The sequence below is a fragment of the Arvicanthis niloticus genome, chromosome 17 (assembly GCF_011762505.2).
Source record: "Arvicanthis niloticus isolate mArvNil1 chromosome 17, mArvNil1.pat.X, whole genome shotgun sequence".
NCBI classification, from domain to species: domain Eukaryota; kingdom Metazoa; phylum Chordata; class Mammalia; order Rodentia; family Muridae; genus Arvicanthis; species Arvicanthis niloticus.
This window is the reverse complement of record NC_047674.1, coordinates 25,244,787-25,312,471: the sequence shown is the minus strand read 5'-3', so window position 1 is coordinate 25,312,471 and position 67,685 is coordinate 25,244,787. Positions and strand designations below refer to the sequence as shown.

Here is a 67,685-nt window from a genome sequence, read left to right as displayed (position 1 = left end):
AGTGTCAGAGTTGTACCTTTCCTGGCGTTGGGAACGTTGAATCTTATGTCTTCTTAAAGTTTCACTACCATAAGAACTAAGAATAAACGCCGGTCTCATAACTAAACTAACATTTTCTGCTGATGCTCCCTGAGCTTCAACCAGAGCCGCTCAAGAGATAACAGTCCTTTGATTTCCTTAATGAAACACACACACACACATTTTTTCCTAACGTAAGTGTATGCTTACACATGTATGATCTTTATGAGTTTATTTAGCAGGAAACCAAATATGTGAGGGAAACCCCACTTTCTGAGCAGTGCTTTAATTGCCGGTCGTGCGTGTTCCATAGATCGTTACTGGATGTTTACAAGGTCTTGCGAGGGACGGCTTTCCACCCCTGAAGAGGGTAACCTATCTTCATTGTTTATAAAAATGACAGCTCCTAATGGACCATATTAGCTTTAACACAAACTATTAAATCCCTTCATTAAGGCTCTCTGTGTTCTGCCCCAGCATCTCCTGAGCTCAGGAAAGGAGGTGCAAAGTCCTAAGGAAAGCCCGGCACACACTGAGGCGATTAGAGACCACGCTTATTAGATAAGACTCGGGAGGATGTTTTTCTTGGGCAGCTCACAAACATTTTGAAAGAGTCGTGTTCCAGGTTTGAGGTCCGATGTTTCTTCCTCTCAAACTATGACCAGCTGTAGCACATGACCGACTTCTGTAGAGCCCTGTAATGATTTCCTTCCTTTGCAGGCATCAGGAGCCCTCCTCCTGCCCTGTGAAAAAAAAAAGGGGGACACATATTTTAATCCAAGCAAAATGCTGAAGCAGGTTTTGTTGGTTTCAGGGAAGAAACTCAATACAGCTCCAGCGTGGAGTGTAGGCCTCAAAATTGGAACCATCTGGACTGCAGAAAGGCTGGGAGACCTTAGGGGAAGGCAGAGGCAGCCCTGCCTAGGGCCGCAGCTCATACACCTGCAGAACCGGCCAGCCTCTTGGCAAGTAGCTGGACTCACCCAGGACCTTGGTAGGGAAGCCCGAAATCGTCTACAGCTGGGAGCACCAAGCTAGGAAGGATGACTGATCGTCTCAAGGAAAGGAAGGCCTTGTTAGGCTTCTAGGGCACAGTTGACACGGTCAGACAGAAACACACTTTCCAACTTCGTTTCTCTCTATCGGTCAGCCAAGAAAGTCCCAAGGAAAGCATAGATTGGTATACATGTTGTTTTTCAATTGTCCTTAAAGGTAAATGGAGAAAAATGCAAAAAAAAAAAAAAAAAAAAATTCAAGCATGATTGATATCTTCCATGACATTAAAATTACTTTTTTGTGTGAAGAGGGTTATCATTTCTGTCTGCTAGTTTTGTTCCCAGCTTGGGTGATTTTGGGAGGTTTTTGTTTGTTTATTTTTTTGTTTTGTTTTGTTTTTCACGTCTCAAGGACGATATGGTAAGACAAGAGGCCCTCTCCTGGAAGGACATCTCCAAACACTCTTGTTATCCAACACCCAACAGTGTAACACTTTCCTTGAAGAAATGTACAGATTCTCAGTTACCAGAGCTATGAGATGAAAAAGCTACAAAAACCTCAAACAAACAAACTATACAACTTACTGCTATGATGTGTATTAGGACTGTAAATATTGGTTTTGATTTTGTATTGGAAATCTCAATCCAGCAATCGACAAGAGCAGAAGCCACTTTTAAGTAAGTAAGAAAGCCCAGGACCTTTGCTAAATTAAGGATCAGAAATCTATTTTTTTTCTAATTTGTAAAGCCAGTTCTGAATACATTTTTTTTTTGAAAAGGAAATGAGACTGAGAACATGTTGAACCTGTGCCTGTGGCCATCTCTACCCCTTTAACAAGTGAATCTTACAAGTAATGGTTGAGGAGAAAGATATTGTTTTCAAGATGGATCTTAAATGAGTCACTATGGCTAGGAGCATAACGAACCCAGTGTGACCAGCACAAAACCCTAAATATCAAGAATAAGCTGGACAATGAGCTGGACACGAAAGGATGGGAGCCCATAGCCATAGCCCTGAGGTGAAAGCCGATACATAGAATAAAGTGTTGTCTCGGGAAGTATGAGAAGTGGTTAAGAGGCTCAGTTTAAAGATTCAAAGGTATGGTTTTTTTTTTTTTTTTTTTTTTTTTTTTTTTTTTTTTTTTTTTTTTTTTTTTGATTTCTTGTAACTTTTTTTCTCAGTACTGGGGAGATTGACCCCAAAGCCCACCGCATGTGAGGCCGGTGCTCTGCTGTGGATACCTAGATCTAAACTAATCTTTCAGAAGAAGCCACTAGAACTCATGGATTTGTTCCAATAAATCCAATCCAATGGTTTATTGGATTATTATAATGAAATGGATTAGCTATTTGGAAAATATACAGTCAAGATATAGATAATACATATGAGGTACAAAATTACATGTTTTTTAGAGGAAAGAATTGTCAGCAAGGATACTTTTTTTTTTTTTTTTTTTTAATTCCAGGAGGGAGAATACGCTCTGCAAAGGAATATTTGGCTAGCAAGGCTCACAGAACATCTTGCATGTTTTAAAGCGTTCTAAGGTATGTATACTGTAGCTTGTCAAGGCCTGTGCTGAGGGGTGACCTGAATGAGCTGCTTCGTTCAGAGGGGTCTGTTCATATACACTTTGTCAGCAGTCGGCTGAGACGGGTCTAGAATGGTGTGTGTTGCTTGCTCACTCCCTCTCCCCCATGTTCCAAATTTATAAACATGAATCTAAATTTTTAACCAAATCTTTGTTCTCTTTCCTTTTGAGGCTTCTTCACACCCCAGCCCACGCACCCAGCTGCACTCAAAAGAGCTCTTCGTCCCTCCCTCTCTACCCAACAGTCTTTACCGCCATGTATCCGTAGGGTGAGACCCTAGGGACCTCAGCTAGCCCAGTGAACCATGCCCTGGAGCCAGAGGCCAGGTGAAAATCAAGTGGCAAGGCCATGGGCGGGTGGGCAGCGTCCGAGAGCTTGTCCTTGCCACCAGAGGTTGTTATTAGATCACCTTGAAAGCAGGCTTGGGTTCCCTGGGAACCACAAACACTGCTTCATTCACAGGGCTCTGTCAGTTCTCATACGCGCTGTGGCCACGTCTGGGATAGGCTAGTCCAGTAGCTCTAGTGGAATGTGAGTTTGTGAGAAGTGTCAATGCCTATATTCGGGAAATCGAGAAATACTATGGCATATCTTCATTTTTAAAGACGAGATTTGTTCTGGTTCACTTATTTTTCCCCCACCTCAATAAAGAGTGGTCATAATACAAAGTAAAAAAGTCAAAGTCAACCTTCTAAAGGCTTTTGGGGGGAACAAACAAACCCCCACTATTTTCAATGAAGGGAAAATGTGTGTGTATATATATATATGTATATATGTATATATGTATATATGTATATATGTATATATGTATGTGCATATATAATATATATATTTATACATATGTGTATATATATATATATATATATATATATATATATATATATATATAAATAATTGTCAGCAAGAATAGCAAGAATTTTTTTAATTCCAGAAGGGAAATACACACAATACACACACACACACACACACACACACACGGGAGGGGGGAGGAGAGAGAGGGGGAGAGAGAGAGAGAGAGAGAGAGAGAGAGAGAGAGAGAAAGCCCACCCTGTCTTGGGTAAAATAAACAGTTGGGAGTGGATAACTTCAGATTGATTTATGAACTGACAAAGTATTTCTGATTTCTTTAAAAAGGAACAAAACAGAACAAAACCCAAAGCCCTGTTTTGGTCAAAATGGTCAGTAGGTGATGGAGCCTGGCTTTCCAGCCTTTTGCTTGCCAACTCTTCACTGCCCCAAAACATACAGAAATGCATGATTAAAACTAGAATAAAAATCTCCAGTTGCCTTCAGCAAACCGCAGCACAGGATAGCGGAGTGGTGCCAGCTTGCAGTATAAGTATAGTTACTTGGCGCCTGCTAAAAGTACTGCCCCCTTCCTGTTTAATAATTAATTCAACTTTAAAGCCCCAAGGATCTGGACTCAGCACCCGATTCACAAAGCAGTACAGAAACAAAATGCTTCCAGAACTGGAGGGGGAATAGAGGAAGAAAGAATCTAACATTTCAAGAAATATCACCGCATGGGGCCACCAAGCTTGGGGTGTGTGTGTGTGTGGAAAGAACTGGGATAGAGAAATATTTTTTAAAAAGCACAAAAGTGAGGTTATTCACGGCCACTGGCACCAGGAATGGGAGTGGTACACTGAGCTGGAAGCCGTCCATTCGGGAAGCGGGCCTGGGGCCTTCAGGCTGGTGGGGACCCAAAGGGTAATGGGCTCAGTCTCCGGAAAAGGAGAGACCCAGCCTCTCCTCATTAGTGGGCTCTGCTCGTTAGTGAGAGCACCGTGCTGGAAAAGGCATCAAAGGTAGATAGAAGTCCTTCACTGGCTTCATCTTCCACCCTACACCTGCTCTTAGATCCACAATTCTCCCTCCAGGGTCATGGCCAGAGCACCCCTGAGGAGAAGGGTGAACACACACACACACACACACTCATACACATACACTCACACACTCCCTCATACACTCACACATACACACACATATACACATTCACACACACACATACACTCAGACAGTCATACACACACTCCCTCATACACTCACACATATACACACATTCACACATTCACACACACACACACTCACACATACACTCAGACAGTCATACACACACACTCACACATATATACACTCACACACTTGCACACATTCACTCATACACACACTTATACACACTCACTTGCACACGTACACACACACACACAAGTCTCACACACAGAGGAAGGCTTGCTGGGTGCAACTGTACTGTGCATTGAGAACAAACAAGAAACCCCAGACAAGTTCCTGGAAGTAAATATTCAGTAACAGAAGTTAACATCCAGCACAGCATCAGGTTACTGAGCCAAGGAGCCAGGCATCTAGTGGGGCCTTGTGTTATGCTTTGTGATTCTTGTAAATCATTTACTTCCCTTCAGCTGCATAGAAAGTAAAATGCTGTAGCTGCCCAAACCAGGTAGATACTTCCAGAAGAGCCCAATAAAGACCCACCTCTGAACACACAACCCAGTACCAAGCCCCATGAACCTCCTGTCATATACCAGGAAGTATAAATATTACTACACATTGTCCAGAGATGGTTTATATGAATAGACTAACTAATTTTTAAATTTTTAAAGATGTGTTTATTTTATGTGTCTTGAGTGCTTCGTCTGCATGTGTGTATATGTACTGTATGCATGCCTAGTTTCATGGAGTTCAGAAGAAGGTATCAGATCCCCTGGAACAGGAGTTATGAATGTATATGAATCACCTGTGGGTGATGGGATTTGAACCTGAGTCCTCTGCAAGAGAGACATGTGCTCTTAACTACTGAGCCATCTCTCCAGCCCCTGGAACAGACTAATTAAACTAAAGGAAGACCTGGGTGACCAATGAGCAGAGGAAAGGTATTTAAACACCAAACCGTGTTTACTTTTTGCTTGTTATAAAGAAGATAGGACATACAGAGCTCACATTGCATCCTTTGAGATCATACATGGTTGTGACCAACCAATAATGAGGTTGTTTTGCCTTGCCCTTAAAAGGGATGCTTTACAGTTGCCCAGACTATATGAATTTTCTTTGTGTTTTACTTTATATGCCAATTAGTGGTAAAATCTTCACAGGTCATATGCCTTATTTATCTACTCCCTGCCTCACCTCAGATCGTTGTTGGTACCTCAGACATGCAGCCAGTCTCTTCTAAAAATAAGATGTTTTGATTCCTCCTAAATGCCCCTTAAAACTCTGCCAAACTGAAGTTTAAAAATCCGTTTTCAGTTATTACACAATTTCTCTATTTTTGAGTTAGTAGCCGTGTGGTTACTATTTTTGACTTTTTAATTTCAAGCTAATATCTTAAATATCCTCCTCCTCTTCCCGTTTCCTTCTCTTCTTCCTCCTCTGTCCTCCTCTCTCTTCTTTCTCTCTCCTCCTCCTCCTCTTCCTCCTCCCCCTCCCCCTCCTTCTCTTCTTCTAAGCTCACAGAGGGTTTAGTCATCGAGGAACTTGGCCTCACAAAACTTACCCAGCTTCTACAGAACTCGGTTTTCTGAGCTGTGAAAATTGGATAGTTTTTCTGGGTGAGTCCACTGGTCAGTAAGCTCAAGTTCAGAGCAGTGAAGGACCACCCTATCTTCTTTGGCCAGGACTTTTGTGAAGGATTAGTTTGGAGAAAGTAATGTTCTAATCTACCTGATAAGTCATGGTATCTTCTCAGCTCCCTTTCCCTTTAAAAATCTGTGGGCTTTCAAGAATAGCAATAGAATCCCCATGAAATCATCCCAGTCCCCAACCACACCGTGGGCTGCCTGGAGTTTGAAGGACGCTCAATAGCAGATCCTGTTTAGAGTAACAAATCCCTTTGTGACTAGACTAATTACACACACACACACACACACACACACACACACACACACAGAGAGAGAGAGAGAGAGAGAGAGAGAGAGAGAGAGAGATCAGATATTTAGATCTTTCTATGAAGCCATGTGACATGTCAGCTCCAGGTGGATCCTGCACACATAGCAAAGGCTGACAAGTCACACTCATGGTCCAAATCAAATCTCAGGCATCAGAGTCTGCAGGAAGGAGGACTTCCATCCTGGCTTTGTCCAGGTACATCTGCCAGATGCAGCCCACAGGGTTGTTTTAATAAGCCCATTGTAAATGAAAGGGAGGAAGACTTTCAGACACAGCCTCTAAATCACCTGGGATACAGCAAACGCTGAAAGAGCCACTGGATGAAATGAGCCAGAAGTGCATATACTATCGGCGGCTCAGCAAATTGTGGATCCGTCACCAACCAGGCTGGTGCTCGCATCACAGACCTCTCCCTGAAAGCTGACTGTTCTTGCTCACTTCTGGTCATGTGGTGCGGTCTAGAGAGAATTGAAAATGCTAGGTAATTTGAAAGGTAAACATTTCAAGAAACACAAGCACCCTGAAACAGAGAAAAGATGGGGCCCCATAATTAACAGAGTGGGCACCAAGTTTCATTCCAGGGTACTTGGTTTATTTACTTGAACAAGTATATTCAGATTCACCCATACATGTTTAAAACATAATGTCCATTTCCAAAATTATTGTTTGAAACAACATTATGGAGAAAGGACCCCATCTCTCTCCTACCTTTCTAAGCCCCTCCCTGCTGTTGGTTTTAAAGACAGCATCCTTTGCTCAGGGATTAAATATGGGTGCAGGAGTCTGGGGGAGCAGAGTCTTTACCCCCGTTTATCATATAAAAACGAATATTTCAACCAGAATAGTTGCCTCCAATACAAAACAAGGGTGTATGTGTAAAGTTCTTGGTAGGTAAGATTTGTGCATTCACTTTGTCTGCAGCCATTATTACTAAGACATGAACTGCATTTAACGCAAGAGCCTGCAACAGGTATTACACAGCTGGACATTTTGCCTCTGAATTAATTTTCTAGAACTGCCATGATAGCCTCAATGACACAGCGAGGGGTTGGAATCAGATCAGGGTGTTCTCAGGATTAGTTTCACCTGACTCCTTGCTTTGGCCCGTGTATGCTATCTTCTGCCAAAACTTCCTAGCTACAAATTCCCACCTGTCCGTGAATGGTGATGTCACCACCTCCTCTTCTTAAAGGAAACCAGTCATAGTGGATTCGGCCCCACGCCAGTGACCTCCGCCTTAGTGTAAAGGCCTCCTTAAAGACTCTTCCCCAGATGCAGTCACATTCTGAGTTACTCAAGGTTTAAAACTCAACATAGGGACTCAGGGTAGGTGCAATTAAGACCATGAAGGCTTCTGTATCAGGAAAAGAAAATATGCCTTTCATTAGTATTTAGGAATGACAGTTACTCAGCTTTGTACAGCTGGGCATATAAATGAATTAATAGGAAAGCAGACACCACCTAGACCCCTTGTGGATCTTCCCTAAGGCAAGCCACCATGCTCTCTGACAGGCCCCTGGTGGAACCAGATTCTCCTTGGCTAAGTTAGCAAAAAGGAGTTTTATCATAATCTACTTGGGGGTTTAACTTAGGAAGCTTTGATCACAGAAACTAGTTGAGGTCTGCTTAAATTGGGGCTCATCCAAGCCAGGGAGGAACTGATAAGCTACCTTAGTCTTTTGAGGACTAGACCCCACACTGAAATTTGTGATCTACCTCTTAAATAAGAGAACATGGATATTTCATAAACTCTCTGAATTCTATACCCAGCTTCCAAAAGGGCTGATGGATATACTTGCTTCCTTTGGAATCGTCTTTTCAATATTATGTTCGTGGCAGCCTGAAAGTCTTGTTATTATATCACCCCTGCCACCGTGCAATAGAGGGATGGATTAATTATTCTACATCTAGTTTAAGGTTTAAACGTTTTATTTTAGCTCAACAATAACTTCACACTCTTGTTCGCGTTCCTTTCCGACGTTCCTCTGTTAAGCTCTTGTAAGCTCTCATTTTGGGATTTAATAAATGTGTCAGCTCAAGGAATATCTTGAACAGCATATAATTTCATCAGATATTGGTCACCAACATTGCTTGAGCATGAAGCTTTTAAAGAAAATTAAAGTGGAAAAAAAAAAAGATCTGGTATTGGTTATTAACTCTGCCTCAGGGTGACTTCTCTTCAGGGGCGATTAAATATCAGCTCTGGGCTGTTAAGTTTAGTGGCTTTACTTGTAGATGGCACATTCTACTTCAAGGACAACCTCAACTCATGATGCTGCGATGTTCGACAGTGGTGCTGAGGCAGCCTCTGCAAAGCCAGTTTGGTATGAAACGGGAGATGTGACCATACCTCTATGCTCTGACCTTTCTTCCTTAAGAAAACAACTTTTGCATTACCAGGTAAATGCCCTTTCCATAAAATTTCCGTGGAACGCTGGGGACATCCTGTGGTCAGTATGGCTTAAGGCAGCCGTTCTTAGCAAGGCTCTTGGGGAATGAAGAAGTCTCCCCTAAAAATCCCAGCTTGCCTTGAAAGACCAAAAAGAAAAAGAAAAAAAGAATGAGAGGAAGGAAGGAAGGAGGGAAGGAAGGGAGGGAGGGAGGGAGAGAGGGAGAGAGGGAGGGAGGAAGGAAGGAAGGAAGGAAGGAAGGAAGGAAGACAGACAAAGAGAAATACCACATTGTTGTTTCTACAATAGAAACATCACTTTTGTGAGCAATGAGATTTTGTTTTTCCAGTAAATGTGAACAGAGCAAAGCCTACTGGCAACAGTTTAACTGAGATCAAATGAAGCCTCAAGAGCTTTCAGGAAGAGGACCATGTGCTAGGCTTTGCTCTTCAGCCCTACCTGCTCCCTATGATCTGCTGTTTCAGGGTAGCTGTACTTTGGCTCAACCTCTTGTCCTCCCAGGAATCCGGCTTCTGTGAAAGAGCACCCAGCGTGGCTTAACTGGAAAACAGTGGGTATTTTGGCAGCTTTACACCACAGATAGTGCCCCAGTGGCACGAAATTGAAGCCGTTTAGCTGTAAATGTGATATCGCACTTGACGATTTCCCTTGGCAAAGCTCTGGGCTGCCCACATTGAATAGAGGCAGAGAAATGGAACTTGGTGGTGGTGGGGAGGGGGGGAAGCCAGCCACGGGAGAAGCGGACCGAAGGGGCTCATAAATGCATTCGTCCATCATTTACCATCCTAACTCCGTTCTCCACACAGGCTACCAGGAGCAGACAGCCCCACTTATGCCATGGAGAGCAGGCAGTGAAGTTGCTGTTGTTCTTCTGTTTATTAAAAACGGATGGGAGCACTTGACAGAAAAATCAAACTTCTGGTCATGGCTCATTAATCCCTGTTGTGTCTGTCAAGGGGATGTGTTCTGGGTTCCAATAAGCCTGGAGAAGTAAGTTTGCTTCTAAGCTTGGGCATTTTTCTCTAATTTTGAATGGAAAAAGACATGCCAGTCACCTCCAAGGAGAGACAGACTCTGAACCTGTTTTTTTTAACCTACCTAGTGGGATTAAATATAAGTGACTTGGTTTGAGAGAAAAACGATCGTCGTTAATAACTTTTTTTGCTGATATCTGTCATAGTGCTCCTTTAAGGGAAGCAGGGACGTGAAGCTAGAGGGGCTATGATAGTGTCAACTAGCATAACTTTTCCAGGATGTTTTTGTACAGCTCTCTGTGGTGGTGTGTGGCTCTTGCAGACAGATCTTAGAGGGATAGCCTTGAAAACTGTTTGGATGTGCCTGAAGTCGGTCACTCGAGTGTAGCCCTATATTAAATACTCCTTACCTTCTTGGCTCAACCCAGACTGATTATAGCAACTGAGAAAACAGGGATAGCATCTCCTGGCCCCTTGCTTTAGAACAATTACTATTTATAAGTAAGTAGAGCTTTCAAACTCTTTGCTTTGGCTTATGGAATATTTACAGTTACCATCAGGGCCACCAGAAAGGCAGGGTTTCCTGCTCACTCAGCGTTTGTGACACTCATGTTCCTGAGATTCCCAAAGCAGCCCTTCCTTTTGTGTGATAGTATATAGGACACTTAGCACACTCCTTATAGGGGTACATAAGAATTTGGTGAAATAATGAGTGTCAATGGAGTAAACCCAGCGTGTGTCCTGTCAGACGCATACAGGAAGTTCCTCTTGCCATGGCTGTTAGTATCATTCCACATTGCCATCCATCTTCCAGGAGAAAAATGTCTGCTGGAAACTGCAGTCTTTCTCTCACAGTGTTCCCAAGCCGCATGCCAGGAGAGCGCTGGGAAGGGAAGGCATTCACAGAAGGCTCCTGCCAGGCCTGCTCACTGGTTGGATGATGACTGAACTCAAAATTCTGGACTCCATTCTGGTCTGGCTGCTGTGACTGATACAGAGAAGTTTGAAATCTTGGCTCTGCACTCAATAAGCATAAATCTAACCCACATTAGCGCTGATGGGAAACTCTCTGTGTAGGCTCGATATCTTAAGTCAGGGACTTTAAAGTTAAAATAGGTGAAAGCCCCAAAGGAAGCTTAAGGCTGCGGGGGGTGGGGGGACAGCTCCGAAGGGAGCAGGGAACTGGACCAAGCACCTGCTACGTATTTGGGTTCGCCCTCAGAGCTGCAGATTAGCTGAAGCTGTGCCTTCGAGCCTTTCTGTGTACATTCCTGGTTCTTGTTTAGAAACACGCACGGTGGGTCATTTTTTTCTTTCTGTACCTCTAAAGAATTGAAACCACATCTCCCGAGTATGGAGCACAGATCAGATAGAAGCCAAAAACACAGTTTATCTTTTCTTCCTATAAGACCCAAACTCCGATAAATTCTTCTGGAAATGTTCACCCTTGGCGGTGGGTATAAGGCAGCGCTAGCAGGGGCTAGTCGGGAAGCCTGGCTTCTCCAATGGCAAACCGGTGTGTTAGGTGGCAAAAAGGAACTCGAATGCTTACCCAACCCTAGGTAAAGTAACAGATTTTAAAAGACAGCAGAGGCTTGGGTTTGTGTAGAGTATATGTCCAAGGTCCATGTGCTGCAGGCTAGGTGGGTAGTACTGTAGAATCACGATGATAAATCTCTGAAGTGGAGCCTCTAATGCGAGGTGGTTTGGACACGGCAGCACTGTGAAGCAGTAATGCTCGTCCCAGGAGGGAGTTAATTCTCTAGAAAGCAGGCGGGTATAAAGCAAGGTCACACATAGACTTAGCTCTTTTCCTATCTCTACAAGGTTTTGATGAAACCAGGGCAGTCACTAGCAGCCAAATAGGTAGAAGCATCTCATCTTGGACTTTCACCCTTCAAAGGTATAAGCTGAGTGGGTCTCTTTTTACCGAGTTATCCAGTATCATACACACTGCTATAATAACACAAATACGTGTTAAAAGCCACCAAAGCAAGACAGAGCTCACTTGAGGACAGTCAGGGGAGCTTTCGGAACTTCGAGAGTTCCTTTTAACTGGATGTTGGAAGATCTTTAGTGTGATAGAAGGTCCCACTACAGCACATTCCTAATGGAGGTGTTAGCTGAGCAGGGGTCAGGGGTCAACACACTGTGGCATATATGTGGGAGGAGTCAACTTATGAAGAGTCCTCTAGAAATCTCAGCTTGGGACAGACAATGTTTCAAGGAATGCTCCAGGTATGGCTTTTACCCTGCTAACCTTCAGTTTATTCTCTGTGAGGAGACACATCAAGATTTGGAAATCTAATTTACACTGTGATTTTTTTTTTATTTATATTAGAATTAAACCCTGTTTATCCCTCCCCTTTGCACTGGGCCAGAGCCTGCAAATCTGGGGACCACGGGCAGCAGCTCCATAAAGGAGCATTGGGTCTGTGAGCCGTATTTTCTATTTTTATTAGCATTTCTTATTTGCCCACAGCCTGATTTCTTTTGGGCTTGACATAATTTGCATGATTGAGTTAATCCAAGTGTGAAATGCAATAGAGACCTGATTCAATGGGTGGCCAGAATACAGCATGATTGGGGCATAAAAGGGATGGAGCGAGGCTCTGCCCCACAATGCCAGCTGCAGACACACCACAATGGGAGATCAAAACTGATCCACAGGGCCGGACAGTGCTCCTAGAGCAAGTGGAGTGAGCTTGGCACAGGAATGCATTTTTCAAAGTCCCTTCTTCGACTGTTTCCCAGGGTAGGTTTGACATTTGAGATGGGCAAAGAGACAGCATCCAGGTGGTATCAAAATTTGGTAGCCTAAATCCTATGGCAGTCTTTATAAAAGAGGTATTTTCACACTCCGTATATCCAGGCCTACGTATATATTTACACTTACACCTGTTATCTTAAAATCTCATCCGGCTTGTGGAAAAGCAGCACAGAACGCTTCCATGTACTGCCTTCCACTTTCTCTACAACACTATGATCAAGACTGACATTAAAATAAACGCAATACTATTAGATAAACGGCCAATTAGAGAAAAGCTCCTAGTTATCCTAAATTTGGTTACAAGGCCCAAGGGTGTTTGTTGATGATGAGAGCCAGAAGGAGCTGGGTGAGACACCTGTAATCCCAGCAGGAAGCAGGAGGATTGTGAATTTGATTGCAGCTTGAGCTATATAGAGACCTTGTCTCAAAGCCAAACCAAACAAACACAACCATACTAGCCACAAAGCAACAACAGCAATGGCAAACTGTTTCACTATCAAACGTTATAAAAATCCTTGACAAAATCTCACTGTGATCCTCTAGGCAGCACCACACGCTTCCCATAACCAGTACAGAAACAAGTACTTTCTTTATGAACTGATTGCCTTCCCACTCCAAAACTTCCCATTATCCAAGCTGTCTTACCCATCTAACATGTAGCTGGAGTAGTTGGATACAAGTGATATACATTTTCCTTCAGGTAACATTTTAAAAAAAATAGATACATTCTTAATTCCAAGACTAGTGGATCTCTTACCATCTCCTACCTGACCCACCTGACAATTGTGGAATAGCTCAGACTATGTCCTTTTCTGATTAGCAAATATAATAATTCAAGGCTGTCTTCATTAGGGTTTTACTGTTGTGAACAGACACCATGACCAAGGCAACTCTTATAAAGGACAGCATTTAACTGGGGCTGGATTACAGGTTCAGAGGTTCAGTCCATTATCATCATGGCAGGTATGGTGCATCAGGAGAGTTCAACATCTTCATCTGAAGGCTGCTAGCAGAATACTGGCCTCCAGGGAGCTGGGACTAGTGTATTAAAGCCCACGCCCACAGTAACACACCTACTCCAACACGACCACACCTTCTAATAATGCCACTCCCTGTGCCCAGCATATACAAACCATCACAAAGGCATACAACTCAATTGATTTAACCAGGTTCTGGGGAGTTAGATATGTCGATACTTGCCATGTATGTTTTCATAGTGACCTGAGTTCATGAGGACTAAGTTCAATCCATGTCCAATAGTTTGCCATAGTGGTGCTTGCTACTAGTCCCAGCACCAGGGTGGAGACAGAGACAGGATAATTCCTAGCAAGTGCATCCACACATGAACAATTGATTTGCTTCATTGCTAGACTTCATTCAGCTTACCCCAGTTTACCTAATAAGTTACCATATTCATTTTAAGAATGACATTTCACCCTTAATCATTATAGTTATTTTAAAGCACAAAATGTATCATTTCAAATTTTTAATTTTTAAAAATGTGTGTGCATACATGGGTGCCTGTGTGTGTATCCCACCAGTGTGAAGGTGTCCACGGATGCCAGAGGATCAAGTTGGATCTCCTGGAGCTGGAGTCACAGGTGTAACTTGGTATAAGTGCTGGGAACCAAATGCAGGTCCTCTAGAAAAATGGTAGTTTGTTAACTTTTTTTTTTTAATGATAAAACCAAAGGCAACTTGGAAATGAAAGGGTTTATTTTGCTTTTATTTCTAGGGAATGGCCCATCATTGACAGAATTCAGGGCAAAGAATTGGAAGCAGGAACTGAAACAGAGACCATGGAGGAACACTGCTTATTGCCTTGTTTCTTGGATTTATGGCATCCCTCCCAGGGCTGGTACTGCTTACAATGGCCTGGGCCCTCTCACTCCAATTATTAATTAAGAAAATGGCCCCTACATATTTGTCTACAGGCCAATCTGATGGGGGCATTTTCTCAGTGGAGGTTCCTCCTCCCAGATAACCATGGTTTATGTCACATTGACATACAACTAACCAGAACAAGCAGCAAGGGCCACCTCTCCAGCACCTCTCTCCCAATCCCCTTTCTCACACAGTCTGCTAAGCAGAGCCAAAGAGTCCCCTGAACTGGCACTGCAACCAGCCTGGGCTGCCCAGTTGTTTCTGGAACATTGAGAAGGTCACTGTGCTAGCTTCATAGAGCACTGATGAGTCTGTGGGCAGCCAGCTGATCTTGGTTGTGAATGCAGCTGTCCTCAGAGATCTTCAGACTCCAGAGAAATTCTCCTAAGGGTGACATGAGGACATTCAAAGAGTAGTGTGCACAGCAGGACTTCCCCCAAGCATTAAGTCTTGCAAACCCCATTCATCCTGATGTATATAGAATACTATGTTGCCATAGTAATGATTCCCCATAATAGCATTGTTTTGTTATGAAAATCCAAGTTAAACATTTTACGTTACTGTTAAATAAAATCGTGTCTTAAATTTCACATTTAACAATCTTTAAATATTGTTATCTGGAAGATATATCTAATTTGTTTCAAGGGATAAGTGAGATGTTTTGACATGTTTTAGTTGTTCTGAAGTTAAAATATAGAAAAATATTTTGTTGATTAATTAATTTTTTTGTGTATGATACAATACCTCATCTTTAAGAAGTCAATAAAGATAATTTTGGAGGGTTAAAGAAATGGCTCACTTGGTAAAGTACTTGTGGCCAAAGCATGAAAACCTGAATTCTGTCCCCAATACTCATTGAGATGCCCTGAAGCAGCAGGGATCTGTTACCACCACAGACCAAGCAGATATCCCTGCTCTGGGCTGCTGCCCAGGGATGTGTTAACATCTGAGGGCTGTGAGGAAATGACCCTACAACATACTTGGGTATGGTAGTCGTGGTGAGTCAATCCCAAGGATGTGAGCATGGGAGAGCCGGTCCTGTAATATGCCTCCTGCTCTTGTCCCTTGAAACTTAACCACAAGCAGGAGAGTTGACCCTGAAGTCATCAGTGGGAGAGCTGGCTGCTACAGCGCTCAGGAGAGTGGGCTCTGCCCTTCACTAGGGTAGCACAGTAGAGCTGGCCCTAGATGTAGGGATTGCAGGTGAGCCAGCCCAGAGGGCATAAGCACAGGAGAGCTGATCCTGACTCTTGTCTGCTGTGCACAGATGAGGAAGAGAAGCCCTCCTACCCTCTCTTGTCCCTCACCATCTATAGTAAGTGGGAGGGCAGGTCTACCCCCTGCACCTCACCAGGAGAGCACAGTAGAGCTGACCCAGATGGTGTGGGTGAAGATGAGCCAGCCCTGACGACATGAGAACGGGAGAGATGGCTCTGTCCCTTGTTGGCCTTAGATGGCCAGCCGGGGCAGGGCAGGAGAGTTTGCCCCAGGTATGTTGGTGTGGGAGAGCCAGCAGGCAGACCAACTCAGCTACCACGCAGGCCCAGATTCAGGGCTTTGAGTTGGCCCACCCCGTCTACCACACTGATGAACTGCTGGAGTCTGTGAAGGGGGCAGTCCTGTAGATCCAAAATTACAGGTCTCCTTGACATAGGGCAACAAGAGGAGTCCCAGTGAGATTTCTGTATTGACAGAGTAGCAGAAGCCAGAGGCCTCAAACCAGACCAAAGAGTCACTTCAATGAACATCTATAAGCAAAGAAATGTAGACAAAAGGATAAAATATAGGACACACCATAACATGCTACAGCTTCCACGGTAAGATTTTCCCCTTGTTGGTTGGGCAGGAGATTGCAAGGGTGGTGGGCAGGTACAAGGGGAGGGGGAGATGAATGGGCTTGGAGTTCATGACATGAAATTCACAAAGGACCAATTAAACGTTGAAAAAAAAAACCTAGGATGGAGAGTAATTAAGATCATTCAACATCAGCTCTATATACACATGCACACACAACCTCCTACATACATGCACAAACACATGCACACACATGCACACAAGCACACACATCCTTCTACACACATGCACAAACACATACACACACATGCACATACAACCTCCTACATACACGCACGAACATACACACACGAACATGCACACACATGCACACAAGCACACACATCCTCCTACACACATGCACAAACACATACACACACATGCACACACAACTTCCTACACACATGAACATTTACAGACACACATTCTCCTACACACATGTATCAACATGCACACATGCATGAACATGTACACACAAACATGCACACACATCCTCCTACACACATGTACAAACAAGTACATACACACACAGGCACATGCATCCTCCTACAGACATGCATGAACATGTACACACAAATATGCACACACATCCTCCTACACATGTACACACACACATGCATGAACACACACATGCACGCGCACATACACGCACACATGCATACACATCCTCCTATACACACGTACACACACACACAAGCATGACTGCATATGCTCCATCTTTTTGATGTTGAACTATTAGAACATGGCTATGCTCACAGAACACTTGGTAGATCAAAGCAAACACTGGACCAGAGAGCGCAGGCTCAGTTCAGCTGTTGTGTTCTCGAATACCATTTTGCTCAAGCCAAGAGCCAAATACGGGTTTTAAGTTTCACAGTATTTATCTAAGAATAGAAGCGTGTTGTGCCTGTAGCAGAGCGGAGACGCCCTGCAGTGGGTCAACAGCAAATTTACCTCCTCGGCAGTCCGTCTTAGTCTGTTTTCTTTTGTAATAACTGAGTACCACATCCTGGGTGACTATAAAGAAGAGAAGTTCCGTTTAGTTGTTTATTTCATTGTTCTGCATTCCACTCGCTAGGTGCTTCCATCTGCTTAGCACCTGGCGAGCCAACTTCCCATTGCATCCCCGTGTGGACAAGGCCGTCTAATGGTGGAGCAGAGCAAGCCTGCTAGCTTGAGTTTCATCCTTCTTACAAAGGCACAACCATTGAATTAGGGCCCCACTCCTCTGAGCTCTGTTAACTTCAGTTATGTCCCAAAGGATGCATCTCCAAACGGCACAGTTTGGTTAAGATACCATCCGCTTAATTCTTTACAATAGGGAATACGTTTTAATATGAGATTTAACGGGGCCAACTGAAGCCAGAACAATACTATGTGATCCAGAGTTACTCCCAGGCACTAGAAAACTAGGTGAGGATTCAGAGCATTTCAAATCTTTGGACATTGTGATGCAGTATCTACAATTTGATGCTATAAAACTCCAAAACTGAGTTGCAGTGATGATGATGGTGGTGGTGGTGATGACCTCACAATCTCTTAGGTAAGTTGATGGTTCTGAGTTGGACCACACTCAGAGACCCTTGGATGCCTATGGCCCTCGGGAAGCGTGTAAAGAGGCCTGGTTTAAAGACATAAATATTCCAAGAGATTTAAACATCTTTAAATGTTTGAAGGCTGTCGAGTTTCAAACTCGAGGTCTGGGGGTGGGGGGGGGAGGGGAGTTCACGAAGGGAAATTGCAGCATAGTGCCTCAGAGTAGGTAAGGGAGTAGAACCTGGTGTTTCTTTTTATTTAGTTAGTTTTTTAAAGAATGTCAACTCTTATTCTCAGAAGCCATACATTATGAAATAAAGTCCTCATGCAAGAGTTGAGCTACCCTGCTGTAAGGTGTCAGTCAGGGAGAGCCCGGAAGCTCCTCCAAACAACGGTTAGCCTTTTGGCATTGCTGTGGATTGGCCATCAGACTAGATGGTGAGACTTCACTGCTGAGCAGGTTCATGCTTTAGCTGTGGGAACTGGACTAGGAGCTTCTTCCTTGCTGGCCCTCCCCACTGTGCTAGAGGATCCTACGCCTATGCGGGGCCGTCGGGAAGACTTGTCAACAGCAATCTCACTCAGCTGTGTACCTTTTTTTTTTTTTTTTTTTTTTTTGCGTTTAAGGCCTGCTCCCCTGGACTTCATGCCTGGTACCATAAACCTGGTGGCAAGCCCGCAGCTAGAAAATTCACGAACTCTCATAGGGAAGCTACTGCTGTTGTCTTGCCTAACAGACATTAATGTGCCTGTCAGATCACCTCGTATAATGATAGTTTATGTGCTTAGATCAGTGCTCTCTCAGCTTTGCAGTGGACGGTAGCAACCTCAGAGACTTACAACTGGGCAAACAGGTGGGGTGATTATTTCTGAGTGCCCAACTCCAAACGGGATATCCGTAATCACTCCCTCCAAGCTCAGGGAAAACTGTGGAAAAGAGGAAGAAACTGTAAAACCGGAGAGAAGAGCGGGAGTGTTGGGAATATTGTCTTCTAGGATTAACGTGGCGGTTGTACTCTTGAACTCACAAGTGTGCTTATCAGCACAAGACGGGGCCGTCGGCATCCCGCGTGGTGGAGGAGAATCTCTATGCAGTTAATGGTTGACAGAAAAGGGAGAGGAATTCACAGCACCGCCGCTGGTGAGATGTCTGTGCTCTTGTAAATACCCGTACATCTTTGCTCCCATAAGCAATCCTGCTAAAAGTCACAAAAAACAAAAACAAAACAACAACAACAACAAAAAAAAAAACAAAGGCAAACCCAAAAGATATGTAGAAGGGAGAGTAGCTTAAAAACAGTAAGGAGAAGAGTGGGAATAGGAGAGGTTAGGAGGACGGAATATATAAAAATACTTACGTACGTGTGAGAAAATACCATAATAAAATCTATTATTATACAATTGTACATAATACATGCCAATAAAAACCTTTCAAAATTACTATGTTGAAATCATAAACTTTTGTTTGTTTGTTTGTTTGTTTGTTTGTTTCGAGTCAGGGTTTCTCTTGTGTAGCCCTGGCTGTCCTGGAACTCACTCTGTAGACCAGGCTGGCCTCGAACTTAGAAATCCGCCTGCCTCTGCCTCCCAAGTGCTGGGATTAAAGGCGTGGGCCACCACCGCCCAGCCAACTTTTTTTTTTAACGTCACGCACAGATCCTATACCAGTTCTGATTTGCTTCTTCGAAAGATGTGTGCGAATAGCTGGATTTTCACATCTTACTGTGACCAGATTATTAAAATTTCCTGGCATATAAATTCTAGCAACAGATACAAACTCTCCTTTATAAGGATTAACCTTTGACGTCTGGGGAAAGGAAATTAACGGAAAGACGGTGCATTTTAAGAGAAATTTTCTGGATTTTGTGCTGGCTAATTCTCAGCAGAAAAACCTGGCTTGGTGAGGTCAGGTCTGACAGTCAAGGTCCATCTGGTGTGCGCTGCTGCTGCGAGCCAAGGCATGGACCATTTCAGGACGGGCAGAATCTGAATTCCCCACCTTGCCTGGACTCTACTCTGACCTCTCCATTCACCCAGCGCATGTCTGGACTTAGATTTTAAAGCAGAACAACCCTTCCTTTCTAATTGAAAGAACTGGAGAGAAGTTTGTCCTTCCCACCATAAGCAAGGAACTTATTTAAAATTGTATTAAGTTTCATTATAAAAATACAAAATATCTACAAGACCATAAAACCATAAAACGACGAGACCTTCCCACTACACGTCATCAAACTTCAATAACTGATTATCAATAAGAGGCCAAACACGTGTACCCTACTTAGGGGTCACCTGCGTCCCAACTCACACTGGATTTTTAAAAAATTGTGCCAATTCATCCCAGCATAAAATCCACCCAAGTAAGGGCTGCAAGCACTCGGCACCATATTGCCAACCATCTGTATTTTGTTGTGCAGCAGATTCTAGGACCCATCCTGCTCTATAGCCGCCAAACAACTTCCCACTTCCTCCTCCTTTCAGGCCCTGGCAGCTTCCGCTTTGTTCTTTATTTCCATGAGTTTGGTTGCTTTAGATAAACTCATATAAGTGGGATTCTCTCTCTCTCTCTCTCTCTCTCTCTCTCTCTCTCTCTCTCTCTCTCTCTCTCTCTCTCTGTGTGTGTCTTATTTTATTTATCAAAATGTTCCAAAGGTTTTTTGTGTAACTTGTGATGTCCTTCTTTTCAAAAGCTGAACGAGATTTCATTTTACACGTAGCTTGCGCCCATGCGTGTTTTATCCCTTGGGAAAACTCTGCAGTAAATATGGTTATATAAGTATCTCTGAGCCAGAAGTGGGATTGCAGGGTGTGTGCCTTGAATGAATGCCCCCCCTCCCGCCCCCCATAGGCACAGGTATTTGAATATTTGGTCAGCAGTTGGTGAAACTGTTTGGGAAGGATTAGAAGGTGTGGCCTTGTTGGAGGAGGTGTGTCACTGGGGGGCGTAGGCTTTGAGATTTCAGAAGCCCACATAGTCTCAGTTCCTTCTCCTTCTCCCCTCCCCCTCCCCTACCTCTTCCTCCCCCTCCCCCTCTCATCACAGATAAGGATGTAAGTGCATAGCTACTGCTCCAGCACCATGTCTGCTTACCTGCTGCCTTGCTCCCTGTCACAATAGTTACGGATTCTAAGCCTCTGGAACTGTAATCCAGGCCCCAATATACTCTTCTACAAATTGGTTCACATCTTGTCACTTCAATTGAAAAGTAACTAAGACACAAGGTCATGTGGTGATAATTTAGCTTTAATTTGGATCATCACTCTGTTACTTATGACTGCATTATTAGATTCATAGAAACCATGTACAAGTGTTTCAACACCCCCCCCATACCTACCTGTTTATCTTTTGGTATATGCTAGGTGAGTGGTCTACCAGTAAACTATCTTTCCAATCCTGAATTTTACTTTGAGATAGGACCACTGTACATTGTCCATATTAGTCTGAAACTCACTCTGTAGATGAGCGAAGTCTAGAATTTATAGTCTTCCTACCTCGGTCTTCCAAATATCTGGAATCTCAAGCATGTGACACTAGGCCCAGATCTTCATTTCTTTTGTTTTTGTGATATCCTTCTGTACAGGTAGCAGGGGATAGCTTATTATGGTTTTGAGTCCCATGATTAACGACGGCGTCTTTCTGAATGATTATTGCCATTTGTATATTTTCTTTGGAGAAACCTTTATTCAGATAACTACTCCACTTTAAAAATTGAGTTTTTGATCTTGTGCTGTTGAGCCCTGAGAGTTATTTGTTATGTCCTGGCCACCCTGCTTTGGAACATGGGCTTGCAAATATTTTCTCTTATCTTGAAGGCTGTCCTAGATTTGGCTAATTGTTTCCCTGGTTATACAGAGGTTTTCTAGTTTGGCTTAGTCTCAATTAGTTGTCTTTACTTTTGGTGTCAGAGCCATGAAATCACTGCCAAATCCAACAGCTGGATGGCTACGTCTAAGATTTGTTCTAGGAGTTTTATGATTTCAAACTTTATCTTTAGGTCTTCGATTCATTCTCAGCTGATTTTTGTGCATAGCAGAGGATGAATTCTTGCTGTTCTTCTTTTGCATAAGTGCCCAGTTTCCCAGTGGCATACTGAAGGGACTGTCTTTCTGTGTGGTCTTGGTAACTTTGCCAATGATTTAACTATACATATGCAGGGGATATTTATGGGCTCCCTCTTCATAGGTCCATCTTTACAGCAATGCCATGCTGTTTTTATTATTACTACTTTACAATACTTTTAAAAGTATGAGGTCTCCAGCTTTGCTCTTTCTTGGAATTACTTTGTCTCTCTGTCGTTCCTTGTAACTTCTTGGAGCTTCCTCATGGAGCATTGAACTCTTCAGGGATATTTAATTTTCATGTATTTGTGAATTTTACAGTTTTGTTTTTACTGATTTTTATTCCATAATTACAGGGAAAGATCTTTGGTATGATTGCAGTCTTCTCACACAGATGAAGACATGTCTTGTGGCTCACAGTAATGGTCTTATCTTGGAAAATGTTCTGTACGTGTGAGAGGAATATGTATTTCACTGTTGTGTGGCATGCTGTGTATGTCTGCCAGATCCAGCTGGTCTCCACTGTCAGTCAGTCCTGCTTCCTTGTTCACATTGTACCTGTTTGCTTCATCCATGATTGAGAATGGGCCATCACAGTGTTCTATATTAATTTGCTATACTCTCTGCTTCTCTGCAGTTCAGTCAGCGTTTGCTTTATATTATTTGGATAATCTGATTTTAGATGTAAACATCAGTGCAATATCTTCCTAGAGAACAGAAATAATATTTTTCCATCCTTATGTGTCCTGAAGTTTTCTTGAAATTTGTTTTATTCCTATCTCTATGTGTCTATTTACATGTGAGGGCAGGTGTCTGAGAGGAGTTGAGAGGAAGGTGTCAGATTCCCTGGGGCTGGAGTTACAAGTGGCTGTGAGCTGACCAATATGGGTGCTGGGAACCAAACTCTGGTTCTCTGGGAGAGCAGCCAGTGTTCTTAACAACTAAGCCATCTCTCAGGCAGTGTCATTAAGTTTTAATTCTGAAGCAAATCTCTATAAGAAACATAATGGTTAGATTTTTAAAATTCACTTAGCCTCTCTAATGTCTTTCGATTGAAGAATTTAGTTCATTTACATTTAAAGAACCTTGGTTGGAAAACACCGTTTACATTTTTACTAATTACTTTCTGTCTGTCATGGTGACTTTGTCATCTCTTCCCCTGTATTATTGCTTTCCTTGGTGTTTTCTTGGTCCTTTGTGAGAGTGTCTTAGTTAGGGTTTTACTGCTGTGAACAGACACCATGACCAATGCAAGTTTAATAAAGACAACATTTAATGGGGCTGGCTTACAGGTTCAGAGGTTCAGTCCATTATCATCAAGGTGGGAGCATGACAGCATGTAGACAGGCATAGTGCAGGAGGAGCTGAGAGTCTGACATCTTCATCTGAAGGCAGCTAGCAGAATACTGGCTTCTAGGAAGCTAGGACAAAGCCCACACCCACAGCGACACAGCTACTCCAACAGGGCCTCTAATAGTGCCACTCCCTGGGCTGAGCATATTCAAACCATTACAGGTAACATCCTTTGATTATTTCTTTTCTGCCAATACATTTACCATACAAATTTATTTATAGTTGCCATGTGGCTATTATAAAATATTCAAAACCAACCCATTTTAAGCTGGTAACTTTGATAAATACTCAATTCTTTTACACTCCCCCCCCCCATACAGAATTTATATTAGTGGGGTGACTAGTTATAGTCAGAGGTGCTTGTATCCATTAACTCAGTTTTATAGTTTTTTCATCTTTAGTTTTCAAAATTTTATATTATATCAAGTGGTTTATGCACGATTATTAACTGTATTATGCCTGGTGTTAGTCTTTATTATATTCACCTTTAGTAATAAGATTTATTTTAAAATAACTTTATGTTGCTATGTTTAATTATGTTTAATTATGTTGCTATGTTTATTTATGTTTAATGTCTTTTCATTTCAACTTGAAGAATTCATTTTAGCATTCTTATCAGAGGGGTCTAGTATCAATGAATTTTCTTAACCTCTGTTTTCTGGAAGCCTTTATATTTTCACTTCTGACATGTAATTTTAGAGAATACACTCTTCTTGGTTGGCAGCATTTTGAAATACACTGTTCTACTTTCTCCCAACCTGTGTAGGTTTGTGCTAAGAATCCTGCTAATGACGTGACAGAAGCTCCGTTATTTACAAGTTGCTTCTCTCATTACCAATCTTCTGTCTCACTTCTTGGCTGTTTGATTACTCTGAGTGCCAGTGTGGGATTCTGTGGGGTCATCTTCTTTGAAGAAGACCTTTGACTTTTTTGATTTGGTTTAGGTAATTTTTTTTTCTTTTCTATCAGAATTAGGTCTTGGATGTCACTTCTTTACATCGGCTCTTCGGTCATTTCTCCTTTCCTCTCTTTCTCACTTGATACGTGATAATCGTCCATCGTGCTTTTCCTAACCCGTCTCTTCTACCTCTGTGAGTCTCGGCGTCTCATTCTGTGATTCTGAATGGTCTGTCTTTGAGTTTGCTCACTCCACTTGGTCAAGTCTACTGTCCATTGCTGTAGTGAATTTTCCAGTTCAGTTTTATAGTCTTCAGCTCCAGAATTTCTGTCAGTTGTTGTTTACCTAAAGTCTTGGTTCACTGAGCATCCTCAGGGACCTAAGATAATAACTGTTAATAATAATAACTGTTTTTATTGTGTTTATGACATTTATATGTTTGGTGTCATCCTCTAGAAACTTAATACACTCCTTTGGTAGGACAATACCCTCTGTTCCTTTTTTATCTTCCACTGGAGCCTCATAATTTGAAAAATTAGTCACCTCTTGTTTGTGTAGTTTGGTTCCAACCAGGAAAAACTTTCCCCTGTCAGTCTGGCTAGAGACTTGAAGCTGTTTTGAGACTTCTCTGGACTATATGCTCCCTGGGCTCATGCACGTGTATATCCTCATTGAATAAGGCTGCCAGTTTCTCCTCAGGAACTTCCATTGTGGTATCTGTCTGTGAGACTCTGTTGCTCACTTACACTCTTCTCAGACTCATCTAACCCCAGTGCTCTGCAGGTTTCATTGCCTAGATGCAAGCAAGGAAGGCCAATTGTTTTGGTGGCCCCTTGATGGGACAAAATATTAGATGTAATTCCTTCTCTTCCTCTTGCTTCCCAGGGAGCAGTGAGAATTCAAAGAGATTTTTGCTGTTGTCATTTGCTTGTTTTGAGGCAGAGACTCTTGATGTAGCTCATGCTGACTTCAAACCTGTAACCCTCTGGCCTCAGGCTTCTGAGTGCTGGATTATAGGTATGTGCCCCAGATCAGCTACAACAAGAGATTCCTTGCTTGTGCTGTGCTGTGCTGTGCTGAGAGAAGAGACTGTATTGAGCAAAGGCCGCAAGTTTTCCACTGTGCTTGGATGCAGTTGGCTCCATGCTTCTTCCATAAGACAGTTTCTCAGTTGGAGGAGGAAGCTCTAGGAATTTCTATTCTATAATACACGAATGTTGTTTTTTAAAGATTTATTTATTTATTGCATGTGTGTGAGTACACTGTCGCTGTCTTCAGACACACCGGAAGAGGGTATCAGATCTCATTACAGATGGTTGAGAACCACCATGTAGTTGCTGGGAATTGAACTCAGGACCTCTGGAAAAGTAGTCAGTGCTCTTAACCACTGACTGGAGCCATCTCTCCAGCCTGGATGTTAATTTTTTTTCCAGACTGGATTATATGAGAACAAATCCAAGATATTGGTGTATATTTAAAACAACAAAAACAGGGTCTCACTACGCAGCCCTGGCTGGACTCAAACTCAATATATAGACCAGACTAGACTTGAACTCACAAAGACTCCACCTTCCAAGTGCTGAGATTAAAGGTACATCTTATTACACACAGCTATGTACATATTTTCTGAGACAGGGTCCTATGCTACCCAGGCTGGCCTCAAACTCATTATGTAGCAGAGGCTGGCCTTGAGCTTCTGAAGGAGTGGACTACCATGCTCAACATATAATTTCATTCATAACCACTTCAAAAAAACATCCCTGGAAGATACTTATCATTATGATATGCAACAAAATTAGAAAGTCTTTGATATGTTCAAATTCCAATTACCATCAGAAGTTTCTACCTGGGCTTATAACTATTCAAATTTATTCATGGGCTGGCAAGCCGTACTTACCATCAGGCCTGACAAACCTGAGACCAATCCTGGAACCCTCATGGTGGAAGGAAAGAACCAATCCTTAGCACACACATGCACAGGTATATACTAAAGATATAAATAAATAAATAAATAAATAAATAAATAAATAAATAAAGTTTTTTCAAATCATAATTCAAACAAGGCTCAAACTACATTATCTGATAAGTCTTCTAAGTTTCTTAAGTGACTTATCTCTCTCCCTCCCCCACACAACATTTTTTTTGTTCTGCTATTTTATCTGTTGATAAAATCGTCTTGTTTGCTTCAGAGAACATTCCACACTTGTGACTCACATCGCACATTCATGACAGTGGGTCTCGCTATGCATCCTGGAGTGTCTTGGGGCTGACTGTGTAGTCCAGGCTCACTTCTGACTTGTCATTCTCTTACCTTAGCCTTCCAAGTGCTGGACTCACAGGTCTGTACCGCCACACACTGATTATGGTTTTCAATGTGTTTCTTTTGTGCCCTGTATTTCCTACACACTGGTTTCTTAAGTTTAAAGAGTTAAGATTTAGGTCAGTGACAGGCTATTCCTGTTTTGTAGCATCAGAAGACATATGACTACCCCTCTTATGTAATGGTGAGTTTGACAAATAGGTTTAGGTACTGTCAGACAAATTTACCCATTACAGTGTTCCATCAGCTCCATCAGCTGCACCTCGGCAGCCATTAATAATCATTGGCTAGGTTTATTCTTTCATTTAAAATGTTAAAGTGAGATGCTGTGATGGCTCTGCCAGTCAAGTGCCTGTGGGGCAAGCAGGAAGACAAGAGTTTAGACCTCAGAACACAAGTGAAAGCTCAGCATAGCTGCCTGTGCCTGTGACCCCTGCCTAGAGGGGTAAGGCAACAAAGACAGACAGACCTTAAAGCTCATTGGCCAGCCAGCCTAACCAAACTGATGACCTTCAGTTTCAACAAATAAAGACAAAAAATGATTGAGCAAAGACACACTATGTCAATGGTGGGCCTCCACAAGCTCACACACATGTATGTCCATGAGCAGTTGCAAGCACATACCTCACACATACATAACAACACACACATACACACACATATTCTTCCATTCTTACCATTCCTTGTATATGTACATATGTATGTACATGTTTATGTGCATATATGTGTGTGTATGTGTGTGTATGGATGTGTTTATGTATGCGTGTATGTGCTTGTATGTATGTGTGTATATGCATGTATGTATGTGTGTGTGTATGTATGTGTGTATGTGCATGTATGTATGTATGTATGTGTGTATGTGTGTATGTGCATGTGTGGAGATTAGAAGACAACTTTAGGGACTGCATTCTCTCCTGCCATTTGGGATGAAGGATTGAACACAGACCATCAAGTTTATCAGCAAGTGCCTTTACCCTCTGAGTCACCTTGCTACTCCGGGAGCATATTTCTTTCTTTTTCTCTTTTTATTTAAAAATAATTTTATACAATATATAGTTGATCATATTCTTTCCCTGTCCCCAACTCTTACCAGATTCTTCTCACTTCCCTACCTGTCCAAAGTCTCTCTCTCTCTCTCTCTCTCTCTCTCTCTCTCTCTCTCTCTCTCTCTCTCTCTCTTCCTCTCTCCCTCTCCTCCTTCTCTCTCTGAAAAAAAAACCCCAAAACTTAAAATCTAAAACAAATAAAAACTAATAAGCAAAAACATACCCAAAACAAAAAGCACACACAAAAAATCATGCTGTTAGCTTCCTGCTGGCAAATTGCTTTCATGCATGGGACTACCCTGCAGTTGTGGTTGATATACCCATTGTCACTCTATTGGAGAAAAATGATTTTTGTCTCCCAGTAAGTATCAATTGCAAATAGATTCTTTTCTTAATTAGATTTTTTATTTTTATTTTATGCACATTGGCACTTGCCTGTGTGTAGGGTGTCTGTGTGAGGGCGTCGGATCACCTGGAACTGAGCTCACAAACAGCTGTGAGCTACCATGGAAGTGCTGGGAATCGAACCAGGTCCTCTGGAAGAACAGCCAGTATTCTTAGCACTGAGCTATTTCCCCAGCCCCACAAATAGTTTCTTGATAAGGGATAAAACTTTGTGTCTTCTCCTCAGTGCTAGGATTTTATCTGGTTTGAACTTGTGTGGGTCTTGAACATGCGTCACAATCTCTGAGTTCATGTGCATATCAACCCTGTGTCTGAAAGATGACATTTCCTCGGAATCATTTACCACCTCTGGCTATTACAATCTTTCTGCCTCTTCTTCCGTAAATCTCTGAACCTCAAAGAGAAGGGCTTGATGGAGCCATCCCATTTAGGACGGCTCCAAAGTCTCCACTCTCTGCACATTGTACAGTTTTAGATCCCTGAGTTATTACCATCTACCAAAAAGAAGAAACTTCTCTGGTGAGGTTTAATCAATCTATGGGGTTTAACTATATAGAATTAGGAATCATTTTATTGCTGTGTTCCTTGAACATAATAATAATAATAGCAGTACATCTTCCTCTAGGCTCATGACCTGTCTAGACTCAGGTTCTTGCCCACTTTGTTGGGCTTTATCTCATGGAGTGGGCTTTAAATCCAATTTTTAAACAGTAGTTGGTCACCCCCATTTCACTTGTGCCATGATTACACCAGCACATCTTGCAATCAGTATCTGATATTGCCTGCAGGGTCTGCAGAAGACTGATGCTATGATTCGTTTTCTCCTGTGGTAGTATGCATTAATGCCTTTCGGCACCATGAATTCTTGTCTATAGGGGCAACAGCTCAATTTCTCCATGTCTGATGATATAGGTAAGTAATGTCTTCAGCAATAGGGACTTAATTGTCAGGTTGTAGATGGTAGCCAGTGGTCATGTCTATTATATTTGAACCAATTGTTCAAGAGGGGTCATGAAATGATCTCAGTACCTTTTCCAGGGCTGAAGTCAAAGCTGATGGAACTTTTTTATTATATATTACATTATATTATTATATTATATTATAAAGTATACCTTTATATAATGTATATTATACTGTTTTAGCAGAAAGCGGCTATCAGCTTTGCAGCCATCTTGAGCCATATACCCTGACATGAGACTTGGATTACAATAGCCTGCAACAGCTGAGCACACTCAGATAATCTTGGTTTAGATACCTTGAGATTAAAGGTGCGTGAGATTAAAGGTGTGTGAGATTAAAGGTGTGAGACTTAAGAGTATAACTTAGAAGTATAGAGATCAGAGTTAGAGACAAGACCTAAGGGCATGATTGAAGGTGTGACCAAAAGGTGTGGCTTAGAAGTGAGACATATAAAAGGCAGAGACAGAACAGATCAGATTCAGACACACCAGACATTAGGTAGAAGACACTTGGCTCTAGAGAGAATCAGACACATCAGACATTAGGGAGACACAGAGGAAAGGACCAGACACAGCAGAGAGAAGACAGGTAGCAGGCACTTGGAAGAGAACTTGGAAGAAGTAACTTGGAATTTGGAGGGACTAGGAGCTAGGGACTAGGCACTAGGAACTCAAGACTTAGACTGAAGAATAAACGGGATTGAATTACACTCTGTCTGGCCTCACTCTCTCTCTTGCTGAACCTTGACCCGCGGACTGGAGTGGCAGCTTGGGCCGGGATACAGTGGCTGCCAAACGTGGGGCAGCCCAGGCCTCAACATTCAGCTCAGGCCAAGACATTTTTTGGCCGCCCCAACGTGGGGCTAGTGTGGACCCCAACATTATGCATATATTATTATACCTTATATAATATATAACACATAATGTATATATATATATATATATATAATACATAATATATAAGGTATAAGGTATAAATATAATATACATTATATAATATAAGGTATAAATATTAATATAAATATGATATATTTTATATAAGGTATATTATTATACTTTATATATTATATAATATAAAATAGAAGTATATATTTATCATAATATATTATAACCAATGGCAATAGTCTATTGTATTTGAAGAGGGGTCTATAGGACCTCCTTGGCCAACAATGCAGTAAAATATAACTCATTTCTGGCCCTGGAGGTTTTATTTAATAGCATAAGATATCTAGCTGGGGCATTTCAGCCCTATTATATGGTGATTCCATCTAAATTCCTTTCATATATTTATATATTTTAGATAGTTTCTACAGTAATAAGTTTCTGTGTGGCTTCTTAAAAGATGTTTGGTGTTCTTCCTCCTAGAATCCCCTCCTTTACCGTGTCCTCTGATTTCCCTTCTCATTTAATTCTGGTTTCCAGTTTATCTCTTTATAAGACTATATTCTATTTCTCCTTCCTTGGGAAAGAGCCTCTCCTCCCCTTTGTCCCTTACTAGTTCCTTAACCTCTGTGGTTATTCTGATCAGAAGCGCATTTCTTAAGAGCAAGAAATTGTTCTGCCTCCATCATCTTGAATATGAAATAGGAATAAGACACCTGCCTTGCGGGGCTGTAGCTTGCGCGTGGGCATGGGTTCTGTTGGGCTGAGTTGTGGGTCCAGTGTGTCTGCCACCCCAGGCAGCTCAGGGGTGTATAAGCTCAGGAATTTGACTGAGTTCACTCCATGTGGCTCCCGGTGGACGCCAGGCTAGGGGAAGCCACTGAATTCCACTTCAGGCATGGGGAGATCCCAGTCTGAGGTCCTGTGGGGGCAGAGCTCTTAGATTGGAGGGGTCTCCAGGACAAAGTGGCTGGCCGGAGACAGACTGATCTTAGCCCTTGGGCACCCAGGCGCCTCTGGGAGACCATAGAAGGACTGAGATGGGGGGAGGGGCATACGGACTTGCTTGGCTGGGTCATGGATGGCTTGGCTAGCTTGCTCAAGTTGGTGGGCTCTGTGGCTGAAATGCAGAAAGGTCCTCCTTGGCGGGAGATTAGAAGGTGGTTCATTGGTTGAAGGCTCCCACTACAGTTCTCCATGGTGGGGCCCCAAAGACAAGAGAAAGTCCATGGTTTTAAAAGGTTTATTGTCATGGTGGAAAGTGGATGTATCTGTACCCCCTGTCCTCAGGGTGGGCCTGAGGTTAAATATCTTTTGCAAGGAGAAGAGTCTGGGAAGGAATGCTTAATTGGCTATGCCTTCTGGCCTTTATACATCTCATTAGTATGGAGATCTCTTGAGGCTCTGCAGCCTGTAGTCATGCCCTCTACCTGAGCTTTGTGACCAAAGGCCACAAACCTTTCTTTGGGGAGGGCTGTAGATGGCTGAAGCTAAGTGAAAGGAACCAGGGGCCAGGAGCAAGGCTGAACTCCTATAGTCCCCATTAGGGTATCCAGGGTTCAAGGCCTGCACTCAACCAGGTACCCAGCTGCCTCTCACAGCCCATCGCCCCACACTGCCTCACTTTCCTTGTAAAGATATTGGGTGGATGCTGACTCCAGCAATCCAGCCCATCATGATTAAGAACCGCATGTCACGTGTCATGATGTTATTATCAGTAGCCAGTTTGAAGCAAGGCTTTGGCTGGGATGGGAATCATTTGTAACTAGTAAAAATGACAGGGAAGACTGTGGTAGTGCTCTGAAGAGGACAGGATTATAATGAACCACTAGAGAAAAAGTCAATATTGAAGAGCTGAACATAACGCGAGCATTCAAACATTCATCTTGAGTCAGCACCTCTTACACTTGTGTTCTTTATAAAGCACTGTGCAAAATACGGGTGACATTTTACAGATGATTACAGGAACACATTACAGGAGATTTCTAATTAAAAATCACCAGCTCACCTCTGAGCACAGCGATACATATTTTTAATCCCAGCATCCAGGAGCCACAGGCAGGTAGGTCTCTATGAGTTCTAGGCCAGCCAGGGATAGAGAGATCTTTCTTATAAAAAAAAAAAAAAAAAAAAAAAAGTAAGAAAAAGAAGGTTCCGTCAGCTCTGATTTCTGTCCTGGAAAAGGCGCTGAGATCATTTCATGGCCCCTCTTGAACATGAATTTCTCTCTTATGTGAGACTATTTCTAAATCATTGTGTAAGGTAATAACATTTATGTAAGTGGAGAGATCACCAAATTCAGGGTGCACTCTCCAGGAAGAGCCAGATGACATCTCCAAATTGTGACTTCCCACACATGCTGCAAGACGCTGTCAGCAGCATTGAACATCTATACTGTCTTTCCCATCTGACTTTTCTTTTTTTCAGGATACAAAATAATGTGAGACATTCTAAATGATGCATTTAATATATCGATGCAAAGATACATCAAATCCCAGCAATATTCTCTATGAACACAAGCTTACGGCTCACTTAAAGCCCTCCTCGGTCTACAACATAGCAATATGAAAGTGTGGATTTTGTGAAATGAAAGAGAATGAGGATGAAAACTGATAAAAAAAAAAAAAGGATTCTCTAACCTCTGAAAAGCTACTGAGATTCCTCATTGTGAAGCATCAGGTTCAGTTGGAGGGGTCTGGAAACCATGTATTAATAAGCTTCATGTTATTATGTACAAATAACACTCCAGGCAATTACCTTGTAAAGAGAAAGGTCCATTTCACCTCAAGAGTTCTGGAGGTGCCATTCTAAAGTCAGGCAACATTATTGTTTTGGGTCTCAGAACAGAAGGAGGGCACAGTGGTGGGATAAGAAGTCTAAGGTCATGAATCTCAAAGAGAAGCTAGATTCCAGATGATATGCCCTCAGTTAACTGAAGACGTCACAACAGGCTTCACTGCCTTCCAACAGGACCACCTTGAAAACTATCTTAGTTAGGGTTTTACTGCTGTGAACAGATACCATGACCAAGGCAACTCTTATAAGGATGACATTTCATTGGGGCTGGCTTACAGGTTCAGAGGTTCAGTCCATTATCATCAAGGCAGGAACATGGTAGCACCCAGGCAGACATGGGGTTAGAGGAGCTGAGAGTTCCACCTCTTGTTCTGAAGGCAGCTAGGAGAAGACTGGCTTCCAGGCAGCTAGGACAAGGGTCTTAAAGGACACACCCACAGTGACACACCTACTCCAACAAGGCTATACCTTCTAATAGTGCCATTCCCTGATTCAAGCATATACAAACCATCACAGGGACCAAGGTTTCAATACATGGGTCTTTAGCAATTAGTAAAATATTCAAACCACAGCATATTACTTAGGCAAAAAATAAGCAACAACAATAACAACAATCCCACCAAAATCTGGGGGTGGGAAATAATACAGATTAAGCTCTGGTCCAAATCAACAGCCCAAAAGAGCCAAATCAGAAAAGCACAGTGGGTTTAAATGTAAAAATAGAAAAATAACAATAGAAGCAAGATTTGGCTCCAGTGAGCACCAATCTAGAGGCCTTGACAGATATATGTGAAACATCAAAGCAGATGCCAAAGCCCTTAAACATATCAAACCAAGGCTCACAATACCAGATCCCTCAAGAAAGAGGAAAGGTTCCCTTCTAGTGTTGCAAGGAGATCAAGACCAAGAGAAGTATCTAGAGCGATTAGCAGGACGGGGCAGCCAAAATTATGACTTTGAAGCATACAGGATGATCCTAGGTACTTAAGGGACTGATCTCACCTTCCAAGACTTGGGCACCAGAATGACTCTGAAAAGGGAATGGAGCATAGAGATGAGTGAAGCCTGTGGTTCATCAAGTCTTGAATCTGCAGACTGTAAGGCCCATTGTTTGATGTTTAAAATGGAGTCAAAGTACTTGATGCATGAAAATTGGAGTATTAGAGTCTGATACCAGATGCTACAAGACTGTAAGAAAGAAAGCAACCATATCATCCCAACGTTGTATGGCAGAAGAGTCACAGGCAAGATCAAGAAATAGAGAGCCCAATTATGAGAAGCCAACCCTTGAAATATTATAATCCTCATAGTAGCTCCAGGAGAAATCTAAGGTCAAGGTGGATGAATGTCCACAAGAGAGAAGAACTAGGTTTATCATTTGTCCAAAGGTAAGTGTACTAATGTCTATGAGAAAGAGGAGTATCTTCAAATGTAGTACCAGGAAGCGTTCATAAACCCTGAAAGACCAATCAGGTGCCAATCTGATGCAATCACACAAGAGTTTTTATTCACAAGCTCCAGCTTGGATTTAAGTCACCACTGACCCACAGGACAGTTCCAGTGGATAAAAACCCTGAACACTCATCGGAGCAAGGTTTTATAGAAAATGGCAAGTGAGGGGTGTTTCTAGCCTGGCAAGCATCTAACCAGGGGTGGTGTGGGGTGGTTACTGTGGCCTTTAGCATAATTGGCTGATGTTGGGAACCAAACCATAAATTTAACTTCTGCTTTCCTCCTGATTGGTGGAGGCAGGGGTGGGTTTGTAACCTGGGGGTACAAATCTGTTGAGGGAATAACCTGCGGACTGGTACTAGGCACAGGTCTTGTTGGGGGTGGGGTTACCTGGAAACTTGTGCTAGACACTGGATTTGTTGAGAGGTAACCTGGAAACTGGTGCTAGGTACTGGCCTGTTAGTTTACTTGAGTTCAAATTTAGGTAAGGTTCTCTAAAATGGAGTCTGAACCCCCAAAATTTGGTCTCTCGCAAGCAAGGGGCCCATCCCAGTTCCCTTTCTCCAGCAGCCTCAAAGACAGAAGTCTTCAGTGGGACAGCAGTTTTACCTCTAAATCATTATGCAACAGAAATACACAGGACTGTGAAAACAGAGAAACTATAAATTATCTGGCTTTAGGTCTCAGCTGGGAAATTACCCGTTCAGTCCTTCAGGCCTCACACTTCACAGACTGCTGGGTAGCGAGAAAGGCTAACTTGTTCACAGTTATGGCTGCTTTGAAATGTTACGGAACATCATCTAGATGTCAAAGTGAACAAAGGGTGTGTACTGGTTCAGAGTTGACCCTGCTAAGCCAGTGTCTCAACGGAAGTCCAGCTCCTACCTGTTAGCTGATCCAGCAGGTTCCCTAATTCTTGCTTTATTCTCTCCCACCTCTCTCCTCCTCTCTTCTTCCCTCCCTCTTTTCTTCCTTTACTTTCTGTGCATCTACATATCTGGGCTCACATACTTCCATGTGCACCCCCTCCCCCCAGCCCACTCCTCCCACACATACACTCCTACTAGTCACCCCTCACCTTTTAAGCTCAGGTTTGTCAAATACCTTCTATTAGTCAAAGGTTCCGAGATATCCTTTTGTTTCGGGAGATATTTAAAACAGTGGCATTCAATCTACCTTTTCTTAATCAGCTGCCATGTTCCTGACTAGCCTAGGCCTGCGGCCACGAGCCAGCAGCAGAGTTGTGTTCTCGCTGCTGCTGCTGCTGCTGACACTGACCCTGCCACTCAAGAGATGCCAGTGTGGGAAATGGCTCTGTTAATCTTCCATGTTGTCTCAGCAAGGCTGGGCTTTGCCCAAACCATCCCGCCATACAAGTGGTACCAGGTATGAATGAAACTCTAGTGCTTAAAGAGTAAAACTCTAGTGCTTAAAGAATAATTAAAGGCTTTATATGTTTGGTAATGTATAATAACAGTATGCCCAAACAATTAGAGGTGTTTCCCAATTAGCTAACCTACATATACGTCGTTACCCAGGACTGCTCTCCATACCTGCGTGGCTCTTCATCCTCCTCCATCTCTGCTCTCTCTCCACCTTGATCATCATCCTCCTTTTCCTCTTCCTCTCCTTACTCCTCCCACCTTAGCTCCTCCTAAATCCTTTCCTGTTTTATTTTTTCTGTGCTTTACCCATGTATGAGATCCATTAATAAGCTCTACACAGTTACTAACTCCACTGCACCAATCACAGGATTCTGAATGGTCTGCACACGAAATTAACCACTAACAGTCAAGTTGGTTTTTTTGTTTCCTAATGTGCAGGGTGGGTTGTTTTGTTTTGTTTTGTTTTAGAGGAGCTGGTCAAGCAATCTCCTAGCTTGTCACCAGGATGCCCCCTGGTGAGAGTCAGTGGTGGAAGCATTTGAAGGCAGAAAGCTGGGACCCCCTGCCTGCAGACTATGCTATAGTGATAACAATAAAAACCAGCAAAGGCAAGCAGCATGCTGTCTCACTAAGAAACATTCACACAAGCTCTCTTGGGCAGGCAGGTCTAGGCCTACCTAGTCACCTCTCTCAATGGGTCAACTATGGCCAGAACATTGGCACCCCAGCACTACATGTAACAAATGAAGCTCCTCTCCCTGCTCTTGGGTGGAGGTGAATGACCTACTCCCAGCATCCCATATGTTCAGTCATCAACTCAGAAAAAAGAAACCAGAGGCCATTTGGAGAAGCACTTGTCACAAATCCATCTTCCTCTTCATATTCTTCAATCTGAATTTCTGCTGGAGGTCACCTTGTCCCAGATCCCGGAGACTTGGAAAGACTCTCTGGTGTCTCTCTAGCGACCGCCACACAAAACTTCCATGCTCGGAGAGGAGAAAGTGACCGAGCAGTACACACTCCTCTACAAGCCACTCGAATTTTCTTTTCCATCTTAGTCACTTTCATTTCTGTGTTCCGTTGCTGTGGAGAGAAATTGTGACCGAGGCAACTCTTGTAAGAGAAAACATTTTAACTGGGGGCTTGCTTACAGTTTCTATTATCATGGCAGGGGACTATGGAGGCATGTGGGCAGGTAGTGGAGCAGTAGCTGAGAGCTACATCCTGATCCATGGGAAGAGAGGGGGAAAGACAGGAAGAGAAGCAGGGAGGAAGAGGTGAAGGGGAAGAAGAGGGTGAGGGAGAGGGAGAGAGAGAGATGTTGGGTCTGTGATAAGCTTTTGAAACCTCATAACCCATTCCCATTAACATGCTTCCTCCAAGGCCACACCTCTTAGTCCTTCCAGTCCTTCTCAGTGTCACTCCCTGATGGGTCAGCATTCAAATCCATGAACCTAAGGGACCAATCCTATTCAAGTCACCACACTTTCCTTTGGACCTAACATATGACAGGCAATTGCTCTGCCATTAAGATACATCCTCAGACCAAGAAGTGTCTTTTGAGTTATTGTCTGTCTGTCTGTCTATTATGTAATATTTATGTGGATAGGTATTTATTGCATTGTGCAGGTACATATGTATGAGTGTGCACATGTGTACGTGTTTGTACATGGAGGGAGGCCAGAGATCAACTCAGATTTGATTCATCAGGAGCCATTCATCTTGGCGTTTGAGATAGTGCCTCTCACAGACCTGGGCCTCTCTGGCCACTGAGCTCCGAAAGTCTGCCTGTCACTTCCTTCTCAGCACTGGGGTTATACACATGGGCCACCATGCTGGCTTTTCACATGGGTGCTGGGCCTTAGGGCCTCATATTATGCAGGAAGCACTTCACAGACCGTGCTATTTCCTCAGGCATTTCTTGAATTTTTAAAGATTTATTTCTGGATGTGTCTGTGAATGTGTGTCAAGAATGTATGATTGCCTGCAGATGCCAGAAGAGGTCATCAGGTCTTCTGGTGTTGGGATTACAGACATTTGTAAGCCACCAAAGGTGAGTGCTAGGCATAGAACTTGGGTCCTTTCAAACAGAAGCCAACGATCTTAGCTGGATAGCTGGAGCCATCTCTCTATCTAACTCCTCAAGGTTTTTTGTTTTGTTTTGTTTTGCTTTGCTTTGCCTTGTTTTTTGTTTTTTAAAGTAACATCGAACAAATGATCCTACCTGGTTGTCAAAGTTCAACCCTAAACATTCTATTCTACTCTATCAAGTCTAAATTAGTCAGTCTCTTCAGGTGGACAAATCTAGCAACAGACTGCTGAGTTAATTTATAATGTGCATTCATTCATTCAACAAATTGGTACCAAATTCTAAAAGAAACAAGGCCATAGTTCCTGCATAGAAAAACTTCAACTCTGTCTGAGAAGTGGGCTAGTCAGCTGTGGCCTGGAATAAGGAAGTCTTAAGAACCCATGGGTTCTGTGAGCATAGAGCTAACAGAGCAAGAAGCAAATAATTCAGCTGGAGGCATGGATAGAGCTGGTGAGTTCCCCCACCTATCTTGTGCATCATTGTATCTGGGGCCTGGCTCAGAAGGAATGTGCGGCTAGAAAGCTGTGCTACTGGGGGAGCCAGTCCAGAGCAAGAGTGAGGTTGAGATGTGTCCAAGCCCCCAAAATCTCATCCTGAGTCTAGAAGTAATAGGACTGCTTCTTCCTTGGTGAGACTGACATCATGACAACTGAAGTTTAAAAACAATCTACCACATTCTCCTTTGATCAAAGCTGAAGACAAATGCAGTGACAATGGTACTGTGTCCAGGGTTCGTTATGGTTTAGTCTAAACAGACAAACACAAAGTTACTATTGCAGCTACAAGTTGGCAGCATGATTGGGAGCAGGGATGCCATTCAAAAAATGAAAGCTCCCCCAACCCTGAGTGCTTGAGGAGACTTAATTTGTTTTGATCTGAATGAAGTCAGAGATCTGTTAATGTAACTTTTATTCACCTGCTGTAATTGTCATCTTGGACATCTAGTTATTTCTGAAGTCTGGCTGGCTGGTTCAACTCAGCTGTTCTGGCTCAAACTTTTCTCCAAGCTGACTGATTCAAATTATCTTCTCTCAGATTCTCACTGAATTGCTCTGCTTGACCTCAAACGAACTCTGGGAATCTGTTCTAATTATCTGGCTCCTTCTTATTTTCTGGTTCATTCTGTTTTTACCTGCAACCTGTCTCTGAAAAACTGTCCTAGTAAAACTGCTTCCTTTCCCTCTTCCTTTTCCTTTCCCTGGCCTTGCCCCCCCCTTCTTTCTCCCTCTCCCTCCTCTCTCTTTCTTCCTCTCCTTCTCCCTCTTTTTTTAACTACATTAATTGCTAGCACCACTGCTTCTGCAATTGCTTTCACACAAGAAGGTAAAGCAGTTACTTTTGTTATTCATTTAGCAAAAAATGTTACTAATGTGTTAAGTATACAAGAGGATTTAGATAGGCGTTTGGAACAACAGATTGATGCTCTTTATCCTATTCAAATTATTGGAAGGAGGTTCAGAATTTAAGAGTAAAGAGCCATCTCAAGTGTCATGCCAAATACCATTGGAGTTGTGTTACTTCTTAAATTTACAATGATATCATTATAATTAGAAAAAAGTTTAAAGACACTTGTAGGGAATTTGGCACAATCTCTGGATGTTTTAACTTTGCATAGTGAGATTATAAATTTAAAGAATGCTGCTCTGCTGAGCTTTGATGCTGTAGATAATGCTGATAAAAGTGTCTACAGATTTCTTTGTTCTGTTACTATAAAAACTTCATGGAACTGATCCCACATTGAAACACAAAATTTGGGGGTAATCTAAATCTGTGCTTTGACTAGTGATTATTCACACTTGGTTCTAAAATAAATTAACTATTATTCCCTAAGATGAGAGCAATGGTTTTGTGTTAATAACCTCCATGGAAACACACCACTGAGGGTATTTATGGGGGAGGAAAGACCCATTCTAAATTGAGACACACCAACTGTGGGCTTATGTCCTGGACTGAATAAAAAGGAGATAGGAAGTTTCTCAAGAAGAACAAAGCATTAATACCTCTTAGCTTCCTGACTGCACATACAATATGGCCAGCCACCTTAAGTTTGTGCCAACATGCCTTCCCTTCCATGACTGATTGTGCTCTCAAACTGTGAGCCAAATGGAATTTTTCCTTCCTCAAGCTTTATGTTGTCAAAATAATAAAAAGGTTAATGAATACAGAAAACAGGTACTGATGGTGGGGCCAGGGGGTAGTGTTGAAGCATTGATAAGCTGACTGTGCCATTCTCAGGCCTTTGGAGCTAATCTGTAAGAAGAGTGGGAAGAGTTTGGAGCTTCAAGCTAGAGAATCCCCAGCTCACTGTAAGAAGGGCTCAGTGGGTCACTTCAGTGGGACAAAGTAGACTAACTCAGAAAGTCTTGGAGGGGAGCCAGGACTCTGACTGGAACTTTGCTAGAGGCCATTCATGTCATTCTGGCAAAGAACCTGCCTGCATTCTGCCTATGTCCTGAGAACTTAAGTGAAGCCGACTAATTAGTTTGTGAAGTGGACTAATTTGTTTGGTGGAGGAAATTTCAAAACAAATTGTGTTCAGATTGTGGTGGCTACAGCTCACCCTTCCCATTGAGTGTGGAGCAGAAATATATGAGAACAGCATCCAGCTTGAGAGGAAAATAGTGTGAGCCGGCTTTGCGAACAGAAAAGGTAGGTTTGAAAGCAGCCATAATTACTGAAAGATTCATGCCATTAAAGAGAAACCCATTTCCCTGTGCTGGGGCAATGAGGGTAAAGACTCAGAAGAGGTTTTGAACTTTTGAGCAGTTCTGAGAGTATTAAAGACTTAGGAGGTTGTCTGGAGATAGACTGGGTGCATTTTGCTTTATGAGACTTGGAATCCAGTAGTTAAATGTTATGACTTTAAGTGATGTATATGAGTGTCAAGTTGACCAGGGCAGAGTTACTAAGGTTGTCAGCTTGATGGGATTTATAATTGCTGTGAAAGCATACATCTATGAGGGCATGTCCATATGTTTTATTTATTTATTTTTTAACTTTTTTTTTTTTTCAAGTTTCACATCATGCACCCAAGTCCCACTTATCCCCCTGGTGCTTCATATCTGCCCTTTGCCCTTGCAAACCTTTCTCCCCAGTATAAAATCCACAAACAACAGCAGCAACAAATCATAGACAACATCTCATGGTGGAAGCTCTAGTGTGTCACAGAGTGACCCACGGTCTATCCCTCTGTCCAGACATCTTCACTTGCAAATTGTCATTTCAATGAGTCACTGGTCTGGTTTGAAATCTTTGGCTTCTGTAACACCATCAATATTGGATCCTCACTGGGACTCTTCCCAGTTACCCTGTGGTTGCCCTGTGTCATGGAGATCCTGCAGCTTTGGAACAGCAGGACTTTCCCTTTCATGCATTCTAACCTTTCACAGATGATATAGATTTTGGGGTGGCCCAGTTTAGAACCCTGAATCTGGGCCTGGATGGTAGCTGAGCCTCTCCTTAATTCACATCATCAGTGCCAGCTCTCCAGCACTGCTCCAGCTAGGCCACCCAATTCCTCCATTAGCAGGAGGTAGGGGCAGCTCTCCTGCTCTCATGCCCTCATGGCCAGACCACCCATGACTTCACCATCAGAGTTCTGTGGTCCCAAAGAAGGAAGTTTCCATTTTTGTAAACAACAGACTGATCCTTCTTTAGAGACAAACCCAAACAGGTTAGTATAAAAATGAAGCACAGACTCTTGCCATGAGCAGAAGAGTGCATTGAGTGTTGTTTCTCAATTCTTATCCACTTTCCAAAACTACTTTCTAATATGCCAGGAGGGCAGAAAATGGGTAACTGCTGGGAACAAGTTGGGAAGGGAAACCTGCTCTGTTAATCTAACACAGCGCATGCTGACTCTGTTGTCCTATGACAGCATACACATAGCAATGGGGACCATGGAGACCTAAACTAGAAGCAAAAACAAGAGCATGGTTTGAGTCTTGGCTGTACCTCCTCTTCACACCAAGCTCATTGCCTTTGGGGAAGGTTCAGTCCATCAGGCTTAGGGATACACGAGCAGGCTCTGGATGGGGGAAAGCTCCTTATGTTGGCAGATCAGATAGCAAGTCCTGGGTTGCCTCTAACATCCCCAGTCAATTCTCAACATAGCCACCGAAAGTCAGAATTACTACCAAATATTTTGAGATGTGGGAAGTTGAATCTACCAAATTACCCAGTCTCTAGTGGAGAAGTTAGAGGCAGAAATGATGACTTTTTGACATACGTCTGAACTAGGTCCTTGCGTGTGTGTGTGTGTGTGTGTGTGTGTGTGTGTGTGTACTAATTCCTTTTTAGTATTTATTTATTTATTTAGTATTTATTTATTTAGTATTTAGTATTTATTTTAGTATTTATTTTCAGTATTTATGTTCTAGTTTGCTTTCTCTTGCTGTGAAAGAAACACCAACCAAAAGCAACTTGAAGTCAAAGGATTTTTTTGTTTGTTTGTTTGTCTTGTCTTGTTTTTTTAACATATCATAGGTTATAGTTCATTAAGGGAAGTCAAGGCAGAAGCTAATGTCTGGTTCTTCATGGCTGGCTCAGCCTGCTTTCACATACAGCTCAACCACACCTCCCACCTCCTGAGGGATGACATCCTGGAGTCAGCCAGGTCCTCCCACTTCAATCATTAATCAAAACAATGCCCAACAGACTCTCCTACAGGCCAATCTGATAGAGGCATTTTCTCAACTGTATTTCCTCTTCCATGTCTGCCAGGTTTTTTTGTGTGTCAAGGTAAAAAAAAAAAAAAAAAAAAAAAAGAATTAAGACAGTGTTTGCAAAGGAGGCCAAGAAGGACCTCACAGCTAAGAATGGCTTCCAAATTTGTGACCACAAGTCTATTAACACCTCCTAAGAGGGACCCTGAGGCTGTGAGTCATGGTCACTTCAATCTAGATATTTTTTCTTTTGGCTTGTCTGTCTATCATTTCCCCTTAGGAAAAGAAATTTACTTATACTATTAAGAATTCTTAGTGAAGGTCAGCTGGAAAGACTGATGACACCCACTTTCATGATACCCGCTTGTCCAGTCTCTATAGTTCTGCTCTTTTGGATCTTTGCAGCTTGTTAAGCACAAGGTTAAGTGCTTCAGGGCTGTGGTGGGGCTTAGGTAGCTCATCTGAGGAGCTCTAGATGACTTTGAGTACCTAGGAGTGCAGGTTACAGTCCAGAGAGACCTGTCCTGTTCCAGGCAGTCTCAGGGATTAAAAGGAGGCTGAGAACTCAAAGCCTTCAAGTGTCAGTCACACAGTGGCTTTGTTACCCAGTGCCCACCAGGGGACTGAAAACACTCAAGCTATTGGAGCAGAGATGGTTTAATGATAAAGAGTAGTGCAGACAGGCATTCTCTGCCAAGAAGCTGTCTACGTAGGCTGATTGACTGATTAAAACTTCAGTGACATGGAGAAGTTGGGATATTGCTATTCCAGAGTCTAATTACAGTTTATCCGGGGTGATCTTTAGCCTGCTAAATAGCCATTCCTTGTCCCAACCTCTGTGTCTGACCAAACATCCTGCTGTTAGCTAAAACTGACAGCCTGAGAAAAGATAAAACCCTTTTGGCATCTATTAAGAAAACCCTAGTTTTCCACCAACCACTATCCATGTTGTCAGCCAGTATCCAAAGCCTATAACAGGAGTCCCCCATCTAGCTCCATCCCTAGGACAGATATGGCGAAGGGGCAGAACTAATTACTTAAATGTTTTCCTCGCTTCCCCACATGTGCTGTGGCAAATACCCCCCACCCAATATAATAAAATTTTTAAATAAAGAAAGCTGTCACATTGGCTAGCTAAAGACTGCAGTGACATCAAAAGTAAAAGCACACACATACACACAGTGCACACATACACACATTGTGCACACACTTGCACACACAGATGCACATGTAAGCACACACTCACATGCACATGCACACATACTTGCACACACCCCCTCAAACATGCACACTTGCACACGCACACACATATACACATGCCCACACACATACACATGCATGCACACATACACATGCATACACACTTGCACATGCAGATGTACATGTACACACACACACCGTACATACCGAAAAGCTGGGAAAGCAGGAAGGGAACACTAAAATATTAAACGGGTAGTAGCTGCTGAAATGAGCTCCCTCTTCAGCACTAGAGGTTAAATAGCTTCTGAGGAGAGGCGCCTACAGAGGTCCTGGCCTCTCCAGTGGGATAGGATGACGCCGGTTGTTATGTGTACTGGAAAATCTGTGCACTAAATTCAGTTGTTGCCGCAAGAAGCTGCTGTTGCCTGGGGAGGTAGTCAAGAGGGAATGACTCTCTGCGGGAACAGGAAGCAAAGGAAGTAGCCAGTTCCCTTTCATTGTCAAAGGACTCCATCCTTTTACCTATCCCTTAAGCCCCTGCAGGCAATGGCTATCAAGAAAGCAGTGGGCCAAGTATGATTTGCACACCTGGGCCTAGCATCATCAAACCATATAAGGGTAAGATGAAGCTGAGAGACAACGACTTAATAAGTGACATACTTACATGAGGACTTCTGAAAACATTTGACACCATAAACCCCCAAACAAAAGGAAACCATTGCACCAGAGACATTCATCTAAGAAAAGCGTTTTGAATGTACCCGCTTGCTTTGTATATTAAGTCATTGTCTTGGTACGAGAAGGCGAAAAGGTGTTAAGATTATTATTGGAAACCCTGAATTCTCGAGGAATGCAAATCTGTCTTCAAGTTCATTTAACAAAGTGACATTTAAATTACTAAGAAGAATGGAATAAACTCTGTGTTATTTGCACTTTCCTGATAGTCTGAGATGAAATTGTCCTGGGACCAGCAACTGATTAAGCTGATTATATACCTCAAACGTGTAGGATGTGGTTTTCCACCAGCCACAATCAAAATACAATTTACTTCTGTTAGTGTAATAATGTAGATGCTATAAAAGGCATCTCTTGGTAAGTGTTTTTCATTTACATTTTCCCGACTATTAGTGGAGGATTTTTACAGCCCCTCTCTATCTTTTCCCTGCTTTTAATTCCACATTCTAACCATGGGACTGTTTGGATCTCTTGGAGTTGGTACTGGAAGGGACTCCAGATGCATTATGAGAAGGGAGGGGTCTGCTAGAAACTGTATACAACACACACACACTCACACATGCCCTCACATCTTGGTTTTCTGCATGTGATGGTGTTCCCAGAGAAGATTATCGTTTGCATCCACAAACTGAACAGTGAATGAGGTGTTTCTTGAAAAGGCATCGAGCAGATGTAAAGTATGGCATCAGAGCCTCACCAACAATAGCACATGGCAAAGGAGCTACCAACTGATAACAAGACGTCATTCGTATGTACCTACTCTCAAAGGAAACAAACTGGGAGATGGGGAGAGAACCTACCTGGTAACAGCTCATTTAAAAAGAAGGACATGCTGTCAGTCAGCATTTGGGTAGCTGGACTCCCTCACGTGTCTTTCCTCTCATCACCAGGTCATGTTCAATGCTGACCATACACTGCAAGAAGCTATGGAACAGTGGAGCGCTTGTCTGATTTGCTCCCAGTTCATCATGCAGGAACAAATGTGGAGACCTGAGTTCTCCTCCCGTTTCCATCTCTATGCTGTCAGCCTTTCTACCTAGACTTCCGCAATCATCTTGTACCTGGTCAAAGCAGAGTCCTCCAAAGAAATAGAACCAGTAGGATGTACACACACACACACACACACACATGCACACACATGACATGTACACACAACCACTCACACATGCACACATATGCATACATATGCATGTATACACATGCACACATGCATTCTCTCTCTCTACACACACACACACACACACACACACACACACACACACACACATACACCCTGGTTTTTTGCATGTGATGGTGTTACCAGAGAAGATTATCATTTGAATCTACTGAGTTATAAAGATCTTTCATCCCCAATGAATGAATGGAACAAAGGTAAGAATTACATGCATAGGTATACATGTGCACACATACACATGTGTGCATGCACAAAAACACACACAAGTGAGAAGAGTTTATGAGGAATTCATTCGTGTAAGTATAGAGTCTGAGAAGGGTCTTACTTCAGCAAGCTGGAGAACAGGAGAGATGCCTATGCAATAGTAATCTAACCGTAAGGTCTAAAAATGAAGGTGGCCATGCAGTACATATGTCTAAGTCCAAAAGCCTAAGGTCAGGCAACTCCAGTGTCTGAAGGAGTGAATAGATATCCTTGCTCAAATGAAGGCAGTAAGTTCAATTTTCTTCTGTCTTTTCATTACTTCAGCCACAATGGTGATAGCAGGTCTTCGTCATTGGGAATATTGATACAAATGCCGATCTCTGGAAAAGCCATCACATGCATGGCCAGGTGTGATGCATTCCAGGCAATCTGGACATTCCTTATTCTAGGTAAGCTGACACATAAATAAAACCACTGTACTTGTCTTCCCAATCTGCTTTCTGTAGAGTGTCCAGACTGAGAATTCGGAATCTCAGATAGGAACGTATCCCTCCCTTTGGAAAAGTTCTCTGCAGTTTCCATTTCACTTAGGATAAAGTCAGAATGTTTGAACAGAACTTAACGATCCTGCAAGGTCTCATTCATGTTTGGGTGATAACTTCCTTTCGGGTTGTTCCTTCTTGTCAACTCCGTGCTAGCTGGGTACCTGCTGCCTTCTCTTGTCTCACACTTCTGAAATCTCTCTTGCATGTCTTGCACATCCAACTTCTATTCATTCTTTAACTCTGAGGTCACCTTTATCACACCCTCCCCATCCAATCTAAACACATGAATTCAACTACCTTAATTGTCTTTCCATACGGGAACATACGGGATATCTAATAAACATCTGCTAAGTAAGTTATTGGCATAAAAACGTAGTGTCAGTCACAGCTATCTTCAAGAGCCACAGTAGAACTAGAGATGTAGTTCTGTGGTAAAGTGCAAGTTTAGTGTTCAGGAGCCCCCACAGTTATAACCCCAGAACCATACACAACAAGAGGCATTGTCATCTCCTGGTTCGGAGAAGCTTCATTAGCCAACTCTATGCCTAGGACTCAACTTGTTCCTCACCTTAAACCTATGTTCATTTTCACACAACCCTGACTCCCTTTTTTTCTCACTTGCTGTCATCTGCCAACATTGAAAATCAGGAATTTACCTTCTGCCGCAAGTAAGCTCTGTACGTCAGCAGACCCTGAACTATGTAACGTGCCAGCACCTCTGCATTTCAAAGTTGATTGAGGCAGTCTGCCAAAGGAAGCCCTCATCTGCCCACTCTCTGTCCTTCAACATCACTGAGAGATGCTGTCCTTTGGTCTGGTACTCCCAGTACTAGTTTGTATAAGTGAGAGAAAAACTGCTTATTCAATGTTATTATTTTTTTTTGTTAAGGTTACTTTCTAAACCTCATGGGAAAAAAATCTTCCTTCCTAAGACACTTACGCTCTGTATGTGTTGTGACCGTAGAACATAGATTGCATTCCAGAATGGAAGAAAGCTAAAACCCTTTGAGGCTGAGTCTGGCTTCTGTCAATCAATATAGCAGGCACCTGACCACACAGGAGCCATGCAGCTCGTTGCCCCACAGAGCATGTGGCACAGTGCATGACGGGAAAGGGGAAAGGCTTCCGTTCCCATGTACATGATGAACACGGAAATTCTCATTTTCAGCAAAGAATTCGTCTCCTTGTTAGGTTCCCTAAAATATGCCAAAATGTTTTTTTTAAATTCAGAGCTCTGTGCTTTATGTCATGAATATTTCATCCTCTATCTTCAGATATTCTCGTTAGCATAGATGCTGGGGAGAATATTTTATACCAGATAAGGAAAGATTACATTTGCATGCACATTCACTGTCTTAGTCTGTTTGGGGCTGCTATTACAAGATAACATAAACTAGGTGATTTTTAAACAACAGCGGTGCGCTATTTCTCAGCATTCTGGAACCTGCAACTCCAGGACCCAGATGTTGACAGATTTGTTGCCTGACAATACTCACTTCCTAGTTCGTAGATGATAGACTCCCTCTCCATCCTCATGAGAGAAAGAAAAAGGAGAGTGCTCTGGGGACAGCTTCACACGGGCACTAATTCTACTCACAAGGACATTGCTTTTGTGATTAATCACATCCCAAAGGCTAAAACCAAAATATGGACGGTCTGGATCCCAACATGTGAGTTTTAGGGGAACATAAACATTTAGCCATAAGGAGGAAAGTACCAAACACACCCAAGACCCACGCCAGCATAATGCTTTATCCAGCCCTGTAAACAAGCAGAGAAAGCAGGCTCTGTAAGTAGAAATCCATGGAGAGATTTCATAAACTAGTGACTGCGTTATAATTAAGTATTAACTGAAAGCAAGCAAGGATCCCTTGCACAAACACTGTCTTGGGTTTACCTCGGCCAGATGTTAACATCTGTGATGGAATGCAGCCCTGTACAGTGGTGTGAGCAAGTTCTTCCGAGACAAATCAGCCTCGGCCTCCGTGATTGCTGGGCTGGGTGCTGGATTCTATTCTCTCTCCCTCTCCCTCTCCCTCTCCCCCTCCCCCTCCCCTCCCCCTCCCCCTCCCCCCCTCCCCCTCCCCCTCCCCCTCCCCCTCCCCCTCCCCCTCCCCCTCCCCCTCCCCCTCCCCCTCCCCCTCCCCCTCCCCCTCCCCCTCCCCCTCCCCCTCCCCCTCCCCCTCCCCCTCCCCCTCCCCCTCCCCCTCCCCCTCCCCCCTCCCCCTCCCCCTCCCCCTCCCCCCTCCCCCTCCCCCTCCCTCTTTTGGTTTGATTTCGTTTGGTTTGGTTTGGTTGGTCTTTTCAAGGCAGGGTTTCCCTGGCTGTCCTGGAACTCCCTCTGCAGACTAGGCTGGCCTGGAATTCAGAGCTTGATTTTAAATGTAGCAGTTGCAATGACAGAATTCATCAGACCTAGAAACATAGGCCCAATATGTGCAATTAAGCCACTGTCACATGGAAATGTCTGACCTACTGACTCTGAAAATGCCCAGGAGTTTTCTCTATGGCCAACTATTAGGAGTTAGGCTTAGGTTTTTCTGTTGTTGGTGTTAAGTTTAAATAGCCTAGAGAAATAAAACCGAAACAGGACTATCAGACATCAGTCTTCTGTGCTTTTATGGGATCAGGTGTGTTTACTGCTTTGGGCCCTATGTAAGAAACAGGTAAAAAAGAAGCAGCTGGTCCTGGTCACTGAGTAATCTGTCAAGTTAGGCACAGGGCCCACAACTTCTCATAAAAATTTCAGTGAGTGTTAGACCTACATTTTCCAACTCCATGCCATTCGGGGCAAAAGGAGACAATTCAGAACTGAGCCTGGGAGAGGCCTGCATGGTGTGTGGAGGCTGGTTAATTCCATGTTCTATAATTTAAAAGAATTTTAAAAAGATTTTATTAGAGAGGTTCTTGATTTAAAGTGGTGCTTCAGGAAGTAATCAACTGTTTTACTGTCATATTGAGATAATAGCTACTTCTCAGCCTGTATAAACTCAGATAATATCCATATTTCGGGCTACACTCAGGAGCATGGAGCGTTTGAGAACAAACTGCCTGGAAAGGGGCCTTTACAGCTAAAAGCCCACAAGACTCATGGATCAGGGAAAACACACACTGACCATGGGAATGAGATAAATGGCAAATTATATCAGTACCAGCTTATTTTTGCTCACTTGGTAAGTGACAAAGAGAACAGGAGAGTGAACAGAGGAAAGCAAGAGACAAGGAGAGAAAGTATAGGAACATAAAATGTACCCCATCAATGTCCAATACACCATGTATTTTCATTATTCGGGAACTTCCAGCTAATGTAGCAGTTTACTCAATTTAAAAATCCATTTAAAATACTTTTGTCATTATGCTTTCTTTACTGATGATTTAATTTTCTAACCATTTATAAAATATGTCAAAATATTGAGATCCAGAGTTTTGGCTCTCAGGATAATTACTCGTTAGTTGGAGCCAAACTTTCAGAATGGAGCCAGATCACCTTAGTGGGGGTGGGAGCGGGAGGATGGAATCAGGGCCAGGACAAATTAATGTCACCACCACCACCACCATCACCACCACAGTTACCATCATTACCATTGTTACCAACATCAACACCATCACCACAAACATCACCAACATCACTATGACATCATCAATGCCATCACTTGCCGCCACCAAGTTAACACTGTTAACTACTAACACCACCAGCCCATGCACCAAAGCCACCACCATCACCACCACACCTACTACCATCGCTGGCACTGCCATTATCCTCAGGTTCAAAATTAAAGTAAAATGTTTCTTTTGTATTGTCTAAAACTGTGGTCCACATGTCCTTGCTTAGGGTAGGACTTGGAAGATTTTCTAAAGTAAAGAACTGTGTAATCTAGAAGTGATATACCTTGAGTTCATTACACAGTTGTATGTAGTTGTATGCAGAGTATGCAGATGTAGAGGTGGCTGTAGGCCTCTGTGTGAACAAAGAGGACACATGATGACAGTTCAGGCAGTTCCACACTGAGCCACCACTCAGAGACTCAGTTGCTAAATTCTCGTCAATTCAGCACTTCACGTCAAAATGCGGACTGTCTTCCTTGGGTGTTAAAAACACTTGACAATAACCCAAAAATAGCTTTACGGGCCTTCGTTTATAAAACACGATGATGTTCTTATGAGAAGGTGACAATTGCTCGTCTTTGTGTTTTATAGTCTGAAAACATAAGAATTTTGGGAGTGCCTTGAAATTTCATAGCCAAGCCTTTGTCAAAGTGCCCAGACCCCAGCAACAGCCAGTCGACCCCACTCCCTTTCCCCTATGTCAAGTTGCCCACCAACCACAACAGCATCATTGAAATTACGTTCTGCACTCAAGCTACACACGGGTAAGAATCTCATACTTAAAGGAAGCCTTTTAAAAAAATTAAGACACATTTCTTCCTGAATTTCAAAACTTTCTTAATGCAGGAAATTGTAAAACTAAAACTAAAAAAAAAAAAAAAAAGTTTCAGCTCATTTTTCATTCAGCAAGGAATAAAAGCCGAAGAATGACAAATTGATATAATCAAGCCATTGACTCAAAATTAAGATCTAGCCTGCCTTCAAGTTCTCCAGGCACGCGGCTTGGCCCCCTTAATTACCCTTCAACATCTAGGTGAGCAAGGCTTTAATGCAAATAACCAGCTTCCTTTCCAATGAAAATAATGTTTACTTTACATTTCATGGAACGGCAGCATAATATGTTGGTTATATTTACAGCAATAATCATTTCAGAGATTCTGACTTAATTTTTTATCATTGGCAAGGTATTCAAGGGCACAGTTGCACACTTATCTCTCATTTGCATGAGTAAAGGCTATCATCAGCTCAGGCACCAGAAATGTAGGCGCTCATTCACGGACCTGTTCATTCATGCATTAACTGAGTGCCTACTATGTGTTCTCTGCACTAGAGATGTAGCTGTGAAAGAAATACCCCATGTGTTCACATGTCTCATATCCTACACCTTAGCCGAGAAAAAAAATAAATAAAACAATAAGTCTACGATAAGTAGGGATAAATGTTTTGCATAAAAATAAAATAGATGTTCCCTGAATTTCTCTCTCTCTCTCTCTCTCTCTCTCTCTCTCTCTCTCTCTCTCTCTCTCTCTGTGTGTGTGTGTGTGTGTGTGTGTGTGAACAATTACAAAAAAAAGACCATAAATTTGAGGAGGAGTGGTATGTGAGATGTTGAAGGGAAGAGGTAAATAGTGCAACTATATTTTAATTAAAAGTAAATCAATAAAAAAGTAAACTATAAAAGGGAAGATTTCCAATTTCTTGGTGGTCCAGAAAAGCATCCGTGGGAAGGGGACATTTGACCACACTTTTAAATGTTTCATTAGTGTATATTAATCATATACAATGTTTTATTGTGACATTTTCATATACATCCATACTACGTTTTCATCACATTCCTCTCCACATCCGCCTCTCCTGCCCCCTCCCATCCTCACTAATAATTCCCTTCCTCTTCCAATCTAGCTTCTGTTTTCATCTTCTTAAAAATCTGACCCAGTAAGTTGCACTAGGGCGGGTGAGGGTTTGTTTATAGGAGCATGGTGACTTTACCAGGACCTACACTACTGAGGAAAATATCTCTCTCTCTCTCTCTCTCTCTCTCTCTCTCTCTCTCTCTCTCTCTCTCTCTCTCCCCCTACCATCAACCTTAAGAAATGAAGGGACCCATAAGCTCCATTCCTCAGCTTGTATATGCTTTCCACCCCTGGTTCTGTAACATTCCTCAAGCCTTGGAGGGAGGTGATACAGATGTGCTACTTCTAGTAGGCATTCAGCAGTCACTTATTCTCAGAACTTTGGCCACTTATAAATCTCTGAGGCCACACTGACCACTGCAAAAGAGAAGTTCCCCTGACCAAAGCTGATGGCAGCACTGATTATGGGCATAGACATAATTACTAGAAGGCTGTTTTATGGTCTTGAGCATATTCTTGAGGGAATAATGAGACCTCGTGACTATTTAACCAGACATGAAAAATATGAGACCCAGTAGAATGGAGAAGCAAAGGCAAAAACCTAACATGTACACTTCAGGTATATTGAGAAATGATAAATGAATAAATAATCGAGTGTACTGGAACAGGCTGGTAAAGAGGACAGAACAGGAGACAATGTTAGGAAAGGCCATTGTTATGTGACAAGACTTTTCCTGAGGAGATGCAATGCACACAGTCAACTCACCCCAGCTATGGAGCCCATTATAAACAAGAATATGGATACCATCAAAGTTCAATTTGAGGAACTATGAATTTTACTGGGGTTACTTACAGAAATAATATTGAGTGGTTACTTGCAGGAGCAGAAATGACTCAAAGATAATTGAGTCACCAAAGCCCACCCCAGCATTAGTGACAGCTCACAAAAGCTGGAAACCTAGAACACACTACACAGCCTGGAAACAACTTAACAGGTTGGAGAGTAGCCTTTCCAGGCAACTCAACAGTTGTCTAAAACTCTTCCAAGGAGCTTGGACAGTTTCTACTTCTCCCAGGCAGCAGGTCTTGTCTCAGAGCCTTCTTTGCAGTTTGGATCATCTTTGTAACCGGAATTGCCTGAGAGGAACTCTTGGCACCTTGACTGGTTTGCTCTCTGGAGAACAGGACTTGGTGAATCTGGTCAGTTTCAGGGACTTCTGAAGCTATTTTGCACTGTTTGCTTTCCTGCTTGGGAACTTCCCTGCAGGATAAAATGTTTCAGCCTTGGAAAAAAACTGTTACACAATAGTCATGCAATCTTTTAAGGCCTTTGTAAACTAGCTTCCAACCACCCCCCACCCTCCATCCCCCCACCCCCATTCTCCCCCCACCCCCCACCCCGGCTTTGAGCAAGAGGTAAGCCATTAGTAGATTTTGAGTAGTGAAATGACACATTGCACTAACATGTTAAGACGACAGCAATGTAAAGAAGGACTTTACCTGGGACATTACGGTAACAATCCAGATGAAACAAGAATGGCTTGCATCAAACTGATGTACAGTGTAGATTGTGACAAGGGAGCTCTGCTTTTCACACTGGATTTCCTGGTGAGTTTGGGACAAGGGTCGGCATAGAGGAAGTTAGAGATGACTGTGATCTTACATCTGTGTACTGGAAGGCAAAGCTGCCAGAATGGCAGAATAGTATGGGGTTGGGGCAGGACTCGGGAGGGATCATTAGAGGTGTCTCCTAGATATACCAGTAGAGGGACCCCCCACCCCCAAGTCCAAGTTCTCAGCACAAAGGAGACTTTTTGTTGTTGTTGTTGTTGTTGTTGTTGTTGTTTTGTTTTGTTTTGTTTTGTTTTTCGAGACAGGGTTTCCCTGTGTAGCCCTGGCTGTCCTGAAACTCACTCTGTAGACCAGGCTGGCCTCGTACTCAGAAATCCGCCTGCCTCTGCCTCCCAAATGCTGGGATTAAAGGTGTGCGCCACCACTGCCCGGCCACAAAAGAGATTTATTTGCCCCAGAGGGACAGAGGGACAGGAATAATAGACAAAGACAGGAGATAGAGAATGAAAGAGAAAGAGAGGGGAACGGGAGTGTGGGGAGAGGTATTTGTCCCACAGTGCGACAAAGGACTGCTTCTGGATAGAGAGAGGGTAGACAGATGCAATCCATGGGGAAAAGTCAGTTTATACAAGTACAGAGGGAAATCCTGAGTTAGGATGAAGTTGTTTAATTTTAGTTGGGCATTTTAATTAGATGAGTCAAAGGGGGCTTTTGATTGCTGAACTTTAATACTTTGATAGCTAGACCTTGGAAGTCAGCCTCAGAGGGGGGAAGTGGGCTAGCTTTAGGAATAAATCTAACTGGTGTGTGTGTGTGTGTGTGTGTGTGTGTGTGTGTGTGTGTGTGTTTGCCATATTTGCCAGGCTGAGTTGGGCAGAGTCCCTTTGCCCACTATTCAGCCATGACAATGAAAACTCACAACACATCTTCAGTTACAAAGCAGAGGGCATTGTCAGCTTGGTCAGTGGGGCGGGTTGAAGACAGAACAGGGATTTTGAGAAGGCTCAAAAGAAGCTCCAAAAGCCTCAACTGGCTGATAATTACAGTTGGCCAGAAAGTGGCAATGGTCCCAAAATACTTCACCAATCCAGCTGGTAAGATGGTTGGTGACTAGGTAACATCAAACTGTCAACTGGACACAACCTAGAATCACTTTAAAAAGAAGTCCCAGCTGATCTTTATCAGGGTGATTTATAGATATACCTGTGAGGGATTGTCTTGATTATCTCCATTGATGTAAGAGGGCCCAGTCTACTCTGGACAGTACCATTTCCTTTGCAGTTGGTCTTGAGCTATGTATGAAAGGTAACTCTAACCAGGAGCCTGTGAGCAAGCCAAGGAGCATACAGCATGATCCATCCTTCCTACTCCACTTCCTTGGCTATGAGTTCCTGGTAGGAGGTAACATCACATAGAATAGCAAATAGGTTTGCCTTCAAGTTTCAGCCTTGAGTTCCTGCCCAGCTTCCCTCAGCGATGGATTGTGGCCTGTAAGATGAAATAAACACTTTCCTCCTCAGCTTGCTTCTATTCACAGTGTTTTATCTCAGGAAGGTAATGAAACAACAGTTGGCACTAGACTGGATCTCCCCAGCAACACTATGAAATGTGTCACACTCAAAGCAACAAAGGATATCATTGTTATATTTTTTTTTCACGAATAACTTGCACAGTTCTCTAATCGATCCAGAGATACCAACAGAGCTAGTATTCAAGGAAGTACTAACATGTACGCTGACTGGATGGAGTATTCATCACCATCTTATGTTGCATTATCTTGCTGTTTCAGCAATAATGCCAGTGATTATGCATTGGCCACATGCCTAAATGCTGGTCTGACTCTATAATTTAAATACATATCATACTAATAGCATCGTTGTGCAGAAGCCAAGGGGGCATTTGGTGGTTGGTGTTTCCCTCCTTCTTGAAACACAAAGAGGCTCTTTCTGCTGCCCAGGATGCAGGTGTAGCAATGGAAAAATGCCTTGAAAATTCCACCCGTTCATTTGCCTGAGAAAAATAACTAACTTCTTAACTTATAAAAATATACTTGCGCTTCCACACGAGTGGGCGGAGGGAAATGGGTAAGAATGTGCTGTTCCCAGCTAATTTGTTTATGTAGTGAGACCATGAAAACGTTTCAAAATAAACCGTCTTAAATAATTAGGCTACATTTTGCTATGACATGTTGTTTTAGGCTGAACCTTCACCTGCGCACATGAGAGCCAGGCGCAGCCCTTTTCAAAGTTTCGCTTAATGGATACATGTCAGGAAAAACTCAGAGGCCTTCTTAAAATCTGAAGTGCAGTGAGTTTGGGGCAATATTGTTTTTAAGAGCATAAATGGAAAATGCTCCTCCCTGCCACATGGGGCGCCAAAACACGAGAAGTATCATAGAGCATCTCCGCGGAGTCTGGACATGACCTTGAATCTGCAGTGGCTGTGGCTACAAAATGGCTTCCATCACAGTTTCAGCTTTAACTGAGTCTTTTGAGTCCAGGTTAAATGATTCTAAAACAGGCTCGTTGTAAAAAATAACAAAAGGCCTATTTGTTTGATATCATGGGCCAAGGGCGGGGGGGGGGGAGCATAATTAACGTTAATTGCTAATCTTTCTAGTCTCACTGACTGCCCTGGTCCAGAGTAGAGATGTCTGATTCTCGGGACATTCTTACTGGAGAGTCAAAGAGATAATGTAAGGTTCATCTTGTACACTGGTGCGGCTCCTGCCAATACCTTCCTTAGGCATTAAGAATGTTAAATCATTGTACAAACTACTGAAACTAGCCAGATATTATGTGTGACTTTTAATTTTCCTACTTCTGGCATTTCAAATCTGGCATGCTCCTTACCTGCCAGAGACGTGAGGCTGAGTGTATTGGAACCCAGCCTGCTGCTGTATGCAACCCTTGGAGCACAGAGCCCTCTTGTCACCTAAGAGCAAGCCCAGGCTGTCCTTTAGACCACTGGTCTAAACCTGTGTGGAGGTGAGGGCCTAACAATCCTTTCAAAGGAGTCTCTTGAGAGAACCGAAAAAAAAATATTTGCATTAAAATTCCTGATAGTAGCAAAATTACAGTTATGAAGTAGCAAGGGAATAATTTTATGATTGGGAGTCAGCATAAACTGAGGAATTGAACTAAAGGACTGTAGCTTTAGCAAGGTTGGGAACCACTGCTCTAGAGGAAGGGGTGGCGCCTGGATGAGGACACTCTCCTGAGTTGCCTCATCCTCCTCAACCTTAAGCAAGTGATTCCATCTTTTCAGGAGAGCCAGACAAGCAGCAGACCCGGACACCCCCCTGACTAGCCCCAGTGGGCAGGGATAGCTTCTTACAGACAATGGCTGCCCCCTGGGGAAAAGCAGTCATGCCCTAAACCAACACCAACAAGGCCTCCTTCTCTTCATTCCCATTAAAGCAGCACTGACTTCGCCAATGTTTATTTGATGACAATTGACTTATTTATGTTAATGAGCAGTGGCGCCTTTATTCTTAATTTTATTTTTAAGTTTTATTTTATTCATTAGTTTATTTATTTACATTTCAAGTGTTCTTTCCCCTCTGCAAACCCATCCCAACCCCTCCCTCCCCTGCCTCTATATGGGTACTCACCCACCCACCCACCCACTCACTCCCTGCCTCACTGCCCTGTCTCACTGCACCAGCATACTAAAATGGTAAGACAATTGACTTGTCAAAAACTGCTTGGTCTGTCCTAAGGGGACAAGCTGAACTGTGAACACTGGAAGGATTCTTTGGAAAAAGTATACTAGCTAAGAAAAAAGATGAGCGCTCATCTACAGTGTCAAACCCACTTCTAGGTAAATTTTTTTTTTTTTTTTTTTTTTTTTTTTACCAAATCCACAAATCCCTGATCATGTCCCAAGATCAGGCTGGCCATATAATCCCTCTTATCCCAGGTCACCCTGGAAAGCCCCTTCTCCCAAGAAACACTACGTGAAACCTGATTGCTGCTTAGCTCTTTTCTGCTTCTCACACAAGCAGGGGCAGACACCCTCTTGTGTGAGGTTTGTTGTGCAGTGTGACTTTATGGTGTTCCTTGGCTTCCCACTGCCAGGATAACTTTCCCTTCGAGCCTGCAACACTTGCATTGTGGAAGCCTTTTCCCTAGAGCTGTACAGCTAGAGGACGGCAAAATAAATCTTGGGGTTGACAGAGCTACAAACCAAAAGCCTCAGTAATGAGATTCTCCTCAGAACCACCAGGAAAATAAAGAGTGCAGTTTAATTTAATTTAATTTAATTTATTATTATTTATTTTATTTATTTATTTATTTATTTATTGGTTTTTTGAGACAGAGTTTCTCTGTGTAGCCCTGGCTGTCCTGGAACTCACTCTGTAGACCAGGCTGGCCTCAAACTCAGAAATCTGCCTGCCTCTGCCTCCCAAGTGCTGGGATTAAAGGCGTGCACCACCACTGCCCGGCTAGTTTAAAATCTTCCAGCAGCAGAGAACACATGCTCATGGGGAAGACTGTTCTTCACCTCCACTCAGCTCTGATTTTTGTGGATCTGAAGCAGGGTGAGGAAAGGGACGTCGCATGCCTTTTTCTTGGGTCCCACATGCAGAAAAGCCTCAGGTGAGTGGAGTATGGGAGTCGGTGGGGAAGCTCAGGGAACATTGTGGAAGAGAGGGCAGAAAGATTGTGAAAAACAGAGGACTGGGGAGTTTTCTGTGATATTAGTCTCCTTGTAACGTCAAAAGTTACACCTATGTCTCTACAACATGACCTCTTAAACATGAGCTGAACAAGGACAACAACGGGCTTGCCAAGGTGGATGGGGAGAAAGTGTATGAGGTCTCAATCAGTTTCATTTTCTCTCTTCTGAGTTGCCAACCAACTGACTTACACATCTCACAGACCTATGTCTAGGTTTACAAAACCTCAGGCCTTCCCCTCCATTCTTCCATTTCTAGGTGAAGCTGCTTCCTACAGTCACACAATCTAAGTACTGTAAGTATTGTTGGCACTCCATGAATTCAGATAGATGGGAAGCTTCTAGAAGCTGGAAGGTGGTGACACCAGGTAAATCATCATGCAGACAGCAGATTTTTTTAAAAAGGAGGAAAGAAAGAGTATCAACATCTGTGTGTCCAGAAAGAAGTCATGTGTGAGAGAACACATGTAGCAGGGCCTCAGATCTTAGCACAACTGAGTCCATGATGGAAGCGCCATTTGAACTGTAAAACTCAGTAGTAGACAGCAACACCTGCCAAAACTAAAAGAAAGGCCTAAGCCATCAAAGTCCATAGTTATAGGAAAGTCTCTAAATGTACTAACCTTGCTTTTTGGCTTTTGTATCCCTGCTTCTAGCTAACTATTCTTGTTAGCTGAAATATGTTAAGCCAAGACGTGGTTTTTGTGCTTAAAAGCTCACCCTGAGAAAGGCCCCATGGCTACACTAGCATGCTGAACACTCAGTGTAGTTACCAGCCAGCTAATAAAGATTTTCTATTGAAAGTCTGAGTCTTCTCTAGTGAATACCCCACAATACATTAAATCTTTCACAGGAGCCCATGCCAGCTTGGACCATGACCCTGTCTACTCCTTGGTTTACATATCCTAGGGATAACAAGTCCCCCCAAAATTTTTCTCCTTCAAAAGTAAAAAACAATTCAGGGTGAGTTTAATAGTCATTTTACAAAAATATGTATGAAGGCAAAACAATGACATAAGTGTAAATTTATCCAAGGTCAGAAGCCATAGCATACAGGGTAAGGTGGAACAGAAGGCAAGTTGAGCCTGCAGCAGTATCCTCAACCAACCACCCAAGCAACCAACCAAGCAAACAAACAAAAACAACCAACCAAACAAAAACAAGCAAGCAAACAAAAAACAGAAGGAACAAACCAGATAGCAGGCAAGGAAGAATCTTCACAAGTTGTTAAGATCATTAGATTAGACTAAGGTGACTGGAGCTGGAGTGATCTTTTATCTGTATTGCTTTTTTTTTTTTTCAAGACTTATTTATTTATTATATATGAGTGCACTGTAGCTGTCTTCAGACACACCAAAAGAGGGCATCAGATCTCATTACAGATTGTTGTGAGCCACTATGTGATTGCTGGGATTTGAACTTGGGACCTCTGAAAGTGCAGTCAGTGCTCTTAACCACTGAGCCATCTCTCCAGCTCATCATGCTTTTTAAGAAACAAATTTGAGAGTTATCAAGTCTCAATTAGGATTCAAGGAAAATCTCCAGCTTTGAGTCTTGACCTTTATCACAAGACAATTCAAGGGATCATTTAGTAGTAAACTGAAGAATGTGGACTGAAGAATTTTAATGGCAAGCAATCAGTATCCATAGCATATCCAAAGGCATCAGCCTATGATATACACATGTCATCAATTTTAAAAAGTATAGATTAAAACCTTATCTCTAACCATAATAAAAAAGCATCAACTTGTAGAAAAATAAAGCCTGATTGCTACCTCCTGGATATTATTAAGATCATGTAACTTAAAACAATAATGAATGCCGTATTTTCATTAATCACTCAAGACTAAGGTTAAAAACTAAGTCAAGAACTGGGCTTGGAGGAGCACTTGCCTAGCAGATGTGGACCCTAAATTCCATCACTACACAGTGTCACAGAATGAGAAGAAGAGTAGGGTTGAGGAGAGGAGATGTATAGATCATTTACTTTCACTTGATAATGAAACAAGCCCAACAGCTCCACCAAATGAATTTATACACTGCAAGCAGGGCAGTAATCTTACCCTCATGAGATGTCTGAGGGTCTTTGATTTGACTGTACTATGATTTGTATTTTTATTATCTATCTTGTGAAACATTTCATGTTTCTTTAATTCTTAGAAATACATTAAATTATATTTAACAATGAAAATAAATAAGTAGAAGTACAAAGAAATTTGAAGACTACAATAGCTGAAGTAAAGAACTTAAATGTATGACATGAGTCTTAGAACAGTTCTATCCAAAAGAGTTTTATGAATGGCTGATTCGACTAACCATTTGTTCGGGGCACAGGAAAAGAAGCATTTGAGAGATCACCTAATCAGAGATTTAAAGAAAGAAAGAAAGAAAGAAAGAAAGAAAGAAAGAAAGAAAGAAAGAAAGAAAGAAAAGAAACAACCAACTGGTCGACCTTCCTTCTAGTATCATTACTTTTTTCAAAAGTCTGCTGGTCAACCTCCTTTTATATTTGTTAAAGTAATAATAAAATGTGCATAGAAAGAAGCAAATCACCCACAAATGACCTAAAGAGAGGGACCTCCTTACCAGTGTTGTTGGAATCCACAAGGCAATAGGAAAAATTTAAATCAAAGGAATAGCTGACTAGTGTGAGGAGCCACATTCGCCATTACAAGATGGCGCAGGCTTCTGCTTCCTGGTTCTTCACGGAAGCTTTACTTGAGAATGTACCTGCGCATGGCGCGAAAACCGAGTATGACAATTGGATGAAAGATTTGAGCCAATAAGGGATCTGCACATCTCCCAAAGCTCTATTTAAGCAGCGGGCTTTCTGAGCTCGGCGTCCTTCCCCTTTTCTCCATCTTGAAGAGCTGTTCAATAAATGCTGTCAGAAGAATCCTGAGTGTAGCGTTCTCCTTATCGGGGAGGTATCGCGTCACAGACTGGGTCAGCATAGAACCCAGAAGGAGATTCTGGCTTCCATGAGAAACCAGTTTGACTTTGAATTCTCTCCCCAGGACTCACAAAAATGTTTGATACTCAAAATCTCATGTTAATGGTATTGAGAGAACCTGACTGTGGGAGTTCAGAGAGGAAAATGATTAGATTAGATCAGGTCATTGGGATATAGTCTTCATAACTGAATAATCAATTCTGATGGCTTTATAATAGCAGATAAACTCACCACCTAGAGCCACACGTTCCTGCCATGACAAGATGCAGTCTGGAGGGTCTCAGAGCCTGTTCCCTAGGTTTGGATCTTACACTTCCAGGATACCCAGCCTAAGCAAATCTCTATTTACAATGTAAGAACTGAGTAAAACAGGTAGAAAGAGAGAAGCCTGGAAAGAGGTGAGGGGATGAGGTAATGATGAAGAGAGGGACAGTCCAAGGCTTGAGACTGGAGGTGAGATGCAGCTGGAGAACATCAGAGCAGGGAAGATGATGAAGAGCATGTAAGGATATGCAAGTCACTAATGTTTAGTTTATAGCTATTCACACTGCTAAAATGAAAACCACTATCCCATGATCTTCCCAGACTTGAAACTTAACAGCAAAATAGTTTCCTCTTCTAAATGTAAGTGTGTGTGTGTGTGTGTGTGTGTGTGTTATAAGATTGATTCTTCTCCCTTTCAAACATTTTTTAGATTTTAGAGGGTCTCTCTTCCAACTATCCAGCCTTGACACCATAGTATGAAAGCAGACAGCAATAATGGGTATATGAACAGGCATGTGTATTGGTGATATGGTATTTAAAAGCCCTGAGTAGGGTTTGGGCCCATACACCCACAGGCCTCTGTAGTGGTAGTACATATTTACAAAAAGGCATTGAGCAGGGTTTGGCTGATTACCATCTGTTGCCAGTTCCTCATCTAAGCAAACATTTGCCAAAACAGATTCCAGCATCCTAGGTTCAGAAGGTCTGTGGGACAGCTGAGTCTCCACAGCACGGCCCAAATTTCCCATGCATTTATAAATCTCTCCAGAAGCTTCTTCCAGATATGGAGATTTCTCAACATGGTGTTTGGCTCTTGGGTGCTGCTTTAGACAGCCTGCTTCTGCTGTGGAACCCTGCTCTGATTTCTGCTCGCAAGCCATTTAGTGATTCGTGCCCTTACTAAGCCACCTTCACTAACTACATGTGATAACATGTGAGTTTGTTACATGTGTTGTTAGGAGCTGGTTGCTTTGGACGATAAAATGTATTTCCCCATGGTTCCAGAAACTGAAAGTCAAGGTCTAAGTAGGATTGATTTCTCTTGAGGTCCTTCACTGTGTTGTAGAGACTGTTCTCCTGTGCTCCCATGTTGTTGCCCACTAGGCATGTGTCTGCCTTAATAGTTCTTATAATGACAACAGTCATGCTGTACTAGATTGCTCCATTTTAATTATTGTTCTTCCCTTACCCATAATTTGACACAAGATGGAATCACCTGGAAAGAAGGACCTTCAACTGAGAAAATATCTCCACCAGAGTGGCCTGTAGTTAAGTCTAGGGGAACATTCTTTTGATTAACAATGGATACGGTGGGGTTCAGACCATTGTGGGTGTGGGTGGTGCCAACTGCGGGCAGGTTGCTTGTATAAAAGAGTGAGCTAAGTAAGTCATGGTAAGCAACCAGTAAGCAGTGTTCCTCTGTAGACTTTGTTTCAGTTACTGCCTTCGGGTTTCTGCCTTTAGTTCCTGTGTGACTTCTCTTCATGACTGACTGTAAGCTGTAAGCTGAAATAAAGCATTTCTTCCCCCAAGTTACTTTTCTTGGTCATAATGTTTTCTCATAGTGATGGATAGCAAACTTGTATTAATTACCAACTTAAAGACCTCATCTCCCAATGCAATCATATTTTTAAGTGCTGGCACTTAGGAGGTCATTGTCCTTTCAGTGTGAATTCAGCCGATAATTGTGTACATTTTATAAACAGTTTATAGACAGGGGTTACCATATATTTACACAGTAAAACCTTAAACTGCTCATTAACCATTTCCTTTGTTAAAAGCCTTTTTTTTTTTTTTTTTTTGCATCTGGCTTTCATCTGTCATACTGGTTCTCAAGAGAACTGTGAATCTGAGAGCACATGGGGCTATATGTTTCAAAAGGTAAATAAGTAAATAAAAATATAACCATGTTTCAACTGTGAGCTTTAGTTTCTTTCTATATTCCAAGCAGTATCCAGGTTTCAAAATCTTACCAGCAATCTTTTCATCTGTTTCCTTCTTATATCTTTACCTTTTTCCCCTGTAGGTAAGCCAGGTGGGTAATAAGTCATAAATCCCGTTTGTGTAATGAAGACTTCTAATGGAAACTTTGGGCCCTGAGCTTGGGAGAATGTTCCTGGCTAGCGATCTTCTAGCATATTGCCACATGTCAATGCTAGAAGACTAATGCACGCTGACCTCTGTCAAGGAAAAACACAGCTCACTCTCTCTCCAAAGAGAATACCATATAGCTGTGTTCTCTGAATTGAAACACTCCCTGCTGGAGAGAGGAAGGATGTTCCTAAGATTCAGGAAGCTAAGTGAACTTACAAGACTTTTGAAACTCAAAAAATTAAGAGACTAAAAGCCTCTTCCCTGAGCTTATACAGGTAGTAATCAGGAAAATTGCTGATGAAGAGGAGACACTTTTGTAAATCTGCCTGCAAATTGAGGATGGAGTTCCTGGGATATAGATTTTATGAATCATCTCCCATACTAGGGTGGGGTTTTCATTGTTGCAGTGCCCAGAGGTTCACCAAGCTCCTATAAGCTAAAGCCTCATACATGTTCCTATAAATAACTCCAAAAACCTCATCATATCACTAAACTAGGCTTGGGTGGAGTTGCTTCTTTCAGTTTGTTAGTGTTCTGTTTAGAAGACAGATGTTTATGCATGTCTTCCCAGGAAGAATATGACTCAGAAACATGGATGGAGGTTGATGTGAATGACATGTTTCAACATAGATGAGATAACATGGACTCTAATTGTCCTCAAACAAAAGGAAGTCATAAACAGTTGTATTTACCAAAGTACAGCTGGAAGTATTAGCTGCAGCTATGGCAGTGGCTATGGAAGAATGGGGGGACTTTCTTCTAGAGGTTCCCCATGCTATCTTGTAAAATACTTAGGTCTGTATTTTACAAGAAAATAGGAGTCTGCTAAGTTAAAAACGTTTCCAAGCTTTTATTTAATAATCACAAAGATGCTAGAAATGACACATAAGTTTGTGGGTTTTTAAAATTGGGTATTTTATTTATTTACATTTCAAATGTTATCGCCTTTCCCAGTTTCCCCTCCAGACCATTATCCTATTCTCTCTCTCCCTGATTCTATGAGGGTGCTCCCCCATCCACCCACCCACTCCCATCTCCCTTCCCTGGCATTCCCCTACAATGGGGCATTGAGCCTTCCCAGGCCCAAGGGGCTCTCCTCCCATTGATGTCCAACAAGGCCATCCTCTACTACATATGCGACTAGAGCGGTGGATCCCTCCATGTGTACTCTTTGGTTGGTGGTTTAGTCCCTAGGAGCTCTGGGGGATCTGGTTGGTTGCTATTGTTGCTCTTCCTGTGGGTTGCAAACCCCTTCAGCTCCTTCAGTCCTTTCTCTAACTTCTCCATTGGTGACACCGTGCTCAGTCCAATGGTTGGCTGCAAGTATCTGCCTCTGTATTTGTCAGGATCTGGCAGAGCCTCTCAGGAGACAGCTATATCAGGCTCCTGTCAGCAAGCACTTCTTGGCATCCACAATAGTGTCTGGGTTTGGTGTCTGTATATGGGATGGATCCCCAGGTGGGGCAGTCTCTGGATGACCTTTCCTTCAGTCTCTGCTCCACACTTTGTCTCCATGAGGTCCTGTGTTCACACACTTAATTCCCAGGTAATGGTGCTGTTTTAGAAGGCTGTGAAACCTTCCGAAGTATAACCTTGCTGGAAGAAGTGGGTCTTTAGAGGTGAGCTTTGAACTGTGATGCCCAAAACTGTTGCATTTTGGGACCAGCTGTGGGTCTAATCTTCTGTTTCCTCCCTAAGGGTGCCCAGGTGCCGCTGCACACCAGGCTGAAAGGATGAAGCAGAGTCCAAAATGGGTGGGATCTCCAGGATCCAGGTCCAGCTCAGGGTGAGTGCTGGTGGGTGGGGCTGGGGAGGGGAACCTTCTCCAAGGATTTTAGTGTTACTCTTTTAGACGATACTCAATGAATCAGCTCTCTTAGACAATCTTCAGTGAAACAACTGGTGCACATACATTTTATTTGGGGTGAACAAAGGCTATTTATAAACCTTGAGGAGTGTGAAGGAGTTTTGGGGGTGAATGTAAAATTATCAGCTGGAATTTAAAGTGCTATGAGTGCCTCATTTGTATGGAGAGGCAGAGAAGAGGAAGCCCCTCTAAGAATAGGAAGTACTCCATTTTTTGCCAAGCTCAGAGAAGCTCTCCAGACATGGTAGATGGCCACCTTAAGTAATGAGAGACAACAAGAAACCAGTTCTTGTCTGTGTTCTTTGTTCATATATTGATTTATGACTTCTTGATGGCCTACATATCTGATCAGCAGTGTAATGCATGTTTTTTTCCACTGAATTCTCAAACGTCATACTGTGAGCCAGAATAAAACTTCCTTATGTTGCTTTTGTTACTACTTTGTCACAAAAATGAGAAGAGTCACTAATACCCACACAAAACAGAACACCGAAGTGCCTAGTAACCAATGAGTAGATCAACCGAAAATATGATTACTCTCTACCAGGAACACAGCTCAATACTACAAAAGAATAAACCATTGGTATTGAAGTACATGGGTTAAATTTGAAAATAGTTGTATTAAAACAATCTGATCCATTCCCCCACTGTCACCAAACAGGAGTGCATGCAGCGTGATTCCATTTATGTAAAATTCTAGGAAATGCAGTGTAACTCATAGTGAGGACAATTCAGTGGCTGCCTGGGACCAGGGCTGTTTAGAAAGATTACCAATCAGCATTAGGAAATTTGAGGGACTGTTGTCTATGCCTGGTATCATGACCATAGTAAGGGTTTCCATAGGGGAGGATATTGTTTAAAACGCAGCAAGTCATATTTTTTTAAATAGGCGCAGTTTATCTATGTCAATCGTACCACAATAAAGCTACTGAAGCAGAGAACTATTAGTCAATGATATCAGGTAAAAATGAAGACGAATGCCATCGTGGGCTCATATTATCCATGTCAAGGGCTCATGGGCTAGCTGACCGAATAAACCCAGGTCCACGTCAGAGGAGTTCAAGAAACTGAGAAAGTTTCAAAGAGGAGGTCAATACCTAATCCAGGAATTAGGAAAAACCAGAGCAGACAAGTGCCACTCAAAACAAGCTCTGAAGTGTTTAAACGGAGTGGAAAGATGAGGATAGACAGATCTTATTGACTGAGCAATCTGAACAAATATTGGTATCTGGGAAGCTAACCTAACCTAAGTGACCTGAGAGGAGTGGCTAGAGCCTAGCTCTCCACTAGCTGGCTTTAAGTGTATTGATATACTTAAAGTGTGAGTTAAACACAGTGTTCTATTGTATATTGCAGAATACACAGCCTTGGAGTATCTACTCATCAAGCATACTGAGCAGACCTGCCCAAACCTCTGATGTCCTGGAATTCCATCTGGATTCAGTGAAGACACAGCATCAGAGGCTTATCAACTTACTCTTCCCCCCACCCCTCTTCTAAAATCTCAACGCCCTTAATCAGCTTGAAGAAGTTAAAGAAGAGTCAGCGCCCCTATTCCCTGAGCTTGGGGACTAATGTGGTTAATAATGGTCTGTCTTTCTAGGGAAAAGTAGTGGTTTTGTTGGAACAGGGGGGATTAGCTAGGACTTATTGCATAGTCATAACCTATTGGTAGAAATCTGTATAATTATTATCAAGATGAAGTTATAATTTCTTAAATGGTACAAAATTTACTTTGATCTCAAATTTAAGGTTTTCATTGGTACGAGCCTCTTATTAATATAAAATGAGATGAATATTGATACGCCCATGGGCATTGTGCCTGTATAACACATTTAGGAATACAATGCCCAGACCCGGCCCTTTTTTAACCTTTTTAACTGATTTGGGACGGTTAACCTATGAGTTAAGGGACTATAGCAAATTCATATTTTTGAGTTTATTGTTAGGGTGTTCTCCATATTTTATTTAGAAACAGCTGAGAGGAGTGAACAGACAACAGTCCAGGTTACCTTACATGGATAGTTGGTTTTCAAAACATCAGAAGTCCATAGAACTGACACTACAAATATTTATATATTAATGTTCATATTGATTAGAGACCTGTCTGCTCCTGACAGCTTCCTGTCGTGGATTCTAAGAAGAAATTGAGCATCCTTGGAGTTACTCCAGTTGTGTGGTAACAGCCACTAGGCAAGAATTGCCTCTCTCCATCTACAGACAAATTACTGTCCAGAAAAGGACACACATGCAGAATAGTCGACTGATTATATCTGCCTAGACAGAGTAATCAGTCCTTAATAATCCTGCATCACCAAGGTCTGTCAGATGATTCTGGGCCAGAAGGCTGAAGATTTGATGCTCCAACGTTCGGTAGTATAGGGGCTTTTCAGGTGTTCAGAGGTCTCTATAAATTGGCTAAGTTTTAGAAGCTATGCTTTGTGCTTCCCACAATTATAGTTAACTCAATCATTCTGGATTTCTGACAGGATTGAAAACTTATAGCTATTTACCGTAAGAGAAAAGATTTGAGTGGATGGTCGTCAGCTGACATTCATCCTAAAGCCAGGTTCAGAACTAAATGTTTTAGTTAGGGTAGATGACAGAGGTGCTGGTTAGTCAACAAAAGGATGGACGGGATATTAGGACTATCTTGTACCTCACTGGTACAAATTGGCATAATTATGCTCTAATTGTATTTTGAGAGAAAAGTTTC

At 42.5% G+C, this 67,685-nt stretch overlaps 1 long non-coding RNA gene across 1 annotated transcript; it reads right to left on the bottom strand.

The window, feature by feature from the left end:
- Nucleotides 1-34,114: 34,114 nt before the first annotated feature.
- Nucleotides 34,115-43,734, bottom strand: LOC143434779 (uncharacterized). The gene is made up of 2 exons (XR_013104536.1): nt 43,630-43,734; nt 34,115-36,549 (listed from the first exon to the last, which is right to left on the bottom strand). It is a non-coding gene; the product is annotated as an uncharacterized LOC143434779 (long non-coding RNA).
- Between the last annotated feature and the right edge of the window lie 23,951 nt (nt 43,735-67,685).